The sequence below is a fragment of the Staurois parvus genome, unplaced genomic scaffold (assembly GCF_062004578.1).
Source record: "Staurois parvus isolate SC_StPar_1 unplaced genomic scaffold, SC_StPar_1.0 ptg000244l, whole genome shotgun sequence".
Taxonomy (NCBI): domain Eukaryota; kingdom Metazoa; phylum Chordata; class Amphibia; order Anura; family Ranidae; genus Staurois; species Staurois parvus.
Window position 1 is genome coordinate 9,670,860 of NW_028318040.1, and position 72,089 is coordinate 9,742,948.

The following is a 72,089-nucleotide window of genomic DNA, read 5'->3' on the forward strand; positions in this document are numbered from 1 at the left end:
TCTGTACCAAGGCCAAAGATTCCAGGGTATATAAACTTTTGATCAGGGCCATTTGAGTGATTTCTGTTATTAGCCAGACAAACTATGTTATATGACTGTGTGTATGTGATATGATTATGCCAAACAACTATGTGATAATAAATGGCTTCATATAATCATTATCGTTAACCGCTTGCCGCCCTGCCACTGTGTATATACGTGTGCAGGGCGGCAGTGGAGCGCAAAACCACGTTTTAAAACGGGTTCCGCGCTCCCGACACTTTCGCCGGCAGGGGGCGCGCGCGTGCTCCCGCCGACCCGCGGGTGACACGATTTGATCCAGGAGGGATCAATCATTAGATTTCAGCCAGTGATTTCTGGCTGAAATCACATGATCGGTCCCTGTCCTATCCTGTCCTGTGTTGACATATACACAGGGCAGGATATGATGTCATTCTTCTCTGCCTGGACACATTCCGTTTTAGACAGAGAAGAAGACACAGTAAAAGTGAGTACACAAGCACTACACTACAGTTAGAACACACCTAGGACACATTTAACCCCCTGATCGCCCCCCCCCCCCAGTTAACCCCTTCACTGCCCTGTCACCAGTGTCACTGATCAGTGAAGCGATTTTTACTGATCAGTGTCGCTGGCGACTTCCGATAGAGTTAGTGCCCCTCCCAGATAGCGCCAGTTTGCCCGCCAGTACACCAGTAATCCCGTTTAACCCCTTGATCGCCCCCCCCCAGTTAACCCCTTCACTGCCCTGTCACCAGTGTCACTGATCAGAGAACCAATTTTTACTGATCACTGTATCAGTGTCGCTGGCGACTTCCGATAGTGTTAGCGCCCCTCCCAGATAGCGCCAGTTTGCCCGCCAGTACACCAGTAATCCCATTTAACCCCTTAATCTCCCCCCCCCAGTTAACCCCTTCACTGCCCTGTCACCAGTGTCACTGATCAGTGAACCGATTTTTACTGATCACTGTATCAGTGTCGCTGGCGACTTCTGATAGTGTTAGCGCCCCTCCCAGATAGCGCCAGATTGCCCGCCAGTACACCAGTAATCCCGTTTAACCCCTTTATCGCCCCCCCAGTTAACCCCTTCACTGCCCTGTCACCAGTGTCACTGATCAGTGAACCAATTTTTACCGATCACTGTATCAGTGTCGCTGGCAACTTCTGATAGTGTTAGCGCCCCTCCCAGATAGCGCCAGATTGCCCGCCAGTACACCAGTAATCCCATTTAACCCCTTAATCTCCCCCCCCAGTTAACCCCTTCACTGCCCTGTCACCAGTGTCACTGATCAGTGAACCGATTTTTACTGATCACTGTATCAGTGTCGCTGGCGACTTCCGATAGTGTTAGCGCCCCTCCCAGATAGCGCCAGATTGCCTGCTAATACACCAATAATCCTGTCTAACCCCTTGATCGCCCCCCCTTAGTTGACCCCTTCACTGCCCTGTCACCAGTGTCATTGATCAGTGAACAGATTTTTACTGATCACTGTATCAGTGTCGCTGGCGACTTCCGATAGTGTTAGCGCCCCTCCCAGATAGCGCCAGTTTGCCCGCTAGTGCACCAGAAATCCCATTTAACCCCTTAATTGGCCCCCCCCCCCCAGTTAACCCCTTTCACTGCCCTGTCACCAGTGTCATTGATTACAGTGAACAGATTTTTACTGATCACTGTATTAGTGTCACTGGTGACTTCCGATAGTGTTAGAGCCCCTCCTAGATAGCGCCAGTTTGCCTGCTAATGCACGGGATTTTTTTTACCAAAAACATGTAGCAGAATACATTTTGGCTTAAATTTATGACTAACTTTGAGTTTACGATATATTTTTTATAGCTGAAAGTAGAAAATATTGTTTTTTTTCAAAATTTTCGTGGTTTTTTTGTTTATAGCGCAAAAAATAAAAAGCGCACAGGTGATAAAATACCACCAAAAGAAAGCTCTATTTGTGTGAAAAAAAGGACGTAAATTTTGTTTGGGTACAGCATTGCATGACCGCGCAATTATTTGAATTAGTGCAGCGCCAAACAGCAAAAAAAGGCCTGGTCATTAAGGGGGGTAAATCCTCTGGGGCTCAAGTGGTTAAATAAACAAGTTTTTTGGTATGATCAGTCATATTTTTAATATCAATGCCAAAATTTCACAATATCTGCCAGGGTATGAAAACTTTTGAGCACAACTCTATATCGATCAGACACTATACTAGCAATGACTGTGATCAGCGACCGATAGAATGCCCGCACACTAACGATAGCTGACTTTGGCTGGGATGGACACTAACTGACCCTGGTGCTGTCTGAAGCTATCTGATATTGCTAGTGACAGTAGTACAGATCAGTGAAAAATACTACACTGACACTGTACTAATGGCACTGGCTAGGTGACAGGGGTGATCAAAGGGTTAATGAGGGCAATCAAAGGGTTAAATGTGCCTAACTAAGATGTATGGGTGCAAACTGTGCTGCTTTTACTCACAATGATGTTCTCTTTTCTCTTCCTGAACCGAAAAGGGTTCAGAAAGAGAAGAAACCGTTATATAGATCTACCTGTTTTTACAAATCTGTTTGATCTGTTTGATCTGTCATTGGTTGCATGCAATCAGCAGGGTCCAGGACAAAATCATGGGCCGGGATTCGCTAGCAAACTGGTCCTGAAGCCAATGACAGCTTGGGTAACTGGGGGTTGGAAGAAGACCGTGATGTACAAGTACGTGATTGTGCCTGTACAAGGCGCCCGTCCTAGCCACAGCAGTTCCACCTTAATTGGCAATGCACTCTCACGTCAAATATAAATATTTCAGATAAAAATTAACTTGCAAAGTCCAAAGTACTTGGCCTGAAGTAGTGGCATTCGATTTTAGGTCTAGAGGGATTGACTAAAGAGACGTGCTACTAAACTGCACACAAGAAAAGCTGGCTAAAGGGAAGACAGTATTATAACAATGAGTACTACAGGAAAGGTAGGAATTTTCAGGCTCAGTACATAAAAACCTTAAAAATTAATCATGATTATCTTAAATTATAAGGAGTATTGCTAATTACAACACTAAATCAAAATTTCCACTTCTTGGTAAACATGATTGAACACACATTTTGAGTTATTCTAGTGTTTTTTTTAAAGTATATGTGAACTTAAGACTTTGCAATTATTCCTTAAAGTTTTTCTTGGATTGTGTCCAGTTTGGTAGTTTTTTATTAAGGGGAATATCTTAGGCACTTGTCACAGGTGTCCCTATTGGAAGTTGTCCCCTGACTTGCTCTTCTGGTGACAGTTGTAAAATTTAGGATTTCTCATCACTTTCTCCCTTGGTGACAATTGACAATATTTACATGATATACTGAATGATCACAAATTATTCACAGCAATGAGGTATACCAACACATTAATAAGATCATTTAAATCAAGCTGATTTCTTTTCTACTGTATGTATTTCTAAAAATAATAACACTAAATGATACTGACTATAGTCATCAAAACGATACTTTTCCTTTAACTTGTTTCCCACAAAGCACCATCTGATCGCAATGGATAATTTTGACACTTCATTGCTGAACAAGCAATATACACTGTGCAGAAAAGTTTCCCTATTGTCTCCAGTATCTCCACAGGGATATACTGTATATGGTGCCAAAGATCTCAATCTATGCTTCACGTAAACTTACAGACCAGTTAGTATACCATTTGTTGTAGCCAAGTTAGCCACTTCAGCTCCGGAAGATTTATCCCCCTTCCTGACCAGGCCATTTTTTCCGATACTGAGCTGGGTTTAACTGACAATTGCGCAGTCATGCAGCGCTGAACCCAAATTTAATTTATGTAATTTTTCCCCCCACAAATAGAGCTTCCTTTTGATGGTATTTGATTACCTGTGTGATTTTTACTTTTTGCGTTATAAACAAAAAAATATTTTGTATTTTCTATTATAAAACATTCAATAAAAAGTTAAAAAAAATAAAATGTCTTTATCTGGTACAAGAGGAAGTGATGGATTGTATTCCCAGCTCTCTTCCTCCCTGCCCGACAATCTGCGATGGTCGCCAGGACTTGGAGATCTGCTTCTGCTGTGACAGTTTACAGCAGAAGCGACCCTACGGAGGCACACGCGCACCCCTCGTGAAGCGGAAGTGCAAAATCACGTATATATACATGATTTTGCACAGGAGGGACGCACTGTAACAGTAAAACCAGGGGCGGACTGACCATTTGGAAACTCGGGTACTGCCCGAGGGCCCAGGGTCAGTAGGGGGCCCCATGAGATGCCCCTGGTACCTTTTTCATAGGCTTTTTTGAGTTTGGGCAAGAACACAGGGGCCCCATGATCCCCTATTGCCCGGGGGCCCCATGGGTTGTCAGTCCACCCCTGAGTAAAACTGCTATAGGGCAGACAGCAACTGGTTAATGAAATCACTCCTAACAAGAAGGATCATTTAAAAACACAATTTGCAGGACCCAAAGCAGCATGGCTTTACTGAAAGTTGATCATGTCACTACTAAACTGGTTACATTTTTTACCACTTGCCTACTGGGCACTTTCACCACCTTCCTGATAAGGCCAATTTTCAGCTTGTAGTGCTGTCGCACTTTGAATGACTATTGCGCGATCATGCAACACTGTACCTAAATGAAAATGTTATCATTTTTTTGAGACATACATATAGAGCTTTCTTTTGGTGGAATTTAATCACCTCTGTGGTTTTCTATTTTTTGCTAAACAAACAAAAAAGACTGACAATTTTGGAGCAAAAAAGACAGGCATCACTGATGGGCACTGACATCATCACTGATGGGAACTCATATGTGGCACTGATGGGTATTGATAGGTGGCACTGATAGGTGGCAATGATGGGCACTGACAGGCACTAATGGATACTAATAGAGTGTACTGATGAGGGGGCCCTGACAGGCTGCACAGATGGGCACTGACAGGCATCATTGATGGGCACTAATGGGGCTGCACTGATATTCAGGGCACTTATGATCAGTTCCCTCATTATCAGTGTACTGTAGATGTCTCCTCTGAAGATTTCCGCTCATCAGCTCTTCTGTCGATAACTGGCATTTCCTGTTTAGATGTGATCAGCTGTGATTGGATACAGTTGATCACATGGTAAAGAACAAAAGTCTTCTGCTCTTTACCGCGATCAGTGATCAATTGTGTCCTAGGGACACAGTGCACCACCGATCACAGCACCGCACCCCCGGGCATGCGTGGCTACAGTAGAATGACGTCATATGATTTACTCCGAGAACAAGAAAGCTCCCACCCATCTGTCATTTGCCAGTACGACTGCAGGAGGCAGTTAAATATATCACTAATGTTTTGGACAGGAGGGTGCTGTGGACATAGCCTATCCTGATTTCAGCAAAGCAATCGATACAGTTCCACATAAGAATCTCAGAAAAAAGTTGGGACCCTTTGGTGGTTCAGTGGATCTGCAATTGGCCATAGGACAGATATGAGAGTGTGGTTGTTCATTCAGAACAGAGACTAGTTACTAGTGGTGTACCACAAGGCTCTGTACTAGATCTTTGTCTGTTTAATCTCTTGTAAGTGATATAACTAAACATTTTGTGGGTAAGGTATGTCTTCTTGCCTGTAACTTGGACCATGACTTAGCATTGCTTGAAGATTGGTCAAAGTAGTGGAAACTGCAGTTCAAAGTTTTTAAATGTACAATAATCCCTTAACAGATCACAATATTGGGGGTACAGTGTTGGCCAGCACTACAGAGGCAAAAAAATGGTTGGTACTTATTTAAGATGATTGCAAAATGAGCAAATAGTGTGGCCCGGCAGTGGAAAAAGCTAATAGAATTCTAGGATGGATCACTAGAGGGGTCACCAGCAAGGTCCTGATTCCCCAATATAAATCTTTCATTTAGATCTCATTTTTTTAACCTCTTCACACCGGCTGTACACAAATGTGCGGCCTCCCGGCGTCTGGGCCTAGACGCTGAGTGGGTGCACATTTGCATTCTATTAAAAAAGGACATATGTGCCGAGAGCGCGCGCCCTGCGCGCTCCCAGCACACATGTTCGGTACTCATGGAAAGGTCCCGATCTGCTCTTTCGATCAGGAACTTTCCCGATCATGTGACCGCCGTGATGGCGCGTCACGGTGGTCACATGTCCCTAAACCCCGCCCCATCTCCCGGCTTCTGGACCCCTTAAAGGTTCGGAAGGCGCCGCGTGAAGGGGTTAATCAAAATTTTTTTTTATTGAGAACAATTTAAGAACTCTGAAAAACCCCTTCCTTCCCTTTTACCCAATGTGTGCCTAACAGTGAGCATATACAGTGAAGCACAAATACACGCTGGTAAAACTTAAGATATACATGTGGATCAATACAGATAGGTCACAAATTAACAGAATTCAAAAGAAAAGGATGTATATCATCCAATAAACACCAGCTATTGATATTAGGGCTTCTATTTCAAAATTAAGAGATCTCTCTAGAGCTCTTTCCATGGCTAATCTGAGTTATATCTCACTACACATTAAGGAGCTGAGTAAGACCTAATTTAGAATACTGCGCCCAGTTCTGGGGACCTCTCTTATAAAAAGATATTGATAAGATAGAACAGATTTAGAGATGGGCCACAAAAAAGGTGAAAGGTCTGAGGGATAAAACATATCAGGAGAGACTTCAGGAGCTTAATATGTACAGTCTGGAGGAAAGAAGGGAAAGGGGAGACATGACTGAAACCTTTAAATACATCAAGGGAGTGAATACGGTTTAGGAGGGTAGGATTTTCAATATACTGTAAAGCTATGATCAAAACACAGGGACATGACCTCAAATTTACAGGAGTAGAGTTCAAAACGAATCTTAGAAAGTTTTCTTTTCTTACTGAAAGAGTAGTTGATGCTTGGAATACACTAGGAAAACTAGGCAACCACCTAGTGCGCACTGCCACCTAGGGGCACCTGGGTGCAGGACAGGACCAACACTCTCTCTGTGTGGCCTATGGATCTCTTGTAGGAATTCTTCTTTTCTCTGCAGAGTCCTCCTCTTCGCATACACAGGGAATAATGAGGGAATGATGGTATTTTTATGCTGCACAATTGTCTCACAGCCTGTCCACATACATGACCATGTATATATTCAGTATTCCATGTAGCAGTGAAGTGCTGGCTCCCCCTAGGATGAGAAGTGATGAAATTAGTCCAGGACCCCGGGTGGTCAGATGTCTCTGAACGAAGGATTGGTCCGTACATCTCTGGTACACACACTGGTACACACAATCCTCTAGCTGTAACAAGGAGCCGGCTAGTGACTGGAGCGTGTCCTGCTCTGGCTCTGCCTTCTTCTACACAGCTGGAGCCAATCAATAGGCAGGGGTGTGCTCTGGTTGCAGTGTTAACCCTATGCGAGTAGGATGATCGGGGCCCGATGTGTATGAGAGGGATGCGGTGTAGTGCTGGAAGGCCGCCTGTCCTCACTAAGAGCCGCAGCCTGGACTCCACACCCTGACAGGAGCCATCAGAGGAGAGCCACGCCTAAAAGGATAATGGGTAATGGAAGTTACAGGTGGATGAGGGGGGCAGATAATGGTCGGAGCAGATTTTGATTGATCGTGTGGGACGCCGCCACATCATGAATGATCCTTCAGCTGAGGGGAGGGATGGTAGAGGAGGAGGAAGAAAGGACAGAGGGAGATGCCGGGTGTCTGGGGCCAGTGTAGCAGCTGAGCTGCCGCTCCTTCCAGTGTTCTTCTCAGGGATGCTGATCACTGTGGAGTTGTATAACTCTCTCTCTCTCTCTCTCTTTTTTTTTTTAGTTTCTCTGTCTCTAATACAGTTAAGTTATATTTGGTTAATATATATTTTGTGTTTAATATTGGTGCTGCTGGCATCTTTTGGCACCTAATTTTGCAAATTAAAAGAAATTTAGCAGTTTCATGTTTTGTTGATTTAATATTTTCTACTGTTTATAATAATTTTTTTTTTTTATGGTGCAAGTAGCTGGTCTTGCCTAGGGCACAAAATAGTGTAGCACCGGCCCTGCCCCCGCTGCTGTCTCAGCCAATGAGGAGCAGGACTCCTGGGATAGCTGAGACTCCAGTGCACATTGCTGGATCGAGATGGGGCTTAGGTGAGTGTTAGGGGGGATGCTGCACACAGAAGGTTTTTTACCTTCATGTATAGAATGCATGAAGGTAAAAAAACTTCAAGCCTTTACAACCACTTTAAGGGCAGTAGAAAAAATATGGGTCACCAATATGTCTTTTCTGTCTGCTAGGGCTGAACGTATCCGAAGACAGAAACAGAAATCTTTTTGCATTGAAAACAGCTCACATTTCAATGTTATATACTTCAGTAAGGTACTGCAGAGAACAGTGTATATGGGAAACATGCAATTTTCCTGAAAAAAAAAACAATTAGAAACAATTTCTTTATTTATCATAATACATTAAAGTGAAATCTGATTAGTTGCTATGGTTTACAGCACTTCAATAAGGTTGCAACATTCCTTATTGCACTGAATAAGCCTCAAATGTCTAATAGTGCCACAACAAAATGCCTGATTGTACCACAACAAAATGTCTGATAGTACCACAACAAAATGTCTAATAGTACCACAACAAAATGTCTTATAGTACCACAACAAAATGTCTAATAGTACCACAACAAAATGTCTAATAGTACCACAACAAAATCTCTGATAGTACCACAACAAAATGTCTAATAGTACCACAACCACAACAAAATGTCTGATAGTACCACAACAAAATGTCTGATAGTACCACAACAAAATGTCTGATAGTACCACAACAAAATGTCTGATAGTACCACAACAAAATGCCTGATTGTACCACAACAAAATGTCTAATAGTACCACAACAAAATGTCTGATAGTACCACAACAAAATGTCTAATAGTACCACAACAAAATGTCTAATAGTACCACAACAAAATGTCTGATAGTACCACAACAAAATGTCTGATAGTACCATAGCAAAGCATCTGTACTCTTCTCCTTAGCTGCACTTTTATTTTGTATACAGGTTATAAAATGCAAAGCTGCTGTGGCCTGGGCCGCAAATCAGCCGCTGGCAATTGAGGAGATCGACGTACAACCACCAAAAGCAGATGAAGTTCGGATTAAGGTGAAACTTTTTTGTAATCTGTTTTCTAATTGCATACAAATCTTTATATGCACTGTGGAAAACAACATAAAACGCCAATCTGTTCTAATATTTGCATCATGAAATTACAAGTTGGTGTGCAAGGTCAACTCAAGAGTATTAAAGAAAAAAAAAGAGTTCAGGAATGGGCACACTTTTGCTAGTATATAAAAATGTTTTCAAAACAACAATGGAAACCAAGTTTTACTCAATATATACTGGTGTTTTTCAACAGGAGGTAAAGAGACCCAGGCGATCATGTAAACGGAAGTATTAAAGCTTGGCCATTTGCTTAAAAAATTATGGACTGTTTACCTATGCACCCCTTGTCCACCACTCACCTACACCTTTTGTTTCATGAAGCACGTCTGCACCCCTGTTGCTTTTGTACACTTTATGTCTACACTCTCTGTCCCCTGCACATCTCCGCACCTCTCACCCATCTCTCACTTCTGTACCCCTCCTCCACCACTCACCTCCACACCCCTGTCTCTCTTGTAGACCACTCAGCTCTGCAATCCCTGCACCCCTTGTCCACTCTTCATAACCCACTCACCTCTGCACTCCTAGTTCATAGCTCACCTTTGCACCTCTTGTCCTCTGCTGACCTCTGTGCCATTAATCCAAAGCCCATTTCTGCACCTCTTGTCCACCACTCACTACTGCCTTCCCCTTCTTCCCCCTGCACCCCATTTCCACCACTGCTACCCCTCTACCCCTCTTCTACCACTGCTCACCCCTGCACCCCTCCTCCATCACTCAGCTTTGTAAGACCTGCACTCCTTGCCCATTGTGCATATCTGAATCTTTTGTTTCACCTCTGCATCCCTCTGTATTACTTGTTTACTACTGACCTCTGTACCTCTCATCCAATTCTCATCGCCACGCCTCTTGTCCATCACTCATCCCTGCCTCCCTTTGTTCCTCTGCATTCCTCTTCCATCACTACTCACCTCTGCAACCCTTGTACGCTTCTTCCACCACAGCTCACCTCTACACCCCCTGCACTACTCCTCCACCAATGAACCCATCTGCACTACACCTCTGAGCTAATCTGTGCTCCTGCACTTCCCTACCTCCCAGCACACATGGCACTACACTTCCCTGATTCCCAGCAACCCTGGCAATGCACCACCTGCCACCCAACACCCCTGAGACTGTACTTCATCTGTTGTCACATCCTTCTCAGTAGCCAGCACTATGCAAGGTGCAAGCAAGCTGTTCTTGCCACCGCTCTGCCTATACTCCCCTTCTCCGCCGCCAGAGCAGATGAGTAAAAATCATGGCAGGCAGCAGCAGCAGCTTTGGGGCACAAGGCAAGAGATGCGGTACATGTACACAGTGTGGTGACCCATCCAACTGGATACAAAGAAAAACAAACAGAGGGCGCACCGGCCTAGTGCATTATAGTAAAAAATGTATTGGAAGGATAAAAAGTAAGTATCGTGCTCACAATAGGCAAACATGTCAAAGGCACATCACACTAAACAGCGGTTTCCAATCCACATTGCACGTAAGTCCAAAAAATGGAACCATGGACTTCCAACAGGCTAACGTGTTTCAAGGTCTCAACCTCTTTCTCAAAGCCACCTGGTGGCTCTGAGGAAGAGTTAGTCCAGGGTTTCATTTTTTGGACTTACATGCAATGTGGATTGGACACTGCTGTTTAGTGTAATGTGCCTTTGACCTGGTTGCTTATTGCGAGTATGATACTTTTTATCCTTCCAATAAATTTTTTACGATAATGCACTAGGCCGGTGCGCCCTTTGTTTGTTTTTCTTTGTATTCAGTGACATTGGACTATCCCGGTCCGTTGAGGGCAGCAAGGAGTGCATTTTCCAGGATATCTGTGATTTTACCATAACCCTAGCCGAGTCCATCCAGAAGCGCAGGAGTACAGAGTTTGCTGTGTTTTCGTGGTGACCCATCCAAAACAGGTCTGCAACCAATATACTCTAAGGGATTGAACATATTTTGAAAAGCCAGTATAAAGGAAAAGTAATGTTGAATAAAAGCACTTTTGGGTTTAACCAAACATTTTTTGTGTATGAATAGCCTTTATTATATCAAAATAGTTTAGTCAACATCAAATAGGTTTAGGATAAAGAACAGGTACTCTTTCTTCTTTTTAAAATCTTCAGATGGTGAGCACAGGAATATGTCGGACAGATGATCATGGAATCCATGGTACTCTAAAAGGGATACAGTTTCCAGCTATCTTTGGCCATGAGGGAGCTGGAATAATTGAAAGTGTTGGAAAAGGCGTAACCCATTTAAAACCAGGTATTTTAATTTTGAGAAAATGTTTTGGAAATCAGTTTAAAATGTCCAATAAATCATGTGTAAACACAACTATAAATTAGAAAAGTGAAAAGGCCAAAAGGGATGCAAAAAGTGCAACTAATTAAAGTACATCTATTACTGTTTCTTTGTTACTATGCACTTTCTGTTTCCGGCATACAAACCCAATTAACCATGTTTGGACTTTTACAACTTGAGTTTCATTTATTTTTAATACTAGCTATTCAGCGAAACAATTACACACAGTACCTATCATCTTGATGTCAACGTAGATAAAATGTACATACTGGAGAGCAAACACTGTCTTCCATTTTGGAAAGACCACTCCTAGGTCCCTGGAGTCCATACATCACATGGTCAGTAGTGCAGATCAAAATATGAAATCAAAGAAATTGATTTGATAAAATTATTAGAGCTCACTAAGCTGTTACTGTTCCACTGTGGTGCGATACTGCATACATGTTATGGTTTGGTATTTTGTGTTTGGTATTGATGTGTGTTGCAATAAGACAGCCCATTCATCAAGAATGAGTTACCAACACAGCAATGGAAGAAACCCCTGACCTGCTGTTTTTTAACAACCTTGCATTGTGGTGTGCTCCCAGCACCAATGACACTGCACCTCCCTGCCTCCCAGCACTCATTACACCGCAACTCCATGTCTCTCAGCAACTCTGAGACTGCACTTTCTACCACCGAACACTCCTGAGACTGTACTTCCCTGCCTTCCAGGACCTCTGATACTACACACCCTTGCCTCCCAGTACCCCATAAACTACAGTTCCCTGCCTCCTATTACCCTGGCTCTACATCTCCATGCCTTCTAGCAACTCTGTCACTACACCTCCCTGAATCCCAACACCCCTGACCCTGTGCCTGTCTACCAGTCACTGCAGTCAGCATCCTCCTGCCACCCAGAAAACCTACCACTAGCCCCACCCCCTCCCCCACGTCCCCAACCCTTCTTCACACATGTCACATTACATCACATCAAGAGAGGAGGAGACATCGAGCCTTGAAGTTTGCTCTCTGCACCCTCAGCATTTTGCTCCTTCTGCTTCCACCTCTGAGGTGACATTACCTCCTTCACAGTGCAACCTATAGATGCGGGTCTCCGGAGTCTTTGGAACATACAGATCCTCTCCCAGATGCTGCATACTTACCTAACCTGCTGCAAGACCCCAGAGAAGACCTTTAAAAATGGGTGCTTTCCAAGTTTTCCTGTTGAGTTGACGGCTATGGTATAGATAAAAACACTTATGGTGCCTTTTTTTATCTGGAAATCAGCTAATTTGGCTGACTTTTCCTTAGGACTGTTAGTGGAAACAATATGAACTAAGTTGATAATGGCTACTTCGAATAAAAATCACAAATCAAAGATTTTCCGTTTGTTTGATATAGTGAACTCTCAATCACGTTTTCCTCTTCTAAGACAATTGACTGTGGTGGAATTATTTCAATCACTTCTGATTGACCAAACAAATATCTGCATGTGTCTAGAGAACCAATCATAACTGAGATCAATTAAATAATTCAATGATTGAGTTTTTAATTGATCATTTACATAACACATACTGTAGATTGTACATTAGATTGATATTTTCAGTTGATTGCAATATACAGAATAATACCATATTTGTTACATTGATATTTTCATCAATGATAAACCACTTCTTTGTGATCGTCTGTGTATAATTTGATCAAAAATTGCTACATGCATGGCCACCGTAGGGTACTGTGTGCCTATGACTGGTAGTCTCAGGTGATTTAGAGTGTGATTTGATAATGTCACTGCTGCTGCTCAATTTTTCTCTTGCTGGAGATAAAGCAGTGCCTGATGATCTGCAGACAAAGATTTACCTGCTTCTATTTTACTTTATTCATTTAGTATATCTATATTTTCTGAACATTTCCAGCTGCTGCCTATTCCTCAATCAGTCATAGTGTAGATGACCAGTAATCAGGGGGACAGCTATGACATGAGGAAGCAAAGTTCTGCCTCTACCACAATGGCCATCTCCACACAGAGACACAATACAGAGCAAAGCATAACAAGTCAGTAATCGGATAAAGATCATTTCATTTCCTCATCAAATGTGCTGTAGTTTAATATGGTATAATATGTTATAGCTTGCAACCTTATGCCATATCTTTTTAATTACGAAGAATAGTATATTGAAATAAAGTATACACTAAATTTACAACTAAAATAATGTATTCACATATTCACATAATTTTTTTCATATTTTTAGGAGACAAGGTCATTCCACTTTGGCTTCCTCAGTGTAGAAAGTGCACTACTTGTATACACCCTCACAGCAACCTTTGTATGGAATCGAAGTAAGTATTAGAAGGCACAGATTTTATTGAAGTTGTGTGTCTCATCTGTCTACAGATTTGTTTCCCTTATCACAAGCAATATTTTTGTTCAGTTATACTGCCTGTGGACCATACTTCTGCCTGTGATGCAGACTGGTGTACATTCTTCACATCTGTAAGAAGCCAAAGAGTAGAACCTAGTGGTGGCATAATGTGCAGTACACATACTAGGGCCAGTTTAGACAGGAGCCAATTAACCCACCAGCATGTCTTTGGAGTATGTGAGGAAACCAGAGTAAACCCACACAGGCACAGGGAGAACATGCAAACTGCAGGTAGGTTGTGATGTGGCTGGGATTTAAACCAATGACCCTAGCACTGCCAGACGGAAGTGTTAACCATTTAGCCACTGTGCAATGCCTAAGAACATGCAAAAAGCACATACGCTTAGACACATGTGAACGAGGCCTAAAACGTTTATCCAGGTAAATGTCAAAACCTTTGTCTTTTGTTATATCTGTGCAAAAAATACCTATTGATCTTGATAGAATTTCAAAGCTGTCCTGCATCTTGTGCTCTTTGCCTGTACTCAAAGGGATTATTTAGCCCTCCTAGTTCTTATCCTGGACTACAAGTTAATTAGTGCCTATGCTGTGGATAAGAAGACAGTGGGAGTAGTAAGGTAGTTTATCAAAAGACGATAAGCAGGGCTGGCACTGTTTGGCCTTGTGTTGTTAGCATATTTCTGGCTAATCAACAAGTATTTTTCTGTACTTGCAGGGTCTTAACCACTTCCCGTCTGGCCGCTGTATATAAACGGCTGGACGGTGACAGTGCAGGGGTGGGTTGTCATTCATTGGATTGTGTGCGTTCCCTGGGAGCGCACGGCACCGCGATCTGGTACCCGCTGTGTTCGGAGGACACCGATCGTTGTACGAGACCTCTGTGTGAGGTCTCGATCATGTGATAATTGATTGGCTAATCAGTGATCACATGACTAGGTGTAAGCAAGATGTCACTTCTGCCATCACTGCTTACTAAGTTTGAAATTTGTGAATGATCACAGAGATCACATGGTACAAGGCTATTCACAACAGCCTTGTACCATGTGACAAGCTGTGACCAATCACAGCCCGCACAGTATTTCTCAATGGCTGCAAGAATGCAGCCAGAGAGAAGGAGAAATTATTGCTTTTACAGCCTTTATGGGTGTAAAAGCAATCAGTGTAAAAAAAAAAAAATCTTCATCATCCCCCACAAGTAGTACAGTGTCACTATGGTGACACTGTACAGCTAGGGTGACAGTATCTTAAAAAAAAACAAATAATATAAAAAATAAAATAAAAATGTAAAAAAAAATTTCAGAAAAATTATAATTTTTAGTTATAAACTAATTTGGGTTATTTTCTTTACTAAAAAGATAACTGAATAAATTTTGGCCAAGATTTATGAAGAAATATTATTTATTTGCAAAATTTTATAAGAAAAACATTTTTTTCAAAATGTTTGGACTTTTTTATTCATATAACAAAAAAAATAAAAATCCCAGTGGTGAATAAATACCACCAAAATAAAGTTTTATCTGTCTCAAAAAATGCTAAAAAATTCATATGGGTACAGTGTTGCATGACTGCGCAATTGTCATTCAAAGTGTGACAGCACTGAAAGCTGAAAATTGGCCTGGACAGGAAGGGGGTAAAAGTGTCCAGACATGAAGTGGTTAAAGGAATAAAATATGGGGTAACGATCATATACTGCTTAGATGTATTGCATAGTTTTTTTTTATTTTGCCTTGACATACGTTTTAAAAATAAAAGACCAATATATGTTGTGCTGTGCTTGGATTGTCTGTCTACCATTATGAATAGTAAAACTAAACAAAAAAAGGGAATCTTTTTTATTGTAAATGTCACATTGTGTGTTGCACTGCTGTGAGGTGACATGCAGACACCAGCTGCATTTTTCTACACTGTAATACACCACATAGAACACCAGTGTTGTGGTGTAAACAGGACAAATAGAAAACAATTATTTCCTATGTGCCATAGTCATGGCCCATCTTTGTCCAATGCAGAAAAAAGCAGGTCACTGCACACAGTGTGAGCAAGCCCTTGATGCTACATTTGTGTGTACAACAATACACTGCATATCACACCAGTGCTGTAGTGTAAACAGGACACATAGAAGACAGTTATTTTCAATGTGCCCTAGTGGTGACCCACTGTTTATCCGATGCAGACAAAAGCAGGTCACTGCACACATTGTGAGCCCTTAAGTCTGAAACCCTTTAATACATTTATTATAGTAAAAGCAAACCTTAAATGTTATGCATGTCCTTTTGTTCCCTTTTATTTTACATACAGGTTTTGTGAACCACAGAATGTAATGCCTGACAGGACATCAAGGTTTTCATACAAGGGAAAAGTTGTGAATCATTTTTCAAGGTGCAGCACCTTTTCCGAATATATTGTCACCCCAACTAATGCTGTTGCAAAGATTGATGACAGAGCACCCATGGAGAAGATTTGTCTTTTTGGATGTGGGTTTCCAACAGGATATGGAGCTGCTGTCAATACTGCTAAAGTATGTTCTCTTTGGGTGGGGGGGTAGACCTCTATGACTTAAAGCAAATATATCACTAATGATAATATATTAAACTTTAATAAATTCATAGTATGAATTTGTACATGCAAACACATAATTTGGCCTTTCTTCAGTCACAAACTCACTAAGTTGTCAAAGCATGGCTAATATCTCAAATTAAATCTGCCTTCTAAGAAAGGCATCACATGTTGTCACATTTTCTAAGGTTGTCTAGCACAGAGAAACGGGAGATCAATGTCCTGGTTAAGGTGAAAGGAAGAAACCACCTTGGGAAGAAATTAGGCATTAGGTCTGAGGACAGCCCTGTCTCTGTATAGCATCAGAAAGGTTTCTTTGCAAGTTACGGCCACTAACTTAGAAACTCCTTGCAGAAGTGATGGCAATAAGGAATGCAACCTTGAGAGTAAACAGAGGAATATTGCTGTAGGTTCAAAAAGCACTTTCTGCATATTCAACAAGACATACGGGGGTACAACGTGGGCAATATCTTGTACAAATGCTTTCACTAAGCAACGAAAGGCAAGCAGTCTTTGGAAGAACACCACTAGAGCTAAATGATTGTCTACGCCTAAATGGAGAAAAGAGAGGATTAATTTCACAGGGTAGTACTTCCTGAGATGGAATTTACTTGCTTTGCACTACATGCCTTCCCAGGTGCAATGGTACACTGTGCAAGAATTCAATTTCCTAGCATTCTAGAGCCTAGGGATAAATGATGCAGATAGGTTCTATCCGTCAGGACCAGGGCTTCAACAGCCAGGTCATTAAAGCCAAGGACCAAAAAGCATGTTTTGGCCTTTGCCAAGAGTCAAGATGGCCGTGGCTGGTTCGTATATGCACAATGGTGTGTGCTCCAGCTCCGGCCAACATGTTTCATCTCAGCTGTGCCCCCTGATGATGTCACCTCTGACGAAACACATTGGGCAGAGCCAGGACACACGCATGCGCGAACCAGCCATGACCATATTGGTTTTTGGCAAATGGTCTGTATATGTGATTTGAAGTGCCTGCTCATCACCTATCCATTGTAAGTGCATATACCTCATTAACTCTGTATATGCTACTGGTTTACACTGTGGAGAGTGTTTCTTTTTTTCTTTCAGGATGTCATTTTAAATTAGTCCAATTTTTTGAAAAAGTTCTTGAGAGAAATTGGACATTCTGTGGAATGCATAGAGCACTGTTTGACCACTCAACGATGGGGGTCATTCAACTCTGGTAAGCCCCCCTCTTTTACACAATGAAGTAGTGTGCAGCTTTACTACAGGGTTCAGAAGCTATTGGGATTCACATCTGTCCTCCTCTTGTCGTATTTAGAAGACTGCTTGATATATCTTCTGGCTCTTCATTTTAGACTTTTGGTTTTTCACTTTAAGCACTCATATATTTATGCAATTTTGGGACGCATGTTTCTTTTGCAATGATTGTGTTATACACATGTTCATGAATTGAATATTATGGTATTGTGATTTTTTTTAACACTGCACTACTGTTTACTATAACTGTAGAAGCTTGACAGAAGAAAAAAGGATCTTGATAAAAGTCAAAGAAATTAGTTTGCTTACCTCGGAGGAGAAAAGATATATCCTTTTTCCAAGGCAACAAGCAAAAAAAAAAGAAAAAAAACTTAAGCATGCTGGGAGTAAGAGGGGTTATACTAGACTGTCTTACAACTTTGCCAATATCCAATCTCCTGAAGGCAGCAGCATAACTCAGTATCTTGGTAGTACTTTGTCCCTTAATGAGAGATTCAAGAATAATTAATGTAATAAATGTTATTAAATCTTTAAACAAGCATACCAATGTTTTTTGCAGTATTTTCATTTATACTCTCCCTACTAGCACCTGCACAGTCTATGCTGTATTTAAGCCCTTTAAAGCTCTCAAGTGCCTGGTGTCATAGCTGATTGCCATATTCAGCACCATGGCAACTGAAGAGAGAAAGAAATACTAAAGCTGACCATACATGTGGAACCAATAGATTTTTCCATCAAAACTGAACTGCACAGAATTGCATCAGATTTCATTCCAATCTGGCTGAATGCAGTCATTGTTCAGGTGAAAATTTCTCCTTTGGTGAAAGTCAAATTAATTATTGACTTTTGTCGTGTGGTGTGGTGCCTACAGGGCCACCCACAACTTGCATTTTTGTTGATTCAGCAGGAACTGTCAGAAATTTGATCCATGCATAGCCACCTTAAGCCTTGGTTCACATACGGTATGTGCGTTTCTGTCGTCCGTGTTTTACGCGGGGCACGAGAGCCCATTCATTTGAATGGACTCCCGTGCCCCGAGACACGCAGTACGGTTGCGATTTCCAGTGCAGGTGGCGTGCCATTAAAATTATTGGCACCCGCCCGCGGGTCCGCATTCTTCTGTGCGGATGGTGTGGCTGCACAGATTTTTGTGCGGATCCACAGCGGCACCACCCGCACATATGTGAACCTAGCCTTAAATGCCACCGTCTTTTGCTGCAAAAGAATAATAGAGATTAGTGTCACTTTAAAGAGACTCTGTTAGTACAAAGTGCAAATTCATTGTCTAGAAGGCACTTTGCCATAACTGCAGGGTTTTGGAGGCTACTGCAGGTCTCCTACATCTTATACCTGCAGCACTTTTTATTTATTTTGTCCTGACTGTTTTTTAAAGTGAAAGACTAGTAAGAATGTCCCTTTCATGTATGAATGAAAAACTTATTTGAATGAAGATCCACTTTATCCTAAAAGTAGTATATACTATTTTTATACTTATATTGTATGGTGTTCGTTAAAGAATCTTTACGTTTTGGATAACAAGAGTTTAGTCCACAGAATAGGGTACACACATTTTCTTATATATTTCTCTGATTAAGACATGCAGATATTCATTTTAAATGGTGCCATGTACAGGGGCGGACTGACAACTCATGGGGCCCCCGGGCTATAGGGGATCATGGGGCCCCTGTGTCCTTGCCCAAACTCAAAAAAGCCTATGAAAAAGTTACCAGGGGCATTTCATGGGGCCCCCTACTGACCCTGGGCCCTCGGGCAGTGCCTGAGTTTCCAAATGGTCAGTCCGCCCCTGGCCATGTAGTATGTATAGTTTATTGGGATTCAGTTGCAGAGCGCTTGGTGAGGCAGTACATGTCAGTTTTTGACCAGGAATGGTTTCCATCATTCCTGTCTATAACTGTCTGAGATAGATTCTCTCTGATTCTAAATAAGTATGCAATTAAGAACAACAGATTTTTCAATGACTTTCCTGATTTGCAGATATTCAAGGTCAGTGACTCAGAAAGCATTACAACTAATGTGTCAGTATGACAGGTAGTCAACTAATGCTGCATATTCAGAAGGAGGCCAGTAATGTCAACTCCTATAGTTCTGCCAAGAGAGATTTACTTTAACCAAGATCTAAAACGAAACTTCAGAAACATATTTGTTTATTTAACAGGTGCAGCCTGGTACTACGTGTGCTGTATTTGGATTGGGTGCCATTGGATTGTCAGCCATTATTGGATGTAAAGTTTCTGGAGCATCAAGAATTATTGCTATAGATATAAACAGCAGCAAGTTTGAAAAGGCAAAGCACTTTGGAGCCACTGACTGTATTAATCCCAATGATTACAGCAAGCCAATCCAGGAGGTGATCAAGGAAATGACAGGAGATGGAGTACATTACTCCATTGAATGCATTGGCAATACTGATATTATGGTATGTGATTGTAAAATACATTTTACCATTAAATAGCTTAAATTAGTTATACATGGTACAAATGTTCTTCCTATATATATAATAAAAAAACTTCAATTTTAAAAGACTACAGGCAGTATTATAGATTTTACCAGCAGCTCAAATAAATTCCCTTTATGTGGGTTTACAGATAAAAAGTCTGTAGGGGATGGCTCCCTGGTTACCAGCATGAAACAGAGAAATGATTGGCAAAAAAGGCTGATGCTGGTCATGGAGATCAGAACATTTACTGGGCATTTGCAGGCTGAGGGGAATGGCCATCAGATGGAGAACAAAGATAAAGTCCTTATGCATCTGTTGCTTTCAGCAATGGATGACAGGAGGGAGAGAACAAGGGTTGCCCCTTACAGAGCTCCTTCAGGATCAGAAGCCTTCAAACAGTTCAAGAGGCTCAAGCAGTGGATGTGTCGAAACGAATGACCTGCATTATAAATCATCAATGACTGTCTATAAGGACCTGTAACAAAACAGGTCCACATAATTTTAAAAAGTTTTGCAGTAGGAGCCTTTGGCCTGACATTGTGTGAAGTTCATTCTCTTACCATAGTTCACCAAACAGACAATGATCCTTCAGATCTGTTCTGCCTTAAATTACATCTGCTAGTGCTATAATGATACTTAATAGAAACTTAAAGTGTTACTAAACCCAGGACCTTGCATTCACTATATCTGGTCTCCCACAGTACACAGAACATGGAAATGCAAATATTGTAGTAAATATAAGCTGCTAAATACCTTTCTCATCAGCAGTAGAAAGAAGTTACAAGACTGCTATCACTGTCTGCCCAAGCACTGGTTAAAGCTTGTAGAAGGCATTTTCATTCCCCCTTGACTATCCTATGAGGCTGCATGACCCCTGAATCTTTGTCTGGAAAGGCTCCGTTCACACCAGTGCTTTTTTTTTAGTTCTTTTTGCAGAAATGGATTACAGCCCATTTAACATGATTTCCAATGGAACATGTTCACATCTATCCTTTTTTGAGCTCCTGCTTTTTTAGAAAGGATCAGGGACTTTTTTAAAAGCAAAAAGCAGCATTTTTGCTACAATAGAATTCAATGGAGAATCTGCTGAAATGTATGGTAGTGCGTTTTGCTGCATTTCTGCTGCGTTTTGCATTTTTATTCTGCCCAGCGAAAAAAAAAAAATTCCACTTTAAGAAAAAAAAGAGCTGAGCAAAATGCAATAAAAACGTGTCAAAAACACATCAAAAACGAGTGTAGAAAAATGCAAAATGAACTGCGAAAAGCACTGCAAAATGGACAAAAACCAAACTGCATAGGTGTGAACAGAGCCTAAAGCAAGAGGGTAAGCATGACAGTATTTTTAGAAGAAATGGTCAGTAATAGAAGCCTCTATATTTCTCTAATGACAGGTCTCCTCTACAGCCAGACTATGTCTGTTTAACATTTATTTCAAACTTATGTACATATTCATTCTGATTTAATTTTCCGAATTAGAAAGCAGCACTGGAGTGCACTCACCCAGGATATGGAACCAGTGTGGTAATTGGTGTAGCTCCCCAAGATGCAAACCTTGTGTGTCCTCCTTTGCTGCTCCTCACAGGACGTACATGGAAAGGCTCTCTATACGGAGGTACATTTTACTATAAAAAGCTAATGTCTGCTTCTCTTTTACATTGTTGAAGTACTGTGATACTTTGACACTTTAATAAATTATTGAATATCATAGTGTGTTTAAAGCCCAACTCTGGGAAACATGAAAATTCTCCCTTGCAGTTGGACTGCTTGAATTGCAGGTGTTAGCTCTTTGTTTAGGTCTGGGGGCCTAGAAAAGAAGAGTTAAAAAAAACTGGCTATGCAGATAAGGGATGTCTGTAGATGAAAACAAGTTGTGCAGCTTTGACCAAATTGAATACTGCTCTTGCTATAGGTGTAGGCCATTTGTGTACCTCAGCCATCACAAGAATGAGCTGTTTCTGATTCAAATCACCAGTAGCACCCTCCTAAATAGCTAGGGGGAGCAGCCTGTGGTAATAGTCAGAGGGAGGTCAAATTCAGGTTAGGCAGGCTGAGAGGCACTGCAGATCAGCTCTCTGAAACGTCCCCCTGCTCTAGAATTTAAAGAAGATTCTAGAAGCAGTGGGAGGGAGTGAGGAGTGGTTGGTCCGCACTCTCAAGGGATCCTGGCCAATCCCCAACAGGAGGCTTGGCATAGGGCCAGGACAGCCCTTAAGAGCGAGGGAGACTGCTCAGTAGTAAGAGAGTTTGAGTGGAAGATGGAGAATTGAGAGGCAGGGGAGCAGGTGCCTGGGAGGAAGCTCAGATGGGAAGGGGCTCACCTACAGGCAGGGAAGCTGGAGAAGAGGAAAGCTTGGGACCTAACTGGCCCCCAGAGTGAGGACCATCTGTGGAACAGGGAAAGAGTGGCCCAGCAGAAGGCCTGAGAGCAGCCACCAACCCAGCAGCTTACAGAGGACTGAGTGAGTAGACCTGCACCCCCTGGGCCAGAAAGGGGAAGGAGCACTTTAGTGGGAAACTGGATTAGCTGCTACTCGGGACTGTCCTATCTCTTAAAGTGACAGGCACTGGATCCTTTTCCCACAGATTCACCCAGAACAGATGGATAGAGGGGTATCTGGGGTCTAGGGTGGTACAGCAGGAGATGCTGGCTAGCTCTCCAGAAGAGAATATTTGCTGTAAAAAATTGTATATAGTTCCAGGGAGTTTGTCCTCCGTTGCCATTTCCCATGGGCATCCCATACATCCCTTCCCCCATCCACCTTATTTGCCCCTTAATAAAATAAATAAATAAATAAATAAAAAAAACATCAATAGCTGGTACTGTCTCCTGGATGCAAGTCTGTGTGTAAAATGCATGTTGCCTGCCTGTGCAGAACTATAGGGGGACCCAAAACTCAGCAACTCCTACGAAGGTAGTGCTACACTCCTCACAAGCATTTTCTCTCCCTTGTAGTAGCTCTAAGTCAGAGTTCACTTCTGTAATGGTGTAGGTGAATAGTAATAGCTGGACCTCTCTTAGCAACGTCCTTGGAGGCTTCAGGTTAGGCTTCATGAGCTATACAAATGGCCTACAGCTTTAGCAAGGGCATTATTCAACTTTAGTCAGTATTTACCACTGCTTTCAGCATCATGGAGGGCTACCCATGGCTGTAAAAAAAAGACAAGGAACACAAGTAATCTGTTCATTACATCATTGGCCTAAAGACATGGGAATAAAAGTAAATATGAAAAATGCAAAAAATATATCTGTGCCTTTTTGGGTGAGGCATTTTCTAATGAAAATAATGAAAACACATAAAAAAGGCATATCAATGCATGTTGTAACATGCTTTAAAGCACAGCATTGCATGACAACACACATTTGCTTGACACACCTTGGCATTATGACACCCCTTGATGCGCAATGCAACACAATTTTGATGTGTTTCTATTGAATATGATAGAATAAGCATCAGGCAAAAAATGTACCAAAACACTAAGGAATAAATGTGCCCCTAATGATTAAATACAGTTGCAAGAAAAAGTATGTAAACCCCTTGGGATTACGTGGAGTTTTGCCTGAATTGGGCATAAAATGTGCTCTGAACGTCATCTAAGTCACAACAATAGAAGAACACAGTCTGCTGAACATAATACTACACAAACATTAGATGTTGCCATGGTTTAATTGCACATAACATGTAAACATTCACAGTGCAGGGAGGAAAAAGTATGTGAGGCCCTAGCTTAATGACTTCTCCCAGAGCTAATTGGAGCCAACCTTGACTCCAATCAGTGTGATGATATTGGATGTGTTGCTGACAGCTGTCCTGCCCTTAAAAAACACACACCTGTTTTGGGTTTACTGGTTTCAAGAAGCACTGTCTGATGTGAACCATGCCTCGCAGAAAAGAGCTCTCAGAAGACCTACGATCAAGAATTGTTGACTTGCATGAAGCTGGAAAGGGTTACAAAAGTATCTCCAAAAGCCTTGATGTTCATGTGTCCACGGTAAGACAGACTGTCTACAAATGGACAAAGTTTAGCACTGTTGCTACTCTCCCTAGGCGTTATCGTCCTGTAAAATGACTGCAAGAGCACAGCGCAGAATGCTGCATGAGGTAAAGAAGAATCCCAGAGTGTCAGCTAAAGACCTACAGAAATCTCTGGCATATGCTAACATTTTTGTTGACACATCTACAATAAGGAAAACATTAAACAAGAATGGAGTACATGGGAGGACACCACGGAGGAAGCCATTGCTGTCCAAAAAGAATATTGCAGCACATTTGAAGTTTGCAAAAGAGCACCTGGATGTTCCACAGCACTACTGGCAAAATATACTGTGGACAGATGAAACCAATATTGAGTTGTTTGGGAAGAACACACAACACTATGTGTGGAGAAAAAAAGGCGCAGCACACCAACATCAAAACCTCATCCCCACTGTAAAACATGGCGGAGGGAGCATCATGGTTTGGGGCTGCTTTGCTGCCTCAGGGCCTGGACGGATTGTTGTCATTGATGGGAAAATTAATTCCAGAGTTTATCAAGACATTTTGCAGGAAAACGTACGACGATCTGTCCGCCAACTGAAGCTTCGCAGAGGATGGGTGATGCAACAGGACAATGACTCAAAGCATACAAGTGATTCAACAAAACAATGGCTGCAACAGCACAGAATACGCCTTCTGGAGTGGCCCAGTCAGAGTCCTGACCTCTACCCGATTGAAATGCTGTGGCATGACCTTAAGAGAGCGATTCACACCAGACACCCCAAGAATATTGCTACACTGAAACAGTTTTGTGAAGAGGAGTGGTCCAAAATTACTCCAGATCGTTGTGCAGGTCTGATCTGCAACTACAGGAAACGTTTGGTTGAGGTTAGTGCTGCCAAAGGAGGGTCAACCAGTTATTAAGTCCAAAGGTTCACATACTTTTTCCTCCCTGCACTGTGAATGTTTAGATGTTATGTGCAATTAAACCATGGCAACATCTAATGTTTGTGTAGTATTATGTTCAGCAGACTGTGTTCTTCTATTGTTGTGACTTAGATGAAGCTCAGAGCACATTTTATGCCCAATTCATGCAAAACTCCACGTAATCCCAAGGGGTTCACATACTTTTTCTTGCAACTGCATACACATACAGAAACATGTAGACACCAACACACACATGTACACCATGGAAAATCGAAAAAGAATTCTCCTGCGCTCCAAGACTCAGACAGGTGGCACAAGATGGAACCAGGCCTGGGGAGAACGAACACCACTGCATAAAGGGCTGTGCAGCTCCAAACCAAGGCTGGGGAAGCCCAATCAGCACTGTAAAATGAAATAAAAAACAAGAAGCGCACCAGCCTTGCGCATTACCTCAGCGACCAAAATTTATTACTTGTAAAAAACATACTCACAAACAGCGAATAAAATCAGGCATGTAAGTCCTCTCAGGGACTTGAAGATAACATGAGTCCCATCAGGGGAATGGGTGTTCAGTACAGCTGACGCGTTTCGAAGGGAGTCCCTTCTTCCTCAGAGCTCTGAGGAAGAAGGGACTCCCTTCGAAACGCGTCAGCTGTACTGAACACCCATTCCCCTGATGGGACTCATGTTATCTTCAAGTCCCTGAGAGGACTTACATGCCTGATTTTATTCGCTGTTTGTGAGTATGTTTTTTACAAGTAATAAATTTTGGTCGCTGAGGTAATGCGCAAGGCTGGTGCGCTTCTTGTTTTTTATTTCATTTTACACACATGTACACACACAGAGACAAATGTACACACACAGACATACACACATGTACATACACACACGGAAACATATACACATGTACACGCACATGTACACACACAGACACACAGAGATACATATGTAGACACATGCAGACACATGTACACACACAAGAGAGAATGTTACCAGCACACCGAGGATCACCAATATGGGTCCAAAAGTTTTAATGAATGATCACATAGTTACAGCAAGGCCATGTTTCGAAGTCTCACAGGACCCCTGCATCAGGCACGTGACGGTCACATGCCTGATGGAGGGGTCCTGCAAGACTCCGAAACGTTAACCACTTTAATTTTGCATGTTTTTTTTCATAAAAGCATAGGGAACATATTATCCAACATTTTATAGGCTTATTTTTAATATTCATTTAGTTCAATCCTGCTGCATGCAGTGAGCTAAGGAAGTGTCTAAAAAAATTTAACGTTTGCCCTCATATTTAACTTAACGTAAGCGCTGGATGACTGGCCATTATTGTCTGTGGCTAGAACTATTTTTAGCTTGTATCATGTACATCATGTTCCCCTTAGGAGTTGCTGAAGATTTGGGTCCCCCTGTAGTCCTGCACAGCCAGGCATCATGCATTTTTCACATACTTGAATGCTGGACACAGTAACCAGCACTTGAGCTATTTTTTATTAGGAGTATTGAAGGTGAATAGGGTTGAGGGGTGTATGGGATGCCCAAGGAACAGTGAACTGAGGACAGCTTCCTGGCAACTATATACATGTTTCTTCTCATCCAGGATCCAGGATCCAAAGCTGCCACCCTAAATGTAACCCTCCCTAGTGAAGAGTTAGTCAGGATTCCCACCAGAATGCCCTCTCTACTTGTCTGGCCCAGGGGTTGTAGGATTACTCACTTAGTCCTCTCCTGTGAGCTTGTGGGTTGGTGGATGCCTTCAGGCCTTCTGCTGGGCTGGCCCCTCCCCTGGCTCCACAGGTGGTCCTCACTCTAGAGGCTGGTGAAGTTGAGTGATCCTCCTTACTAGGTCCAAGCCTGTAGGTCTTTACACTGGGCCTCCTCCCAGGCACATGCATCTCAGCCTTCTCTACATCTTCCACCCAAATTCCTCTGCTGCTGAGCAGGCTCTCCCACACTTAAAGGTTGTCCTGTCCCATACCAAGCCTCCTGCTTGGGGATTGGCCAGAATCCTTTAAGTGTGCAGGCCAGCTCCTCCTTATTCCTGCCCACTGCTTCTAGAATCTTCTGCAGTTTCTAGAGCAGGGGGAAGTACTGACCTGCAGAGCCCTCACCTAAATTTGACCTCTCTAACTCAGTCCAGGCTGCTACTCAGCTTTTCTAACTAAAAAAAACTAGCTAGCTCCCCCTAGCTAACTAGTGGGGAGCTACATACAGAATCAGGGTGCTGAGTTGCAAGGTTGACATACACTGTCCTAGACAGGCCATGAAATGCAGGATGATCTGTTGTAAACAGAGAACAAGGTTGTGGTTTTTCTAATGAAAATGTGCTTGTCCTTAACCAATAAATGTATTTATCGGATGTTTCTGACTTTCTCTTCGATGTTTTAGGTTTTAAAACTATGGACGCTATCCCCCAGTTGGTTTCTGACTACATTGCAGGAAAATTTGACTTGGAAGGTTTGGTGACTCATACTTTGCCTTTTACTAAAATAAATGAAGGTTTTGAGCTTTTGAGATCTGGCAAAAGGTGGGTATTTGTATTGATAAAAAACAATTCATAGTCTTTTTCACACATTTTTTTTCTTACCAAAGTTGCTAATGACCCTTAACTGCAAAATCTAAAGGCAATTACTCTGGCTTCACTCAGATTCTTCTTTAACTCTTCTCAGTATCTTGAATGACAGGCAAGTCTGTGGTACTTCAGACCTTCTCCACCCTAGTAAACAGAGGTCTTCAACTTTCTTGGATCTCCTCCTACTTTCTGGATAAACTTTCAACCCCATCTATTCACTCCCTTTCTATTAGTTTACCAAAAGGTTGTACTCTTGGACCCCTTATTGTCCCCATCTATATAAAGCTGATTGATTAAAGAATATTTAAATCCAACATTTCATATTTCTGATATATGCCTGCTTTACTATGTACTTGTATGAAAATATATCCTGTTCTCTTTGTATTACTTCCTTTGTGTGAACTGCCTAGTGTTCCTGCAAGTCCCTCTGCTTTCGTATTAAAAAGTGACCACGGGGGGCGCATGCGCGGCTGGGAACTTTGATGGCCGCATTCCTGTGAGCTCCGTACATCCCCCGACCTAAGAGACTCACCCACGGCGCACCGCTGCTCCATATTCCTCCCTGGGTGAGTCACAGTAGCAGGGCACCCAGCGCGCCAGACCTCAGTCCTATAATGGGGAAGATAGGGCGCTGGAAGCCCCCCTCCCCTCCACCACGTGAGCCGCGGCCGTCACCGCTGCAGCGGTTTCTTCACAGGCCACAATCCTCGGCCTCAATTACAACAGGGATCCCACAAACGAGCTCCGACAGGCCCCCAGTGGCGGTCGGAGGTACTACACCAGCTGCCTCCAGCTTCCTCCACAATGCCTCCACAATGCAGCCGACCTCCTCACTCCCAGGGATGAGCTCTGACGGGCCCCCAGTGGCGGCAGGAGGTACTACACCTGCTGCCTCTACAATGCAGCTAATCTCCTCACTCCCTCAGCACCAACATATAGATGAATCTGAATCCCAAATCCCTATAGAGGGGACAGCAGAGCATCCTTTGATGAGCCTTTCCTCCTCCGCTCTCACAAATCTCCGTGTGTCACCTGCCCTCACGATATCTACGCTAGAAGAAAAATTGCAGGTATTCTTGCGCAATATTACCGCCACTATTGCCGCTGAAGTGGGCAAATTAGCCTTGGATCTTCGTGGAGAAATAGCGCAGATTGGGGAGCGTGCCGATCAACCGGAGAATAAATTTGATGAACTGGTGCAATACGTTCATGTCTTGGAAGAAGACAATGCATACTTGAAACACACCATGTCCCAAATTCAGCTCCAGCAAGAAGATTTGGAAAACAGGGAACGCCGGCAAAATGTCCGTATTCGAGGTATATCTGAATCCATTGCCGATTCCCAACTTCGCCGACACCTCCTGTCTTTCTTCACCACAACCGCACCCTTGGTCCCAGAAGCGGAGTGGCGCATGGACAGGGCTCATCGTTCTTTAGGTCCCAGACCTGCTGACAGCACCAGACCACGTGATGTCATCGTCCGCTTTCATTTTTTTGAGAGCAAGGAAGCCTTGTTGGCCTCTGTACGCAACGTTCCCTCCCTGGAATTTAAAGGGGACCGGCTTCAGCTCTTTTGTGATCTTTCTCCTATTACCCTGGCTAAACGGCGAGCGCTGAAACCACTCACCACACATCTTCAACATCTTCGTATCCCTTACCGCTGGGGTTTTCCCTTCAAGCTGGTCGTCTCCAAAGATAACGCCCAAGTTATTCTACGCGATCTTTTTGAAGCGGACTCCTTCCTGAAGCAACTGGGACTACCCCCCCTGCCGGACGACAATGCCTCACTACCATCTACTCCATCTCGTCCTTCCGCTACCCCCAGCAAGATCTGGACACCAGTTCGTAGGGGCCGGAAGCGTCCTTCCTGTACTCCACAACGCCCTCGCCCTGCTCGTTGTAGTGATGATCCTGCTTGATGTTTTTTTTTGAGGTGTTCTTCAAGGTTGTATCCCTATCTCCTCCCCTCTCCCCTTTCCATCCCCCCTCCTTTTCTTCCCCCCCTTCTTCTCCTTCCCTTTCCCCCTCTCCCTTCTTTTCCTCACCCTCCCTTCTTCCTCCCTTTTTTTTTTCATTTTATTTTTGCGCTGGGTGCCTTTTTATGCTGTATCTTTTTGGCCGGGTTTGCCGAATTCTATGTTCCGGTTGTCATGTTGCCCCCGATCACGTCCAGACATTTGCCTGGACGACTTGGGTGCCGATGCCTTTCCCAAGTTCATATCCATACGGATATCTATGTTCTTTATTGTAATTTTTTTGGTTTGTCTATCAATGTTATTAGTTCTAATGTTTCATGTCCCTACTGTTCTTAGATTTGTCTCATCGATGCTATCTCCATTATTCTTTATCTGGGTACATTTGCTATTTGTATGTTTATCTAATGATGGCTTTACAGTTATTATCGTACAATGTCAAAGGTCTTAACTCCATCCAAAAACGGTGGATGTCTTTGAATGAATTTCGATCCTCAGGAGCAGATATTATTTTTGTCCAGGAGACCCATTTCAAGTCGACTGGCTCTTTTCGTTTTGCCTCAAGGTTTTTCTCCCACTCCTACTCGGCTTTTGATCCCACTGGGAAAGCCGGAGTGGCTATTTTGATTCGGACACACTGCTCCCTTTGGGTCATTTCCTCTAAAGTCGACCCACGGGGTCGTTATATCATTTTGGAATGTATGTTTGCTGGTTCCCCCTTATCCTGTTAAACTTGTATGCCCCGAACGCAGGTCAATTACATTTCCTCTCCCAAACCCTTGCTAGACTGAATGTCTTTACCACACCACATATGATCATTGGAGGTGATTTTAATTTAATCATGTCCCCCCACAAGGATAGGAAAGTACTATTTGAATCCACCCCCTCGAAGCGGCAGTGTTCCTCTTCAAAATCTTTTCGCAAATTGATAAGGGAACATCGTCTCTTTGATGCTTGGCGGATCAAACATCCCCTTCATAAACAATATACTTTCTACTCCATCTCTCATCGGAGTTTCTCCCGCTTGGACCACTTTTTTATCTCTTCCCCCTTACTCCCTCTCTTAGTTTCATCCGAAATCAATCCCAGTACATGGTCCGATCACGCCTCTTTGTCTCTGAATCTTTTCTTCCCTGATTCTTTACCGAAAGCTTGTCATTGGCGTCTCAATGAGACCTTTCTCACTACTGCCTGTTTCCGTGAAGAACTTTCTCGGGGATTGGATATGTACTTCCAACACAACGTTGGCTCAGTGACTTCTTCCTCGACACTTTGGGAAGCCCACAAGGCCGTTTTCCGGGGAATATGTATCTCTCTAGGCTCCCGTTTGAAAAAGTCCTCAGCCAGTGCCAAGACTTCTCTCATCCGCCAATTATCCTAAGCTGAGCGTCAACTGCTAATCAAGCCGTCCATAACTCATCTTCGTAGGGTTACTTCTCTACGCGACCAAATCAAAACTCTTGACTAACATATAGCTGTGCAATCACTTCTTTGGGTCAAACAGAAATTTTATGAATTTTCCAATAAGCCCCACCGTATGCTAGTCAACAGGCTTAAAACGCAATTTTCTCCCTCGTTACCAGACCATCTTCTTCAATCAGATGGTACACCTACATATGACCCTCATGTAATGGCCTCACTTTTTGGATCATATTATAAGACTCTCTACAACTGTTTAACCCCAGATCTCCATCCTCCTTTTTGTAAAACGTCATTCGATGCCTTCTTTGAGTCATTCTCTTTGCCGCAGATATCACCTTCTGACCTTTCGGCCCTTAATGCCGATATCTCATCTGAGGAGCTGTATGATACAATTAAGCAGCTCCCTTCTCACAAATCACCAGGACCTGATGGCTTGCCTTATTCTTATTACAAGACATTCATAGGCATTTTGGCCCCCCATCTTCTCTCTTTGTTTCAGGATCTCTTAAGAGGTGTCCCCCCTCAGGCTGATTTTTCACGTGCCTATATTTCCGTTATCCCCAAGCCTGATAAGGATCCTTCTATTCCGGACAATTATCGCCCCATTGCCCTGTTAAACTCTGATTATAAAATATTTACTAAGATTTTGGCCAATAGGCTTTCCCGATTCCTATCCAAGCTCATACACAGGGACCAAGTGGGCTTTGTGCCCACCAGACACGCTGCGGACAATACCAGGAGGTCTATTGACCTGATCGACCTGATTAACAGAACTTCATCCCCTGCTATATTGCTGAGTTTGGATGCTCAAAAAGCTTTTGATCGCCTTAGCTGGCCCTATATGTTTATGATCTTGGAGAGATATGGTTTCCGGGGCCCGTTTGTGATGGCCCTGAAGGTCCTTTACTCCTCCCCGTCCTCAGAGGTCAGATTGTCTTCGTTTCTTTCACCTTCTTTCAGGATGTCGAACGGTACAAGGCAGGGGTGCCCACTTTCCCCTTTACTGTTTATCCTCTGCCTAGAGCCACTGGCCACTGCCATTCGATCTAACCCTGACATAAGAGGGATACATTCCCATGGGCGTGAATATAAATTGTCCCTATTTGCAGACGATATCCTTCTTACTCTAACTAGTCCTTGCACCTCTCTTCCGGTTCTTCATAAAACCTTACAATTATTTGGGACCCTGTCAGGCTACAAGGTAAATACATCCAAAACCAAAGCACTCCCACTTCATATCCCACCCGACATGTTAACCTCTCTCCAAGCATCTTACCAATATCGTTGGTGTACCCACTCACTGAAGTATTTGGGTACCAACCTTACTTCCTCCTACCATTCCATATATGAGGCTAATTTCCCCCCCCTATTTGTTGCTATTTCCCGTTCCTTAAAAATTTGGGACACCCTACCTATTTCCTTTCTTGGACGTATAAATGTTATAAAAATGACCGTACTGCCCAAACTTTTGTATCTATTTGCAACTCTCCCCGTCCCCATCCCTATGTCCAAGCTAAATTCTATCCAAAAATCTCTCTTATGTTTTATTTGGCACAACAAACAACATAGAATTGCACGTACTGTACTCCTTTCTTTACGCTCTAGAGGAGGCTTGGGAGTACTGGATATTGTGACCTATTACTATGCCACCCACCTTCGTTTTTTAATCTCCTGGTCCACCAGACTCCCTTCTAACAAATGGACTGAGATTGAAACCTTACAACTTACTCCGACCCATTTATGCTCTCTGCTTTGGGATATGTCAGCGGTGGCCATCGCTTCTCACCGACACCTTTTACTTGGACCCATGCAATTCTCCCTGTCTATCTGGAAGAGATGCAGGGCTAAATTCGCTGTGTCCTCCGAGTGCTCCCCTCTGACTAATGTTCTCTTTAATCCCTCCCTTCCAGATAGTTTGTCCTTACACCGCATGCTCCCATGGGCCTCAGCCGATCTTTTCCAACTGCGTCATCTGGTCCATCCCGTAACTCGGAAATTTAAATCATTTTCCGACATCCAAAAAAATACCCAAATACCTCCTCAGCACTTCTATGTTTATTTGCAGATACGCCATTTTTTCTCCACCCTGTCACCCTCATTGACTTTGCAGAAGCCTACACCCTTTGAGCGCCTGTGTATTCAGGGCCCACATCAAAAGGGCACAGTCTCCAATACATATAAGCTCCTGCTGGATGTCCCTCCCTTAACTATTGATACCCATCGCTATATGCGTAAGTGGTCCCAGTTTCTCCGCTGTGACATTGACTTGTTGCAGTGGAAGAAAATATGGGAGAACGCATCCAAATCCTCTATGTGTGTAGTTTATAAGGAAAATGCTTACAAAATCATAATGTTGTGGTATCGAACCCCTGATGTGCTCCATTCTCGTAACCTGAGTGCTTCTCCTGCTTGCTGGCGCTGCAGAAGGGAAACCGGCTCCCTTTTTCACATTTTTTGGGACTGTAGGCTTATCACTCCCTTTTGGGAAGAGGTTTTGGCCTTATTACAACTGGTATTACATTCCTCTCTCCCTTTTGAGCCTCTTTATTTTTTATTGGGCCTGCCCTTTCCAGGTCTCTCTAGACCATCGAGGAGACTCTCTGTGCATATTTTGACGGCGGTCAGGAGAAGCATTCCAATGAGCTGGCTCTCCCCTACACCTCCCTCAATGTTGACATTATTTAAGATTATTGCAGATATCAGAAAAATGGAATATCTAACCGCTTCACATGCCGATTCTATAATCTCATTTGAAGCTGTGTGGAACCCGTGGGATGTTTACACCTCTGGTCAACCTGCTTGACTTGTGCGGACTTGATCATCCTTCCAATGTTGCCCTATTGTCATTGCATACTGTTATTTTTCTACCCATGTTACTAGCATCGATGATCCCTTTGTTTTTCTTTATCTTTATTTCTTTTTAAAATGTCATGTATGTATATACATGTGGAAAATTTAATAAAATGTTATTCATAAAAAAAAAAAAGTGACCACACTAGTCTAAACTGACCACACATCGTGATCAGTTCTCGAACTGTGCTGGGAACTCAGCCTGATCTCCTCCAATGACCCTCCAAGTAGACTAAACTGACCAGACATTGTTATCAGTTCTCGAGCTGTACTGGGAACTCAGCCTGCTCTCCTCCAGTGATTAGACTTGTCCTGACACCCCCCTGCACAGCCATTCACTGGGAAGATCAGTGCCCTGCTGTTTCTCCTCCCCTAACTCCTATGCAGCTGGGAACAGAGGGAATGTGATTCCTTATATAAAAGAAAAAAGTATTTATAATGTTTTTCACTAAGTTACTGGACTGATGCTGGACTGGCTGATCAATAATGTAAATCCTTTAGGCAGGTAAAACAACTCTCATACATGTATTTTAATGAGGAACTAAACTCAGGAAGCTGTTCCCAAATAAAGGTAGGCAGACGGCAACCAATCATTCCCCATTACTAACTTACTATGCCTTGCTCTGCACTGTGTTTCTGTTTAGAGGTGGCCATATTTCTATAGGTGGGACTTTGCTTCATTTACTCATGTTAGAGCCTCCAACAGGAGAACATTGAACAGAACAGTATGGACATCACCAAATCTTTCTTCAAATCTCTTGAAGGATAAGTTCACCTTTTTGACAAAAACAATAAATGCACATTTTTTTGTACGTAAATAAGCAAGAGCCTGGAAAGCATTGCACCAATGATCAGTAGATCGCTGATGCCATGCAGGTCTCCTGCAGACCTGTCTGAATATCTGCTTGCTATACAGGATGTACGAGCAAATAGATATTCTGACAGGAAGCTTCAATGAACCACCACGGCACTCCACAGCACCGTGGTAGTTCATTGAAAACTACAAGCTCAAAGCCATTAAGGCTACCAGGACTTGTAGGCAATAATTCACAGAATGCTGTTTCACATCAAACTTCTCCAAGTACTATCTGTCAGAGGGGGGGGGGCAGCGGGCGCGGCTGCGGCTATGGGAACATGTTACATGTTACACCCTAAAAAAAAGGTGGAACATGTAACATGTTTCCAAAGTTCACACTGCAGAAATACAGCTATGAGTCTGAAGACATAAAAATGCCTAGGCACACTTACATACCAGGAAGTGAGCTTCTATTTTTCGGAATTCAGGATGAAAACGTTTCTTTTTTTACAATAACTTTTCTAAATGTCCCTTATAACATAGAAAATCTTCACTTTTTGAGTTTGTCTACTTTATATTTCAAAAAAAAACTTCAGCTTTAGGATGTATAACATTAATCATTTGTATTTAATGCACACTGTTTTAATTTTTTTTCTTTTCTTTTTCTCCGAAAGCATCCGTACAATCTTGTTGTTCTAAACTGAAGACTTATGTGGGACAGATGTTACTCAGGAAATTATTGTGCTTCAGCCACAAAAATGATTTGCTATCATGTAATCTAATTTAGGTTGATTTTTAAAATGAACTAATTTGGTACAACAAAAATAAAATATTTCACATATTGTTTAAATCAATATTTCAGTATAATTTAATACTGTATCAATGGTAGGTAGATGTCTTGTCTGGTTATAAAATGTGTGTGACAGCCTTTTACTATTAATAACTCACTGTCTATTAATGAAATAAATAAAGGTTTTTGATAGGTTTGTGAACGTTTATGAGAAATGTATGCTTTGTGTCTTATTTGCATTACAGAATGGGTCATGCACAGCAACCAGGGGCAGATTGACCATACGGGCCAGTAAGGGGCCCCAGGAGGGGCTCTGTAACTGCCCCTCTACTTGTTCCTGAGCATTAGTCATACAGCTGTCTCTGTACAGGGTGCTCTCCTCAGCAGGTTACTTTAAGTCCCCATAGATCAGTGACTTGAAGGTTCCCACACACACACAGATCCCCTAATCTGAGGACAGAACGAAGACAGCCAAGAGCAGACAGCACAGAGAGCCCATATCCAGCCACGAAACAGGGAACACCCTCTCCGGGAAAGCCGTGCATGGCAAGCCCCGTCCCTACTCTGCAGCACGGCTCTGGCTCTGCAGCTCTGCTGTGAAAGGGGCTATCAAAGCGGCAGATTTAACACAGCAGCTCTAGATCCTGCCTGAGACTAGGTGAGAGCACCCTGGGGTCATAGTTGTGAGTAGCAGACATACTGAACATCCCCCTCACCCCCTCTCTCTCACCTCTGTCCCTCTTTCTCATCCCGCCACACCCCTCCTCTCTCTCGCCCTCTCCTCGCTCTCACCCCCCTCACTCTATCTTTCACCCCCCTCTCTCTCTCTCTCTCTGTCATCCTCCCCTCTCTCTCACCCCCTCTCTCTTTCACCCCCCTCTCTCTCATGCTTCCCCTTCTCTTGCCCGTCTCTTTCTCTCATTCTCACCCACACCATTCCTCTCTCACTCCCCTCTCTCTTTCTCACCCCCCTCTCTCTTGCCCCCATCTCTCTCTCACCTTTCTCGTCCCTCTCTCTACCACCCCCCTCTCTCACCTCCTCTCTCTCTCTTCCTCCCTCTCTCTTACCCCCCTCTCACCTCCACCATTCCTCTCTCTCTTGCCCAACTCTCTCTGACTCCCCTCTCTCTTACACCCTCCTTACCCTCTCTCTCACCCCTCTCTCTCTTTCTCTCTCTCTTGCCCCCCTCTCTCCTCCTCTCTCTCTCTTACCCCACTCTCTCCTACTCCCCTCTCACTTACCCTCCCTCTCTCTCACCCCTCCTCCCTCTCTCTCATCCCCCTCTCTCTTTCCCCCCTCGCTCTCATCCTCCTCTTTTTCTCCTCTCTTTCCCTCTCTCATCCCCTGTCTCTCTCTTCCCCCTTCTCTCTCTCTTCCTCCTTCTCTCTTGCCTCCCCTCTCTCTCACCGTCCCTCTCTCTCTCAACCCCCTCTATCATACCCTCTCTCTCATCCCCCTCTCACACCTGTCACCCCCTCCTCTCTCGCCCCCCTCTCTTCCTTACCCCTCTCTCTCCCTCTTTCTCTTTCAGCCCCTCTCCATCTTACCCCCTCTCTCTTTCTCACCCCCTCTCTATCTTACCCCCCTCACCCCCTCTTTCTCTTTCAACCCCTCTCCATCTTACTCCCTCAACCCCACTCTCTCTCTCACACACCCCTCTCTCACCTTCCACTTTATCTTTCACCCCCCTTCCACCCCTCCCCTTTCTCCATCTCTCTCCTACTTTTCCATCTTACCCATCCCTCTCTCTCTCCCTCCCATTCCTATCTCTCTTACCCCTCCCCCCCTTCTCTTCTGTCTCTATCCTTCCACCCCACTCTTCATCTCTTTAATATGTAATAGGAAATTCAGAATCTCAGTAAAAAAATGCACTCTGTCAGTAAAGTTTCCATGTAAAAAAAAAAGTTGTGGAGAAGTTGGCAACCCTATCAGGAAGGAGCTGAGTGGGAGCTGAATGCCCAAACAAAGCAATTAAAATGATTGTAAAGGCAGCTTCGTGCGCCACACATTTTTAATCTAGTATTAGGGCCCAAGTTTTGATCGCCCCTGATTGCATCAGAAAGGTAGCTGCTGCACGTTGTCCATCTTTAAACCGGAAAGTGCCCATTGGCTTCTACAGAAGGAAGCCAGGAACTTCCATGCAGGCTATGCTGCAGTGGATATTTAAATGCCCCATCTATGCAATGGAGTTATAATAACCAAATGATCAGGCTCACAGAGATTCCTGGAGGCATGGTTGGGAAGCCTACGGTCACCTGACAGGTTGAACCTGTCATGTCTTTTGTGGCTTCCCAGCAATGGCAAGGGGAATCTCTGTGAGCCTAAGCTGCAGACAAGAATTGGGCATTGGCTCATTCCTGAACATGAAGGCGCAACAGCTTCTGCAGTTTGCTGATGGGCTCTTCCGTGCAGCTGGGATGCAATACTCTTGTATCAAATTGTATTGTAACTGTAATGTCTACCTTCATTTTGTAAAGCGCTGCGCAAACTGTTGGCACTGTATAAATCCTGTATAATAATAATGTGGAGGATGGCTGCCACAAATGCATGTAATGCAGGCAGTGCAATATGTAGGTGGAGCTTTGTGTAGGTGTGGCTTGAGTGTGGGTGGGGACACATGGGACCCCATGATCTCCTATTGCCCAATGAGTTGTCAGTCCGCCCCTGACAGCATATTTTCCTTCTTTGATTTCCACTGTAAACAGGATTAGAGTAGCCTGATGGAGAACCATAAAACCCTTTGGTTGCTCCAAAGACTTGCCCAATATTGGGACCCAACCTCCATGCCCTCCTTGTCAACCCCCCTCCCCCCGACTTTTCAGCATTGATGACCCACAAATGAATAGATGTGTAGCAGTTTTCCTTGACTCACCATGCTCAGATGCCTGCATGGGCAGGCATCTGAGCTCTTTTAACCCCTCCTCCCACAATCCCTTGGGTTTGCTCAATACATTGGTTCTCCCAAACCCACAGGCTCCTGTACATGTCAAGGCAATATTTTGTCCTTGTTTCCCGCCCTTTGAAGATCCTAGATACCCTACCAGATAAGGCAGAGGGAGTTGTGCATATGATCTGCAGTCAAATGTATGAGCCCAATAGCATGCAGCTTCTGCAGAAGACCCTGTTACTGTTAGGAGCACTGCTTTAATTTAAATTGAGTACCGAGCTGCAAATGATGTGGCCCACTGTCTATAGCCAGTGGTACTAACCCTGGGACTCTTCCTGCTGGTCACCTGTGGAGCCAGCCCAGAAATCCCTCCAGCTGTTCGTGAACCCAGACCTATCCTGGATTTTACTGGGAACTATGCTTTTGCAGACGCTAAGCACAAATACTGTATATGCACTTTACTGTTTACTGAAATTGTGGTCATTCTCTATTTTCAGTAGGTAAAAATCCTTATAGAGACTATGGAGTCCTGCCACCTAGTGTGTATATTGAGTCGCAGAGACTTTGCTCTTATAAACACCTCTTAATCGATTTAAAATTGTTCTGTACTGTATGCAGGGGCATGCCACAACAAGGCAAACAGATGACCACCTCAGGCGGCACTCAGTGGAGGATGATATTGTGGCTAGTGTATCCATTCCATACATTCCCAGCAGCTCAGACATGATTTACTTCAGATCATGCACTCAACATATTCTGCTGTCTTAAGAAAATCAAAAGGAGAGAGGAGGCAGCATAGCTGTCAGGGATGCGGGTGTGACCAGAAGTGTGTGGACTGACACAGGGAAACGTAGGCTTCAGATATAGTAAATAATATAATTTATTGAGACTAACAATACAAATATAAACGCAGTGCACCAAACCCCAAGCTAACACAAATACATACAACAAGGTGAAACAAACCCAAACCTAAACTGATATAGATACACAGGTACATACACATATAGAGCACAACGTAGTCAGGCAGGCCAGGTCGATAACTATCGGGCAGGTAGGTACAGGAGGAGCAGGCAGAGAGAATGGTCAGGGTCACAAGCCAGGGATCAAACAGGAGAAGTCAGCAGAGGTCAGGATCAGGCAGGGTCGGCAACAAGTCAGGCAGAAACAGGAACAGGAATGCAGGTTACAAGATACAGGGGCCCATGGAAAAACACACACCAAGGTCCTGACTGTGAGTCTGGCCATTCCTTAAATACAACCCCTGCAATCAGCTTCAGGTGTTTTGGCTGACTGCAGGGGTGAGTCTCTGATTGCTGAGAGCACCCGCTGGCCAGCCCTGGTACTGCAGCCCACAAGGCAGGTGAGTCCCACCGTTATTGGCAAGTCCATTCCTGACAATAGCGTAATACTGCTTTTGTTATGAGATTAATAAAAAGTAATGCACTTACAATATATCATAAACAATGTGCTTCAACTTGGTGGGCAACAAGGACAACCTTGGAACGGGCACTACTTGATTGAGTTCCACCATACAGGACGTGATGTCACCAAAAACCGGATTGCCTCACATTGTGCTGTGTTGGAAAAAATATGGCCTGCCATACTTTTTTTCATCATACACCACTGGGCACATATAAGAGGGACTGCACTGGAATAGTCGCCCAACGCAGTCCCGCCACACCTAGTGTGACAAGATCCTTAAGCAACATAACTTACGGTACAAATTTCCTAATGTTAACACAGTTGAAATGTCTCTTGGGTGGCATTCATGGATCACTACTATTAGTTGTTGCTTGAAGTTGCTCTTTATTTTACAGAAATGAACTGCAGACTTATTTTTTCCAGGTAATACAGAGTACAACTAAACAACATTATGCTGCAATGTTAACTGAGAGGTGTGTAGCTGCCCATTTGCATTCCTCATAATATGGACTCCTGATAGTGAGTGCTAGACATATAGGTATTTAGCGAAGGGCCCTGTGAGGTTTAATTTGGACTTGTACAAAAGGAAAACTATTGTCAGTAAAGAACTCTGGACAAAAGGCCAAGCAAGATGGACACTTCTGGAAAGGTCTGAAAACAGCTTACAATGGGGACAGCATAGGTGTGCCTAGGTACATACCCACATTTTTATCACAACAGAAAATGTTGGCTATGTAATTTGCTTTCAACTTTGTTAACTTCTGTTTTTGTAATTATACTTTTAGTTGTATTCATATTATCAGGTATTGTTGGGAATATATATATATATATATATTCATAAAGTGGGTATGTAGGTATATTATCATGTAGGTATTGTTGTGTAATATATACCCATACAGTGGTTTGTTGTGCAAAACATAAACACATACAATGGATTTATATGTAGTTATGATTTAGATACTTTAAATACCTTTCATGTTCCATTGATCTTATCAAAAGCTGGGAATACTGAACGTCTTAGTCATTTATAAAAACTGTATATTTGAGGCCCATAGGAAAAAGAAGGAATTTAAAATATGCAGTCTGACCAGGCTTATACTCCTTAGTAATTGGGGGACTTCATTATTCAAAATGGTAGTTCCCAGGCATTCAAGGCAATTGCAATGTCTTTTGATAGTGAGTTTTATGTAAAATAATTATAGCACTAGTTGGAAGGTAGTTATGTTTAACCGCTTGCCGCCCTGCCACTGTGTATATACGTGTGCAGGGCGGCAGTGGAGCGCAAAAGCATGTTTTAAAACGTGCTCCGCGCTCCCGACACATTCGCGGGTAGGAGGCGCGCGCGCGCGCTCCCGCCGACCCGCGGGTGATCCGATTCGATCCAGGAGGGATCAATCATTAGATTTCAGCCAGTGATTTCTGGCTGAAATCGGATGACCGGACCCTGTCCTATCCTGTCCTGTGTTGATATTTACACAGGACAGGATATGATGTCATTCTTCTCTGCCTGGACACATTCCGTTCCAGACAGAGAAGAAGAGACATTTAAACGTGAGTAAAACACTACACTGACAGTTAGAACACACCTAGGACACATTTAACCCCCTGATCGCCCCTCCCCCAGTTAACCCCTTCACTGCCCTGTCACCAGTGTCACTGATCAGTGAAGCGATTTTTATTGATCACTGTATCAGTGTCGCTGGCGACTTCCAATAGTGCTAGCGCCCCTCCCAGATAGCGCCAGTTTGCCCGCCAGTACACCAATAAAGCCATTTAACCCCTCAATTCCCCCCCCCCAGTTAACCCCTTCACTGCCCTGTCACCAGTGTCACTGATCAGTGAAGCGATTTTTACTGATCACTGTATCAGTGTCGCTGGCGACTTCCGATAGTGTTAGCGCCCCTCCCAGATAGCGCCGGATTGCCCGCTAATACACCAGTAGTCCCGTATAACCCCTTGATCGCCCCCCCCCCGAGTTGACCCCTTCACTGCCCCGTCACCAGTGTCACTGATCAGTGAACCAATTTTTACTGATCACTGTATCAGTGTCGCTCGTGACTTCCGTTAGTGTTAGCGCCCCTCCCAGATAGCGCCAGATTGCCCGCTAATACACCAGTAGTCCCGTCTAACCCCTTGATCGCCCCCCCCCCCGAGTTGACCCCTTCACTGCCCTGTCACCAGTGTCACTGATCAGTGAACCAATTTTTACTGATCACTGTATCAGTGTCGCTGGCAACTTCCGTTAGTGTTAGCACCCCTCCCAGATAGCGCCAGATTGACCGCTAATACACCAGTGATCCCGTCTAACCCCTTGATCGCCCCCCCCCTCCCTCCTGAGTTAACCCCTTCACTGCCCTGTCACCAGTGTCACTGATCAGTGAACCAATTTTTACTGATCACTGTATCAGTGTCGCTGGCGACTTCCAATAGTGTTAGCGCCCCTCCCAGATAGCGCCAGTTTACCCGCCAGTACATCAGTAATCCCATTTAACCCCTTGATCACCCCCCCCCAGTTAACCCCTTCACTGCCCTGTCACCAGTGTCATTGATTACAGTGAACAGATTTTTACTGATCACTGTATTAGTGTCACTGGTGACTTCCGATAGTTTTAGCGCCCCTCCCAGATAGCACCAGTTTGCCTGCTAGTACACAAATAATCACATTTGACCCCTTGATTGCCAGGAACACGCTTACTTGCACGCTAAACCTTCATTGCTAGTATAGTGTCTGATTGGATCAATATCTTTGATCAGATCAGCGCTATACCAGCATTCACATTACTTTAGTATCCCCAAAAACGCAGTGTTAGCGGGATCAGCCCCAACACCTGCCAGCGCCTGCGTTTAGCCCCTACGCCCCCCCCCTTCTCCCCCAGCAAGTGCAGTGTCAGTAGATAACTGTCACTTGATACATATTACACACAAAACCGCAGTGTTCACAGAATCAGGCCTGATATCTATTAGCACTTGTCGGTAAATTTTTTGTAGTGGTTCAAGCAGTCCCTGACAGCCAGGCGCTCTTTTTCCCGTGAGTCGCACTAGGTACCTGTAAATTTAGTGGCCAAAATGTCTAAGCAAAGGTACACTAGTGAAGAGGCCTATAGGATTCTGAGCATGTCAAGTGAGAGCGAAGGGGAAGACTCACTGGCAGAACCAGGCTCAGAATACGAACCTATAGACAGCAGCGGCACCCTGACAGCTAGCTCAGACGACAAGGAAGTGGTCCCTGCTAAGGTCAGGCATACCCGATCCCATTCACAGGTTGCTGATGTGGTACAAATGCATGATGACTCTCATATGCAGCAGAGTGCCAGTACTAGTGCCGCGGTATCTTTTGGTGAACTGGCGAGCACCAGCGGCCTAGTACGTTCTGGTCGTAGGCATACCAGCACTGCAGTATCACTTGGTGATGTGGCGAGTCCCATAAGTGCAGTACAAGCTGGTGCGGTGGCGAGCACAAGTAGTGTCCCGCGGCCACCAAGAATTCGCAGACAGGCCCGTAGAGCCCCTAGTGTCCTTCCGGATGTGCTTGCAAATCCCGATTGGCAGCCCACAAATTCTGCAGCACCTGTACTTCCCCCATTCACTGCCCAACCCGGAATTCAGGTGGAAACAGCAAATTTAAATACTCCCCTTAATTTTTTTGAGCTGTTTTTCACAGAAGATCTATATGCATTGATTGTGGATCAAAGCAATTTATATGCACGACAATTTATCGCCGCCAACCCAAATTCAAACCTTGCCAGACCATTCGCATGGAAGCCCATTACGGTTTCCGAATTTAAAGTTTTTTTGGGCCTAACCCTCAACATAGGCATTAATGATAAAAATCAATTGCGGTTGTATTGGTCCACCGACCCTCTTGTTCACATGTCCGTGTTCTCTGCTGCCATGGCCAGGCATAGATATGAGACGATAAGGCGTTTTATGCACTTCTACGACAACTCACTCAGTCGACCTCGGGGTGACCCTGAATTTGACCGGCTCCACAAAATTCGGCCCCTCGTAAATCACTTTAACCAATATCTCCCCAGCAAGCGTGCCAGATATGGGATCAAGATGTATAAGACCTGTGAGAGGGCAACAGGCTATATATGTAAGTTTCGGATTTACGAGGGAAAAGATAGTTACTTGGAGCCCCCCGGATGCCCAGACTACATGGGGAGCAGTGGCAAGATAGTTTGGGACTTGGCGTCATCCTATTTCCATATGGGGTACCACTTATACGTGGACAATTTTTATTCAAGCGTGCCACTATTTAGACATTTGTTCAATTTGGGAATTTGCACATGTGGCACTGTGCGATCTAATCGCCGAGGCTTCCCCCAACGGCTTGTAAATACCCGTCTTAAAAAGGGGGAAAAAGCCTGCTTGAGAAATGAAGAATTGCTTGCAGTGAAGTGGAAGGACAAACGGGATGTTTACCTCCTGTCTTCCATTCACGCAGATACGACCATCCAAATTACCACGGCAGCTGGTGTTGTTGAGAAGCCCCTCTGTGTCCACGATTATAACCTTAACATGGGAGGGGTGGACTTCAATGACCAGATGATGCAGCCGTATTTAGTTTCCCGAAAATCCAAACGCTGGTACATTTATTTCAATTGGCTGTATATAACGCTTTTGTTCTCTATAAAGCAACTGGACATAGTGGATCATACCTAAATTTCCAGTTAGAGAACATCAGGGCCCTTTTGTATCCAGAAGGTGCTGCGCCCCAAATCCCTCTCCCAGATGCAGTTAGCCGTCTGCATGAGAGACATTTTCCCGATACCATTCCTGGTACCCCAACCCAAAGAAGACCCCAAAAAAGATGTCGTGTCTGCAGCAAACGTGGAATTAGGCGTGACAGCCGCTATTGTTGTCCCTCCTGTCCTGGCCAACCTGGCCTCTGCATCAAGCCCTGCTTCCGCCTCTACCATACACTAGTGAACTATTAGTATAGGGTACAGCACGGCACAGATCAGGGCACATTTACACAGGGTCTCGAAAGATGTTAGGTAGTCAGGAAACTGGCTATCGCATTTGGAGAGACCCTACCAGCTGTTTAAATGTTTGAAGTTTGGAAAAAAAAATAAAAAAAAATAAATAAAAGTACAAATACCCCCCCAAAAAAAAAAAAAATGTAAAAACTAAAAATAGTTATAGTTTTTTTTGTTGTTGTCATTTTCGTGATTGTTCGACTTTCACTGGTTTATTGTTGTTTTATTGTTAACCATTTCTGTTTGCAGGAATGCTTTCAGCTGCAGCGCTGCCCTGTTTATTCTGACAGCAACAGGAAATTGCTCTCAGAATAGACATAAGTCAGCGTGGGCAGCGCTGTTGGATGAGATTTTTCATCCGCAGTTATAAAAAACAGAATATATGCCAAAGCATGGGGGCCTGGGGTGGCCAGTGGGTGGATGGCCCCTATGCTTCGGCATATATATTTTATATTTGTTGGCACATTTCATGTGTGCCCACCATTAGAAGTGGGTGGATTGAGGGAGGTTTCTAATGGTGGGCATACCACCACACACTTTTCCTTATAAAGTTGTTTTATTGAGTTTGTTTTATTGTTAACCATTGTTGATTTTTTTGCAGGAACGTCAAACTGCAGCACTGACCTGTTTATTCTGACAGCAACAGGGTCTTGCTTTCAGAATAGACATAAGTAGGTGTGTGCAGTGCTGTCGGATGAGATTTTTCATCCGCAGTTAAAAAAAGGAGAATATATGCCAAAGCATGGGGGCCTGGGGTGGCCAGTGGGTGAATGGCCCCCATGCTTCGGCATATATATTTTATATTTGTTGGCACATTTCATATGTGCCCACCATTAGAAGTGGGTGGATTGAGGGAGGTTTCTAATGGTGGGCATACCACCACACACTTTTCCTTATAAAGTTGTTTTATTGAGTTTATGTTTTATTGTTAACCATTGTTGATTTCTTTGCAGGAACGTCAAACTGCAGCACTGACCTGTTTATTCTGACAGCAACAGGGTCTTGCTTTCAGAATAGACATAAGTAGGTGTGTGCAGTGCTGTCGGATGAGATTTTTCATCCGCAGTTAAAGAAAAGAGAATATATGCCAAAGCATGGGGGCCTGGGGTGGCCAGTGGGTGAATGGCCCCCATGCTTCGGCATATATATTTTATATTTGTTGGCACATTTCATATGTGCCCACCATTAGAAGTGGGTGGATTGAGGGAGGTTTCTAATGGTGGGCATACCACCACACACTTTTCCTTATAAAGTTGTTTTATTGAGTTTATGTTTTATTGTTAACCATTGTTGATTTCTTTGCAGGAACGTCAAACTGCAGCACTGACCTGTTTATTCTGACAGCAACAGGGTCTTGCTTTCAGAATAGACATAAGTAGGTGTGTGCAGTGCTGTCGGATGAGATTTTTCATCCGCAGTTAAAGAAAAGAGAATATATGCCAAAGCATGGGGGCCTGGGGTGGCCAGTGGGTGAATGGCCCCCATGCTTCGGCATATATATTTTATATTTGTTGGCACATTTCATATGTGCCCACCATTAGAAGTGGGTGGATTGAGGGAGGTTTCTAATGGTGGGCATACCACCACACACTTTTCCTTATAAAGTTGTTTTATTGAGTTTGTTTTATTGTTAACCATTGTTGATTTTTTTGCAGGAACGTCAAACTGCAGCACTGACCTGTTTATTCTGACAGCAACAGGGTCTTGCTTTCAGAACAGACATAAGTAGGTGTGTGCAGTGCTGTCGGATGAGATTTTTCATCCGCAGTTAAAAAAAAGAGAATATATGCCAAAGCATGGGGGCCTGGGGTGGCCAGTGGGTGGATGGCCCCTATGCTTCGGCATATATATTTTATATTTGTTGGCACATTTCATATGTGCCCACCATTAGAAGTGGGTGGATTGAGGGAGGTTTCTAATGGTGGGTATACCACACACTTTTTCTGGCAGAGATTTCTTCTCTTTTTTTTCATTCAGCCCACAGGCTGCATAAAGAAAAGAAGAACATATCATATACACCCAACAAGGACCAGTGACGTACTGGTACATCACTGGACTTTGAATGGTTATACCAGGGTGATGCCTGCAGCTGCAGGCATGATCCTGGTATCATTTTTTTCAGCCGGCAATGGGCTTTCATGTAAAAGCATTCCTAGTGGTTAATTAGCTGCAGAATTGCCTTTACAAGCAGCGGGAGAAAATGCCCCCCTCCCCCTCCCTGAGATAGCATTAAAAGTGATTAAAAAAAAAAAAAATTAAAGGGACAGTGTAAAAATAATTAAATAAATCAGAAAAAAAGAAGAAAAAAAAAAAAGGACCCTCGCCCATTCGCGCACGCGCACACCTGCGGTCGTGAGCGTTGACCCTTTGCCAGTATGGAAACAGCGATTGCACCATGCATGTGAGGTATCGCCACGAACGTCAGATCAAGGGCAGTAATTATAGCTCTAGACCTCCTCTGTAAATCTAAAATGGTAGCTTGTAAAGGCTTTTAACCTCCCTAGAGGTATTCCCGAGTGTAGCTCGGGGTAAAATGTCAGTGCCAAAAGCGGTAACCCCGAGCTACACTCGGGCTTACCATGCGGCGCTGCATAGGGAGTCCCTGCAGCACTTACCTTGTCCTTCGCTCCCGCGATGTGTCCCCTGCAGCGTCCCCAGCCATCTCCTCCGGCCGATGCCGGCATCCGGCTTCCGTGTTCCGGTCCCTGTGACGTCGGGACGTACGGGCGCCAGCAGCGGCGGGAAATTTGAAAATGTAAAAAAATTTAATTTTTTTCAAAACACATTTTTCATAGTAAAACATTGCTGTTTCAACCCATTTCACATACATATTGTCTCTAGTGCTCTGTCCTGTGCCCTGCCTGCGTTTTGTCTGTTCTTTCTGCCTAGAAACTGAGAAATGTCCAAAAAGTGTCCCTTTAGGTCAAAAGCGGGTTTAGATCAGCTAGAGAACAGCGATAGTAAATTAGAACCACTTGCAGAATTGAGTGATAATGATTGGTGGGGAAATTCGTCATCAGACACTGAAAACGATTTTGCGACTTTGCTCAGCAATGTGCGAACTTGGCGCTATATTTCAAATTTCAGTGTTTTCGGTTTGATTATATTATTGAATTAAATTATTGAATTAAATGTATTATTATTATATTATTATTTTTTATGATTATTTATTAAATTATAATTTATGATTTCGTGTTTCAAATTTTATCATATCCGGGATGTTTAATAGACTCTTGTTCGGACAGATTTCAGTGAATTATTCCTAAAAATTACAGCCTACAATAAAAAAACTACTTATTTCCATGCAGAATAATGGTACCGCTTTCAGCACCAAAAATCGGAAATAATCATACCGCTAGGGAGGTTAAAGCGTTGCCTATAGATATTAAAAATGTATGCAGTTTTCGCCATTGCACAGGGCATGCGTAATTTTAAAGCATGTCATGTTTGGTATCTATTTACTCAGCATAGCATCATCTTTTATATCATACCAAATAATTGGCCAATATATTGTTTTTTGTGCATTAAAATTAAAAAAAGTGTATATTTTTTTTAAAAATTGCGTTTGAAAAATCGCTGTGTAAGTAATATGTGAGATAAAAAATTGCACCACCCACCATTTTATTTACTAGGGTGTCTGCTCTAAAAAAATATATAATGTTTGGGGGTTCACTTTAATTTCCTAGCAAAAATACATATTTTTTTAATGTGAACAAAAAGTGTCAGAAAAGGCTTGGTCTTCAGGTGGTTAGAAGAGTGAGTGATGTGTGGCATAAACCTCTAATGCTGGGCATAAAATGCCCCCACCCCTCAAAATGACCCCTTTTTGGAAAGTAGACACCCCAAACTATTTGCTGAGAGGCATGTTGAATCAAAAGAAGAATTTATTTTTTACCACAAGTTTTTGGAAAATGAAGAAAGAAAATAAAAATATATTTTTTCTTTTCTTTTTTATATTTCAAAACCTTGTGAGAAAAAATGAGATCTGCAAAATACTTACCATGCCTCTTTTTAAATTCCTTGGAGTGTCTACTTTCCAAAAAGGGGTCATTTGGGGGGGTTTGGTGCTATCCTGGCATTACAGGGCCTCCGAAACTGTGATAGGTAGTGGGGAAGTGAAATGAAGAAGTTACGCACCTTCAGGCTTTCAAAGTGCTCATTGGATTTCAGGCTCCTGTATGTGGCTAGGCTCCCAAAAAGTGTCACACGTGTGGTATCCTCATACTCGGTAGAAGTAGCAGAATGTATTTTGGGGTATAATTCCACATATACCCATGGCTTGTGCAAGAAATAAATCATTTAAATGACAATTTTGTGTAAAAAAAAAACAAAAAAAAACGTTTTTGTCATTTTCCAGAAACTTGTGGAAAAAAAATAAATCTTCCATGGACACAATGGCCCTGATTCACTATTGGGCGTGGGCGCATATTTATGGGCTTAAGCCCAATTTTCATGGGCGTCCGTCTATTTTTTACCCTGCAACCTAATTCACTATTGACCAGAGCCCATAAGCAGATGCCCAATCTAATTCACAAAAAGACACACGCCCGAAATCAGACTCACAAAACAGACTTGCTAAGAAGCAAGTCTAAAACCATGAAAAATCACTGCAGAGACATGTTCACTTAGAAATTTGCTTTGCCAAATATCAGGACTTCACTTTAAACAATATCTGCTATTTCCAAAAAAATTAAGAATGTGTTAAAAATCGTTTTTTTCAAGGAAATCGACACAGTAAAAATCTAGAAGCCCGTGCAGTGTCTTTGGCAGATACAACTGAGCATGTGCAGAACACATTTTAGACTTCTGCCATGGGCGTTTGCTTTTTAGCCACTGACTAATAGTGAATCTTACTGTGGATTCCTCTGACAGCCGGCACTCGGTCGTGACTATTGTGTTTAATAAACAGCACTCGGCATATCTTCATGTAATCTAACTAGATTTCCTTAGTTCTAGTGATTCTATTTTTGTTTCTTATCCTTTATAATTATTTCTGTAATGATTTTACTTATTTCAAAGATCTAGATAATATTTATTTTGACAGCTGAATGTAAAAATAAAGGTCCACAATAAAAAAAAAAAAACAAAAAAAACAGCGTGGGTCCCCCCTCTCATCCTTACCAAGCCCTTCAGGTCTGGTATGGATATTAAGGGGGAACTCCACGCTGAAATTTAAAAAAAAAAACAGCGTGGGTCCCCCTCAATATCCATACCAGACCCTTATCCGAGCATGCAGCCCGGCAGGTCAGGAAAAGGGGGGACGAGCGAGAGCCCCCCCCTCCTGAACCATACCAGGCCACATGCCCTCAACATGGGGGGGGGTGCTTTGAGGCAGGGGGGGCTCCCCCTATGTTGATGAGGACAAGGGCCTCTTCCCCACAACCCTGGCCGGTGGTTGTGGGGGTCTGCGGGCGGGGGGCTTATCAGAATCTGGAAGCCCCCTTTAACAAGGGGGCCCCCAGATCCCGGCCCCCCCCCTACGTGAAGGAGTCTGCGGTACATGCTCCCGCAGACTCCTTCACAAAAAAAAAAAGTGTGGTGTAAAAAAAACACAGTACAGGGTCTTTGACAAGTCCTTTATTAAAACAATGTCCCCCGAAGTAGATCCAACGTCAATCGCGGCGGCGGCGGCAGGGACCCGAAAAAAGAAAAAAAAAAAGGTTCCGCTCCAGTCCCAGGCTTCCAGCCTTGTGAAGAAGAGGCTAGCTGACAGTTCTTATATAGGTATGGGGCGGGGCCAGCCGGGCACATCATCCGAGTGACCCGCCCCATGTCACATGCTTGCTGTTCCCGGCTGGCCCCGCCCCATAGCTATATAAGAAATGTCAGACTGTCTCCTGCATTCAGCTAGTTAGCCTCAGTGGAGAGACAGGGTGACATTTCTCAAATAGGTAAGGGGCGGGGATGATGTGCCTGGCTGGCCCCGCCCCATACCTATATAAGAACTGTCAGCTAGCCTCTTCTTCACAAGGCTGGAAGCCTCGGACGGGAGCGGAACCTTTTTTTTTTTTTTTTTTTTCGGGTCCCTGCCGCCGCCGCCGCCGTGATTGACGTTGGATCTACTTCGGGGGACATTGTTTTAATAAAGGACTTGTCAAAGACCCTGTACTGTGTTTTTTTTACACCACACTTAGTTTTTTTGTGAATAAGTCTGCGGGACCATGTACCGCAGACTCGCTCACGTAGGGGGGGGGGCCAGGATCTGGGGGCTTCCAGATTCTGATAAGCCCCCCGCCCGCAGACCCCCACAACCACCGGCCAGGGTTGTGGGGAAGAGGCCCTTGTTCTCATCAACATGGGGACAAGGTGCTTTGGGGGGGAGCCCCCCCTGCCCCAAAGCACCCCCCCATGTTGAGGGCATGTGGCCTGGTATGGTTCAGGAGGGGGGGGGGCGCTCGCTCATCCCCCCCCCCTTTCCTGACCTGCCGGGCTGCATGCTCGGATAAGGGTCTGGTATGGATATTGAAGGGGACCCACGCTGTTTTTTTTTTTTAATTTCAGTGTGGAGTTCCCCCTTAATATCCATACCAGACCTGAAGGGCTTGGTAAGGATGAGAGGGGGGGACCCACGCTGTTTTTTTTATTATTTATTTAATTCACGGAAATAATTTGAAATTCAGCTGTCAGTGGGAAACCCCGATGACAGCTGAAACATTCCTTCTGTCCCTGCAGAGAGCTCCGCTATTATATTTGACATTAAAAAGTATAGAGACTGCAACATTGTATCTATTTGTATCCATTCCGGATATAGATGTTTTTATTCGGATACAAATAGATACAATGTTGCAACCTTTATACTTTTTAATGTCAAATATAATAGCGCAGCTCTCTGCAGGGACAGAAGTAATTACTTTGCTATTATATTTGCAGGCCGTAGACGGGGCGAAAATCGAACAATTTTTTTACCATTGGTGGTAACGTCAGCCCATTGAACAACCAAATTTTTTTTTTTTTTTTAAAACGGTCAGTTTTCGCCCCATCTATGGCCTGCATTTTTCTTTTTCTTATTCTTTTTTTTATTCTTCTTTTTCTTGCAGGTCATGGCTCATGTGCAGATTTTTTATCTGTTAAAAGATCAGCCAATTTGCCAATCATTGCAGCTAAAATCGGCCGATCTGCAAAATCGGCCAATTTTTATCCAAATTTACCAATTAAAAAAAGTTGCAAAATCCCCAAAAATGGCTGACCAATTAACCCACTAACGGGCCGAAAATCAGCCGATTTTTTTTGCGGACGATTTTAGACCCATATAAAGCAGGCCATAGATGGGTCTAAAATCGGCCGATTTTTCTGCCGAAAAAAAAATCGAACGATTTTCAGGCCGTTAGTGGGTTAATTGGTCAGCTGTTTTTCGGGATTTTGGCACTTTTTTTTATCAGTAAATTTGGAACAAAAAATTTTCAACTTTACTGGTAAACAAAATATGCTAAAATCCCAAAAAATGGCCGACCAATTATCCCAATAACGGAAGAGGCCCTTGTCCCCATTAACATGGGGACAAGGTGCTTTGGGGGGGAGCCCCCCTTCCCCAAAGCACCCCCCCATGTTGAGGGCATGTGGCCTGGTATAGTTCAGGAGGAGGGGGGCGCTCGCTCGTCCCCCCCCTTTCCTGACCTGCCGGGCTGCATGCTCGGATAAGGGTCTGTTATGGATTTTGGGGGGATCCCCAAGCTGTTTTTTTTTATTTCAGCGTGGAGTTCCCCCTTAATATCCATACCAGATCCGAAGGGCTTGGTACGGATGTGAGGGGGGACCCCACGCTTTTTTTTTTTTTGTACATTCAGCTGTCAGTGGGGAACCCCGCTGACAGTTGAAACATTAACACATGGCTGTCGCTCCTACAATCCCGCATGAGTTATGTTATCAACTCATGCAGCATTTTAGTAGCGAAAACCAATGCAGCGCTCATGTTTCAGCTGTCGGCGGAGTTCCCCACTGACAGTTGATGTAAAAGTATTGCAGGGAATTATAAACAATTTGTAAAAAACCCGGCGTGGGGTCCCCCCTCTCATCCATAATAAGCCCTTCGGGTCTCGTATGGAGGTTAAGGGGTAACTCCACGCTGAAATTAAATAAAAAACAGCATGGGGTACCCCCCAAAATCCATAACAGATACTTATCTGAGCATGCAGCCCAGCAGGTCAGGAAAGGGGGGGGGACAAGCGAGCGCCTCCCCCCCTCCTGAACCATACCAGGCCACATGCCCATACCAAATTATTCAAACATTTGTAAACAGACCAATTAACTGAAATGGTTTGGCATTTGTACCCCAAATATGACGTTCCCTGAGGCATTAGTAAACCGAGGTACGCCTGTATTAGTATTGCAATCCTTTGTATTGGGATACATAGAACCAACATACATCTGAATTGGCAACATAGCACAACATTTGTGTCACATTGGAGATATCTGGTAGTTATACTGACCTTGCCCAGGGACCTAAGATTGATTCCCAGCACAGAAATACAGGCTGGATTAGCAATGTAGCTCCGTGGATTAGTGGTTAGCACTGCTGCCTCACAACTCTCGGGTTGTCGGTTTGAATCCCAACCCCGGTGAGGAAGTAGCATGATCTCCGTGTGTGGCTGTCTTCAAATAGATGTTCTGGCAACATCTTTGCTTTCTGTCTAAATGATCCCTAAAATGTGAATTAGAATGAGGTCTTGTCTGTTGAAACACCTTCAAAGCTGCACCTTATGTGAATGTCATACAATGGGATAAGAGCCTGGAGCACTAATAGATTTGATAATGATGGTTTACACTCCATCCACTTTTGTGAAGGATTTGGCAAGCAAAGAGCTGACAGAGAGAGGCAAAGTCTGCAAAGACGCACCCTATTGTATGCTATTAGAGCGACCACATGGGTGTGTTTCAAACATTGATTTCTATAGTACATATAGTATATAGTAGTACATGTACTACTTTAGTGGCAATTTGCATAGAGATCTGTGTCAGATGTCTTGAAAATTGCATTGAAATGGTCAACTTTACTGTAAGTCGCAGGATTTGTAAATCAGCTTTGCCCAGAGTGTAATGTTTGGTGATGTTTGATTTCTGGAGTGTTTTGCCAATTGATGGGAAATTCACCATACTAGTCAAATCGATTTGTCATTTTCAGTATTGCATACAAGATGTGGTCATGTGACTGTCTTAACTCATGCGAGAATCTGGAGGGAATTGTGACCATAGTAGCAATAAAGGTTCTAATTGGGGTTCCCTTTCACATCCCTGCTCAATGTTCTGTTGTATGCTGCACACGTACATTTCACTGTATATTTCTTTCTGATTTGTGGGGCCTGTATACCAAGGGTTAATGCAGGTAGGAAGCGGATTCATCAGGTGAAAACACTTTCACTGACCAAACTAAGGTCAGTGGTGGGTGTGGCTTCATTGGGTGTGGGGCCTTGTTTGGCACGCTCCAAATACAACCTAGCTTATATAAAGATGTGCAGTAGGGAGTGATTTGGCCTGTTACTAGGCCGGGTGGTTTGTGACTAAGTGCTTGCATGGTGTGGTTTGGGGGAAGAAGAGATTTTGTGCTGAATTGCCCCAGACACCACTCAGGCTGTGTTTGGAAGTGGGCTGGAAATGTTTGCATATTTTTGGCCTTGTAAAGTGTGTTTGTGTGTTATTGCACAATGATTGTGTTTTTTCTCTTTGCATTGAAAGCCTCACACATGTCAATCGTTTTGTTTAAAATCTGCTCTTGTTTTAATTTTGTTTGCTTATTTAGACTCCAATGCATTTTTCTGACAAACCTGCTGACAAATGTATGTGTAGGGGATTTGTAGAGGTGGGAGGGTTTTTTTTTCACATGCTTTGTTTTCTTGATATTTTGATCTGTAGACTTTTTTTTGTGAATGGATCTTCATACTAAGTGATTGTGTAAGTAAACCTTATGTGCATGAAAATGTTACTTGATTCATCTTCCCCTTTGTTTCCTGCTGTAACCTGAGCACACACAGTTCATTAGAAGTATCTTTAGATTGTAAGCTCTTATGAGCAGGAGTGTTTTATTTTTGCCACGTGAATCCTATTTTTGTGACTCACCAAGATATTGACTGTACCTACTTGTTCCTGCTGACCAAATAAATGAAGATATATTTGATCAATAAATGTTTGACCGATGTTTTTGTGTTTATTTTATGTTCAATATATAAACAACCTTAATAGTTACTTTGTATACTTATATAATCTGCTCAAATGTAGCTTGTAAGAGCGTGAATATGCAAGTGTGTGCAAACTGGCTTTTTCAAAACCAAAAAAAAAAAAAAACCCACTTGCGCCACAATATTGTTATGTACTAACGAATGTCACATTCACTGTGCAGCCAGCTACAGGTTTTCTACAATTCGATTTACAGTAATAAAATAGTCCACACTTTGTTGAACAAATATTAGCCAAGGTTAAAAAAAAACAAATCAATAGGAAACACACATTTGCGAAAGCTATCATAGCCGTGCATAGAAATGCGCAATTGCAAACAAATAAGCACCAAACAGGTGTCCGCATGGCGCATGAACGGCTATCCTGGAAGTCCGTCATCACGTGCGCGCGCACCCGGAAGTGGTTGTGGGGAGTGTAAGTGGATGAGAAGTGGTTGGAGGTTTTGTGTTGGTTGAAAATTTTGATAACTTTATTGGCATTTGGACATGGCGAGAGCACAGTTCTCAACTGAGGAGATGATCCTTATATGTAAAGTAACTGTGGCCATTGCAAATATGTTTATAACATGTGAGGGACAGGTAATTGCAATTTTGTGGGTGGGGCCTAGCAGAATCTCACTTGGTGCACATGCTACTTATCTGTACATTAGCTCCTGGGTATTGATGGGTCAATGATATTAACCACTTGCCTACGGGGTACTCATACCACCTTCCTGTCCTGGCCAATTTTCATCTTTCTGCACTGTTACCCTTTGAATGACAATTGTGCGGTCATGCCACATTGTACCCATCTTAAATTTGTATCAGTTTTTTCAGACAAATAGAGCTTTCTTTGGGTGGTATTGACTTGCTGCTGTGAGTTTTACTTTTTGCTCGATAAACCACAAAATAGCTCATAATGAATAAAAGTCTGTTTATATTATAACATTTGGTAAACTGGTAATTTAGCAACACTGATGTGCGTTGATGAGGCAGCACTGGTGGGTGGCACTGTTGAGTGGCACTGGTGGGCACTGATCATCGGGGCCGACCCCTGCTCTGATAACTGCTGGTTCTCGGCAGTACTTTCCACACATTCTGACAGCGTGATGAAAGTGCAGCCAAGACCCGGCAAATGCATTTCCCGGTGATCAGCGTGTCATTGGACATGGCTGATCACATGGTAAAAAGCTGCTGTGATTGGCCTTTACCACATCACGTGATCAGCTGTGTCCTTAGGACACAGCAATCACGGAGAGCGTGTTCTGCCAGGATGTCATATGACACCCTCCCAGAGCTGCCTGGATGCAGTGTAGCGTTATTCGGCTATCTGCGGTCGCCAAATAGGTAACCAGCTAGGCCTTCATGGCTAATCTTTGAATATCTGGACATGTATACTGCGTATAATGCATTACATTCTACAATGTGTTGGTGTACATGGTATTACAGTGTGCAATGCGTTGCTGGATTCTGCATGACAGTGGACAGCGTATCACAGTGTGCAATGCGTAGCTCCAGCCTGCATGACAGTGTACAGTGCATTACAGTCTACAATGTGTGGGTGTACACGGTATCACAGTGTGCAATGCGTTGCTCCATCCTGCATGACAGTGTACAGTGCATTACAGTCTACAATGTGTGGGTGTACACGGTATCACAGTGTGCAATGCGTAGCTCCAGCCTGCATGACAGTGTACAGTGCATTACATTCTACAATGTGTGGGTGTACACGGTATCACAGTGTGCAATGCGTAGCTCCATCCTACATGATAGTGTACAGTGCATTACAGTCTACAATGTGTGGGTGTACACGGTATCACAGTGTGCAATGCGTTGCTCCATCCTGTATGACAGTGTACAGTGCATTACAGTCTACAATGTGTGGGTGTACACGGTATTACATTGTACAGTGTATTACAGTGTGCAATGCGTTGTACACTGCAGTGTGCACTAAAGCATTTTACACTCATGCACTGTACACACTAACGCATTTGACATTTCTAGTGTGCAATGCGTTAGTGTGCAATGCCTTGGACAGTACAATGCATTTGCAGTATTGGTGTATGTTTATTAAGCACAGATAATTCATCTGATTTTAGTTATCAAGGAGAAGTCTTCTCTGTCCCCCTGTTTATGAGGTGGAGGACAATTGTTTTCCGAAGAAGAGAGGAGACATTTTTTCAAGGAGATCTGTATAGATTTCCAGAGATATGTGTAGATGGTTGAGGGGCTGCATGTGATCTCCGGAGATAATTGTGATTAACGATCACCTGAGTTAAACCAGTGAATGAAAAGTGTAAAAAAACATGGATTGAAAATAATCTGCACTGACCACTGTGCTTTGTCAAGCCACATATTGGCACATTCTGGTGTCACACAGATGCGATGTGAAATTTGCAGTGTTTTCTGTGCAAGCGCTGCACCGCATCACAACCGCAACCCCTTCATGCCACCTGCTGCGGCTTTCTAGGTGAAGTTACCAACACACCAATATTGGTACACAAAGCGTATTGCGATTTGCCAAATTGGATGGCATGCCTATTCACACCCATGTGCATACCCTGAAAAAGGGTCCTGCACATTTTTGGCCCGGATGCGGTGCAATTTGAGGTGTGCAAAATGTTTGTCTCTAATTGCAACGCACACAAATTGCATGTGATTTGCCCAGGAGTGCGGTGTTAGACCACAATGCATGTATGTGAAGCCAGAATAAAAGGATGTGGATTTTGTCTATTTTTACTTGCGCATGTTAACATTATGGAAGTGCGTTATTCTTCTGTTTAACATGCTATAGAAATGCAACATGCATTTGGATGTAGTGTTTTTGTATGTGCATTTTGGAAGTATTCTAAACACACATTGACCCTAGGGCCACACCATATCTTATGCAGGCCATTGATGGGTCGAAAATCGGCCGATTTTTTGGCCGAAAATAAAATCGGCCGATTTTCGGATCGTTAGTGGGCTATTTGTTCGGCCGTTTTTCGGTATTTTGGCAGATTTTTTTTTTCGGTAAAGTTGGAAAAAAAACGGCCGAATTTGCCGATCAGCCAATTTTCGCGGCAATGATGGGCAAATCGGCCGATTTTTTACTGATAAAAAATCTGCACATGAGCATCTGCAAGAGGAAGACAAAAAGAAGAAAAAGAAGAAGAGGATGATGATGAAGAGGATGATGATGAAGAAGAAGAAGAAGAGGATGATGATGATGATGAAGATGATGAAGAAGAAGAGGATGATGAAGAAGAGGATGATGATGAAGAAGAAGAAGAGGATGATGAAGAAGAAGAAGAGGATGATGATGATGAAGAAGAGGATGACGATGATGATGAAGAAGAGGATGATGATGCAGAGGATGATGATGATGAAGAAGACGATGAAGAAGAGGATGATGATGAAGAAGATGATGATGATGATGAAGAAGAAGAGGATGATGATGAAGAAGAAGAAGAAGAGGATGAAGAGGATGATGGTGAAGAAGAAGAAGAAGAAGATGAGGATGAAGAAGAAGAAGAGGATGATGATGATGAAGAAGAAGAAGAGGATGATGATGATGATGAAGAAGAAGTAGAAGAGGATGATGATGAAGAAGAAGAAGAGGAAGAAGAAGAAGGATGAAAAATGAGAGGAATTCCAGTATGGCAAAAAGTGTCCCTGCAGAGAGCTCTGCTATTTCTTTGACAGTTCCTTGACATTTACAGCGGTTGCAACATTGTATCTATTTGTTTCCGAATAAAAACATCTGTATCCGAAATGGATACAAATACATTGTTGCAACCGCTATAAATGTCAAAGAACTGTCAAAGAAATAGCGGAGCTCTCTGCAGAGACACTTTTTGCCGGCTGTAGACGGAATGAAAATCGGCCGATTTTTTTTTTTACCATTGCTAGTAACATTGGCCGCTTGAACAATCGATTTTTCATTTTTTAAAAGAAAAATCGGCTGTTTTTCTCCCCGTCTATGGCCTGCATAAGCATTAGTGTGCCTGGGGGAGGGGGGGACCTTTGGCCTTTCCAAACACAGTAGATGCTCCAAGAATGTTTCCTTGAACTCTTGAAATGGTTAAAAAGGAAAGACACTCTAGATAGCCTGCACTGAGAATTGACTGTCATGATGACGTGTCAATGATTATTTGCTCTCATTTTTCAGGAGTGGTACTGCTTGCGGTTGAAGCTGGTAGAAATCCACCTTCACGTCCTCCACTCACCTTCACTTGTGGCCAGTGGATATTTTGTGGCCGCAGGCAAGAACTGGCATCGAGGACCTGCATAATGACCCTGGCATGCCAGAGGTGGTTTGGAAGCAGCACAGCAATTTGACCATCCCTTTCCTCTATGTTGGTTTTAGGGGTGCAGAAATGCTTCTCGTTCGTGAACGGACTGTCGCCGGATATCAGAGTCCCCATATTTTCAAGATATGTTTTAGCCATGTTGGCTTATTTTTATGTTATTTTCCAAGTGTGTCGCACCTAACCGCACAGTAGTGTGGTGCCATGCGTATTTGTGGCTGTGAATGGGGCTGTTTTTAATAGACGTGTGTAGGTGCAACAACGTTTTCATCATGGTACCTGCGCACATCTACAGAGGGCATTGCATTTCTTTGCTGTGCTGGAAAATGTGTGTTCTTGCATGCGTTTCTGCACCACCAATGGTGTGAACAAGTCCTAAGGGCTGGTTCACACTATAGAAACAGTCTAGATGTGTTCCTGATGGGGTTTTTTCATGCCCTTTTGGCATGCATGTTTAGTTCTGTGCAGAAACAATGCAGCGTGGTCAACTTTGTTTACAGCACCTGCAATGCATTGAAAATGCATGCGCTGATGTGAACTATGACATTGACAACCATATAACCTTCTTTCTGTGCGTTTGTGATGCTGAAAAAGCAACTGAAACATATGTAGTGTGAACTGGCCCTAAAGGTTATTAGAGGTCAGGGAACAGGACTGACCAGGAATTGTGAATTCAATCAGACTAGTGGTGAGATACAATCAGCAATTGTATAATAATGTGAGATCTGAGCTGTAGCTGATAGAAAATGAGACACATTCACTTGATCAGTAAATAGATAGTTAAAGAGTGGGGCGGTGATCCATAGATTTGCATATGGGACAGGTGATGATGGGGTGGGGGAGGGGGTCAAGTTGTATAAGGAGACAGATTTAAAAGAGAAAAAAGTTACAATGAAATATACACGGCACGAAACTTGCACATTTCCTAATTGGCAGAAGAACAGTACGCAAGTAACATTCATCCACTTTCTAGTCATTAGGCAAAATCATAATTGATTGATCAATATTCCTGCCACAACCCAGAAAATTGATCTCCATTTTTTTGGGATGTTGCCAAGACTGGGATTAGAACCCATGACCCAAGTGCTGTAAGTTCTGAGCTCTAACCACTAAACCACTGTGGAAGACACAGTTTGAGCTATAATGTAGAATAGTTACATTGTTTAAAACTGATAAAGCGAGCGCTGGTCAAATGATATAGACTAGTAAAATGGTATTACACAAGATAAATATAACCACGAACAGTAGTGCATGAACTCGTGAAATGTCATCCACCCCTGTGACAGTGTACTACACTATTGAGCACCTTTCTGGCTCCTGTGGCTGAGCTAATTCCTCCCCAGGACCATTTGGGCACCCACCCTGATGGATGGATGGATGGATGGATGGAGCTGGATGACTAACCCATAACTGCCAGCATACCGCTGCACCCCCAGATGTGTGATGTGCATAACCCATGCACATTAATACTTTTGTTCTGGTGAGTGTAGACCAGTCCCAAGGGTGGTTTACCTTTCATGAGTTCATGCACTACTGTCCGTCACGGAGAGACCACACGTGCCATTCATAGGCACTCTCTGAGTTGGTACTCTGACATGAAGGACATTCCATTATTCAGGAATGATTCTATGAACTTATTTTAGCACCATTTACAATATTACATCATTGTTGCAATTCTTTGCACTTTTTGGTTTTTACATGCGTTGATTATTGATCACATGCATTTATAGCGCTGCACTTGTCTTTACCATAGAATAGTTACGTGATTAAAGAGAATGAAGATATATAATTATATTGGGAAATTAGAAGTATATAAATTATTTGAGATATAAGTGTGAAAATGTTTAACATTTGAGTACAGAATGTATGACATTCATTAGTAAATGCATTAGTTTCCTGATCATTTTGGAGACACAGCAAGAAAAGAAATAGAAGAAAATAGAAAATTCTAATACAGGTGTACTATTTATTACATTCTAAGAATTCTATTTTGCCATCATAAGAATGCCAATGTTAATAAAGCCCGCGCTTGTGCGCCATCTAGCGAACATATCCGGTATTGCACCTAAAAATGTGCCAGACGGGATACCACATTTAGTGATAGCGAAGTAGTCAGTAGACGCTCGTCAATGAGCTTGCTAGACGCTGGTCAGACGACTGATTGATTGACCGGAGTCTGCCTGAATGGTCAGTCTCTGCTAATACACTCACATCTTAGTGAATCAAGGCCAATATGTCTCTCAGCAGATAGCTTAGGGTGTCTGCTGTCCGAAAAGGGGTCATTTGGGGGTGTTTGTTCTATCCTGGTATTTTAGCACTTCAAGAGATGTGATGGGCGGTCAGAAAGTAAAAGCTGTGTAAATTTCAAATTATCTATACCATAGTTTGTAGACACTATAACTTTCACACAAAGCAATCAATATACACTTATTGGGATTTTTTTTACCAAAAACACGTAGCAGAATACATTTTGGCTTAAATTTATGACTAACTTTGAGTTTACAATATATTTTTTATAGCTGAAAGTAGAAAAAATTGTTTTTTTTTCAAGATTTTCGTGTTTTTTTTTGTTTATAGCGCCAAAAATAAAAAGCGCACAGGTGCTAAAATACCACCAAAAGAAAGCTCTATTTGTGTGAAAAAAAGGACGTAAATTTCGATTGGGTACAGCATTGCATGACCGCGCAATTATCATTTGAATTAGTGCAGCGCTGTATAGCAAAAAAAGGCATAAATTACAGTATCTATACCATAGTTTGTAGACGCTATAACGTTCACACAAAGCAATCAATATACACTTATTAGGATTTTTTTTACCGAAAACATGTAGCAGAATACATTTTGGCTTAAATTTATGACTAACTTTGAGTTTACGATATATTTTTTATAGCTGAAAGTAGAAAATATTGTTTATTTTTCAAGATTTTCGTGTTTTTTTTTTGTTTAGAGCGCCAAAAATAAAAAGCGCACAGGTGCTAAAATACCACCAAAAGAAAGCTCTATTTGTGTGAAAAAAAGGACGTAAATTTCGATTGGGTACAGCATTGCATGACCGCGCAATTATCATTTGAATTAGTGCAGCGCTGTATAGCAAAAAAAGGCATAAATTACAGTATCTATACCATAGTTTGTAGACGCTATAACGTTCACACAAAGCAATCAATATACACTTATTGGAATTTTTTTTACCGAAAACACGTAGCAGAATACATTTTGGCTTAAATTTATGACTAACTTTGAGTTTACGATATATTTTTTATAGCTGAAAGTAGAAAATATTGTTTTTTTTCACAATTTTCGTGTTTTTTTGTTTATAGCGCAGAAAATAAAAAGCGCACAGGTGATCAAATACCACCAAAAGAAAGCTCTATTTGTGTGAAGAAAAGGACGTAAATTTCGTTTGGGTACAACATTGCATGACCGCGCAATTATCATTTGAATTAGTGCAGCGCCAAACAGCAAAAAAAGGCCTGGTCATTAAGGGGGGTAAATCCTCTGGGGCTCAAGTGGTTAATATAATTGAGACAACACTTACATTTCTTCAAAAAGCTACTGGCGCTCTATAAAGGATAAGTGTACGTTTAGTCCACTTACTCTTTTCCCCTTCTTTCAACTAACACTTTCAGCATAAATTAAAGGATAAGTTCACCTTTACAGAAAAATAATAAATGAATATGTTTTTGCAGAAAAAAATGTGCATTTATTATTTTTCATGTAGGAGCCTGCAAAGAATAGTGCCTGCGATCAGTGGATCATGGGTGCAATGTCAGATTCCTGCACACTCTCCCTCCAGCTTTCTGCCTATACCTTTGTACACGCTTTCTGTTTAAAAGCTGGAGGAAGAGTGAGTGGATTAAGAGCAAGCTGATCAGCACGCTCAGAGTCCATTGAAACTACAAGTATGTCTGCTACTGTGGCAGATCCCTGTGAATGAATGACGTGTCTGTGCGGGTCCCTCACAGCCATCCAAAATTTCAAATTTGACAGGGGGTGTGGGGAAGAAGAACCCTGTCCTCTATCACAAGAAAGAGGAATGGGAGTGAGAGGGTGCAGCTGGAACATATTATATGTTACACCCTAAATTGAGTGGTGGGGGAGAGAAGAAAAGGTGACTCTAAGTGATGGAAGTATTAACCACCTGACCTCCAGAAGGCTTTACTCCCTTCATAACCAGGCCATTTTTTTCCTATTTAGCACTGTGCTACTTTAACTGGCAATTGCTCAGTCATGCAACACTATATGCAAATGAAATTTATATTTTTTTTTACACAAATAGAACTTTATTTTGGTGGTATTTGAGCAGCATTGTTTTTTTTTAAATTTTTTTAATATATAAACAATAAATTATTGAAATTTTAAAAAAAACAGTATTTTTTACTTTCTGCTATAAAATATAATAAAGACATTTTAAATAATTTAATTTCTTCATTAATTTAGGCCAAAATGTATTCTGCTACATGTCTTGAACCCTGCTCCTTTCCACTCTGCAACTGACCATCTCTATGACAGAATCTCTCCCCTGTCCTGCCCCGACCTGGCCACTGCTGTCTACAACAGTTCGCTTTCATCCGCATTAGGCTCACTTGCTCCTCTAACAACACGAAGCATCAGGCCCCAACCGTTACAACCGTGGCAGACTGACGACACCAGAAATCTTAAACGACATAGTAGTGCACTGGAGCGATTGTGGCGTAAAACCAAATTCCAGCAAGCATTCACCCTATATAAATCTGCTTTCTCAACATACAATTCCTCCCTTCATGCTGCCAAACAAGCCTACTTTGTCACTCTTATTAATACCTTGTCATCCAGTCCTCATCATCTCTTCTCTACTCTTTGCCTCTCTACTTTCTCCACCTCCACCCAGTACCTCACTAACTGCTCACGAGATTGCAAATCATTTCAAAAACAAGATTGACGCAATTCGTAGGGGCATCACCACTGCATAGACAGCCATCCCACTTAGCATACCTTATACTAAACCTCCCTCAACACTTTCCTCCTTTGACCTTGCTACTACCGAAGAGGTCACTAAGGTTTTCTCAGAAGCCCGTCTCACTACCTGCCCCCTGGATCCTGTCCCCTCACAACTACTACGGTCATCCTCTTCTTCCATCCTATGCTCCCTCACTCACATCTTCAATCTTTCCCTCTCTACTGGTGCCTTTCCCTCTAAAGCATTCGCACATCACTCCCATACTTAAAAAGCCCTCCCTGGACCCCACCAACCTGAACAACTTAAGAACCATCTCCCTGCTGCCATTTACCTCTAAACTCCTAGAACGCTTAGTCTACAATCGCCTGAGCTCCCACCTCACCGACAACAACCTTCTTGACCCTTTACAGTCTGGCTTTCGCTCACTCCACTCCACTGAAACTGCCTACTAAAACTCACTAATGATCTACTAACAGCTAAAACCAATGGCCACTACTCCGTACTCTTACTACTTGACCTCTCTGCGGCTTTTGATACGGCTGACCATCCCCTCCTCCTCAAAAAACTCCACTCTCTTGGTCTCAGAGACTCTGCTCTCTCCTTGCTCTCCTCCTATCGAAGCACTCCTTCAGTGTTACCTATAACGCTGCCTCCTCCTCTTCACTCCCTCTTTCTGTAGGGGTCCCTCAAGGTTCTGTCCTTGGACCCCTTCTCTTCTCCATCTACACCTCCTTCCTTGGTCACTTGATAAACTCCCATGGCTTTAAGTACCATCTCTATGCTGATGACACACAAATCTATCTTTCTACCCCTCACCTCACCCCTTCAGTCTCCTCTCGCATTACTAACCTACTAAGCGACATATCGGCATGGATGTCAATCCACTTCCTCAAACTCAGTCTTTCCAAAAGAGAGCTCTTAGTATTCCCCCCAGCCCGTGCCCCCTCCCCTGACTTCTCCATCAAGATCAATAACACAATCATCATTCCCTACCCTCATGCCAGGGTACTAAGTGTAATCCTAGACTCCCATCTGTCCTTTCACCCCCAAATCCAATCACTGTCCAATTCTTGTAGACTTCACCTCCGCAACATCTCCAAGATACGCCCGTTCCTAACCTCGGAAACCACTAAGCAACTTGTTCACTCTCTTGTTATATCTCGCCTTGACTATTGTAACTGCCTCCTCATTGGCCTACCTAATCGCAGGCTATCCCCTCTTCAGTCTATCATGAATGCTGCTGCCAGACATATCCACCTTACTAACCGTTCTGTATCTGCCACCCCTCTCTCCCAATCCCTCCACTGGCTTCTAATTGCCCAACGGATAAAATTCAAAAGATTAACAATAACATATAAAGCTATTTATAACTCTGCCCCAAATTACATCAACGATCTTGTCTCCAAATATCACCCAAAACGTACTCTCCGCTCCTCGCAAGACCTCTTACTCTCTAGCTCCCTTGTCTCCTTCTACCATGCTCATCTCCAGGACTTTTCCAGAGCTTCCCCATCCTCTGGAACTCTCTACCCCAATTTATCAGACTATCGCCTACTCTGCTCACTTTTAGGCGATTTCTGAAAACCTATCTCTTCAGGGAAGCCTATCCTGCTCTCAGCTAATAATGGAATCTTCTACTCTTCCTACCAGTCCATCCCCCACAGTTACTACATTTTGTACCACTAGCCCCTCCCTCCTAGATTGTAAACTCCAAGGATCAGGGCCCTCCTTTCCCTCTTGTATTGAACTGCATTGTTGCTATATTGTCTCCCGTTATATTGTAAAGCGCTGAGCAAACTGTTGGCGCTATATAAATCCTGTATAATAATTATAATAATAATAATAATGCATGCTGTTTTTTACTAAAAATCTCTTTGTTTCTTCTCCCTACTTTGTTCCCTCTGTACAGAGCCCTGTGTTGATTGTCAACACTGGGATCTGGGCTGTGATTGTACACAGCTGATCAGCAGGTCCTGGTCATAAATCATTGGCCAGGACCTGCTGACTGGATGTGCGTTCTGTACCTGGGAGAGGCCAGTGATGTACAGGTACATAACTGTGCTTGTATGGGCCACCCGTCATTGTGGGTGGGTGGACCGCAAGTGGTTAATGCAAACCTGTTGCTTGTCCCAGCATGGGAAAAGTACAGGTTTGTTTTGATGTAGTATGCATTGATACTGACATTTATGTTAATTTGGTATTCCTTCAGTGTAATTATGCTGCATTCTTGATATTGATATCTAGTCTGAGCCACTGTTGTTGCATTAGTTCAACTAAGTATCTAAGATATTTAAATTAGTATTAAAAAGCATGGATCTCAGTTTATCAGTCCAACTACACCTTTAACACATTCTTATGTGAGAAAAAAACAAGAAATACCTGTTTCAAAGACTCCAATGGACTATACTGTAAGTGGTTCTCTATATTGTATATACAAAAATAAACATAATCATAGAGCTAATTAGGTCTAGTTCAGGTCTTTATTATCCATACATACACATAATAAAACACCATGGTAAAAAACAAGCATTCAAATTGTAACCTCACCCTGCATCCTATACCACATGAATACATATATACACCATATTTATTCCAAATACTCAAACAAGCATCAGCCATTCCCTACAGGGGGCATTGTATTCACATGTATTATTGAGACTTGTTGTATGAGGCAAATGGATATCTACTCATTCGAAAAGTCAACAGGGGACACCTTGTACATCAATGACAGCCCTCCATGCAGTGATGAATTTACTTGGTTTGTTGAGTTTTTAAGTTGAAAAAGACACATTTGCCACATATAGATCTTAGAGCAAGTTGCAAAAACATGCAGATCTATTTGTATTTCAAATGCATCAGGCATTCACCAAGCTGATAAGATTTTGCCGTAGATGTAGAAAATCAGATCAAAGTTCACGGCAGTTTCAAAACTAATATCCAATGTGCATATAACTAAAAAATGTTGCGCTCCCAATCTCTAACAAACTTAGTGACTTCAAATTATATATCCATGAAAAACAAACAATATACCATACATAAATAAATGAATATCAAGTTAAATGTGATGTGAATAAAATAAAATAAAAAAACAGTCCCATTACTCAAATAATAGTCCAAAAAAAGGGATTTGTGATGACATGATCCAAACACACCAATTGTGACTTTTCGTGAATCCTTAAATCATTAAAGATGTGTGCTCACCTCCTTAAAAGCCTAACAGATAGGCTTAATACACTTTGTTCACATACATGGAACCTGCTAGAATTTGCTGCAGCATGGAATGGATGTTGGATACCTCCTATGTACTCCACAATGTTTCTCTCCTTATACACTCGTTATCCCTGCAGGGATCTCTCCCTCCTTCAGCTGCTCAGGATCCCCTGCTCTCCTCTTAGATGTTCCTCAGTATCATGAAGCAAAAAAGAAATGTGGACATAGTGCTTTATCCTTATAAGACTTGCCTTTATTTAAATGCTCAATATATGCACTCACATTGAATAAAATTAAAAAGCGCTTTGGTATTAAAAAATCCTTTGCCCGTGTGAAAAAAAAAACACCCAAGGAGTCCCATGAAAAGCTGTAGAAACTTAGCAAGTCTGCCTGGGTGATGTCCGCGGCCCGGTCTTTCGAGGATTTGAAGCAGTCCACAAAGGTGATAAGCGACTGAGGTTGAGAAGCCGATCTTGCTGGGGAGTGAGATGTAGGACTCTGAGATATAATGTCCAATTGAAATAACAATTGCTCGCCATCCTGGAATGTTTGAGAACCCATGAGACTTTCCGTTAAGATTGAATTGTAGGCGAAAGGGGAAGGCCCAGCGATACCGGATACCCTTCTACACCAAATGGGAAAGTATAGGCTTAAAGTAGCGCTGTTTCTGGATAGTAGTCGGAGAAACATCAGCGAAAATTTGTATCTTATGACCTTCAAAATCCAGAGCTGGAGTCTCTCTGCTATACTTCATTACCGCTTCTTTGACCTGGAAAAAATTATGCTTTACGATGATATCTCTAGGAGGCCCGCCTTGTCTAGGGGGAATCAGCGCTCTGTGGATATGATCGATTTCAGTATGGAGATCATCGATATCGGGTATTGCAGATCGCGTGAGGGTGTGTGCGCAGCTAGTGAGATCTTTAACCGATTCAGGGAGACCTCGAATGCGGAAGTTATAACGCCTAGCCCGATTCTCCAAATTATCAATTTTAGAGTAAGCCTCCTCCAAGCGATCTTGAAAGTCTGTAATCATATTAGAGTTTTGGGAAACACTATGAACTGTCGTATCAACTTTAGCCTCAATACTGTCTAGGCGTAGGCCCAATTCCTGAAAATCCTGTTGAGGTCGGCCGCCAATTTTGAAGTAGCTCTATCCAGTTCGCGTTGCAGTAAATCAGCGAACCGAGCTATTAGGGTTGCATCACTCGATTATTGTGGTGGATCTGGATGGATTGCTGGCAAGTGAGCGGGGCTGGCATCCTCAGGTTCGGGGCCACTATGCTGGCTAGAAAATATGGTTGCTATCTCGCTTCCCAGTGGTGAGGAAGCAGGGGAATCAAGGCCCAGTGAACAGGCCAAAGCCTGGGACTCGGGTACTGCAGGGCTGGAAGGTGATTGACAAAATTCACGCATCCCATCCTGCGCAACATCAGCGGTCTGGTCCCGGCCCATGATGGAGGGAGAAGCAGGGTCCCGTGTCACCCTCTGTGGGAGAGTTGCAGCTCTGCAGACAGCAGATGAGGCGGCACGAGCCGAGCCGGGCGCCATCTTGGGTCCCTTCCTCCCTGAAGGGAGTAATGATTGTGAGCCTCCGCGGCTCTTCCCCGCCGTCCGTCCCGGCATTGTGCGGGGGCACCAAGGTCCTGGCAACACCCGGGGGAAATCCCGGAAGCAGCGGGGGATCGGTGCCCGTGCACGGGCTGTCACTGGGTCTGGGGATGTGCGGAGCTAGTGCTGGACCATCCCGGCCGGCCGCACATTCGCACTCTTGAACAAGGTAAAGTTTAAGAATTTACAGTCTCGTGTGTGCTTAGTAAATCAAAAGGGAACCAAAACAATGTATAAAATCTATTATTATTTGTAAATTTATATTTACGTAATTTTTTAACTTCTACATTTCTTTTATGCAGATAATTTGAATGGCCTTTGCAGGATATGTGGAGAAGATGATTTCAATGAAGACACGTCCACAGTCAAATGGGTATGTTTCATAAAACATAAGAATGAACCGATAATTTATGCACCAAAAATATAAATATTTATGAGCATATCAACACTTGTGTGTTAAAGAAAGGACAATTACGCTCTGTAATGTAATCCAATTTGTCAAACCATACATTGCATTTCCCTGTGATCAATATGTCATTGGACACGGCTGATCATGTGGTAAAAGGCCGCTGTGATTGGCCTTTTACCACATTACGGGATCAGCTGTGTCCGAAGGACACAGTGATCACGGAGATCGCTGGGGGATGCACAGGAGAGCACATTCTGGGAGGACGTCATATGACGTCCACCCAGAACTGGCCGGCCGCAGTGCAGCTGTCAATCGGCTATCTGCGGTCGGCAACTAGTTAAGTAGGTGTGGCTGTCAGTACACCTAATTCAACCTCTCATTCATTTATTCCATTCAAATTGGCTGATTCATTTACGTTTGATAAAGGTATACGTGGTGTTTGGCTAAAAACACTTTAACTGTATTTTGATAAGAATTACCTTTGTAAAAAAGCATGGAGGCATTGGGACAGTGATGGTTAATTCCTTAGCTATTTTGACTATATTACAGTGAAATTTTTTTGCTTTTGGTTTCTGCAATCAGTGCATTTGCATTGTTTTCCCAGGGCTGTATTGAATAAGTCACATATTGTTTGGGGCTACTACACCCTGTTCCAAATTATTATGCAAATGATTTTTCTCATTTACCTAAATAATTGATGTAAATAAGAGTCAGCATAATTCTCATGTTATCAACTATTAAGAGTACAATTCAAATTTTATTGAACAAACCTCCTAAACATAAAAAAACTTACAATGCACTGTTCCAAATTATTACGCACAGTAAGGCTGGCCATACATTATACAATTATCTGCAGATTTTCTGCCCAATTTCCTTTAGATTTACCTTCAACTATGTAGTGCAAGGGCCTGCCTAATTGGATACAACTGAAAGTTTTGTTTAGGTTTGTCCTCCTATTATATGGTTTTTGGTAAATCTAAACCAAAAATCTGCAGATAATTGTATAATGTATGGCCAGCCTAAGTTTCAAAACACTTTATAGGTTGTAAGGAACTGAAAATTGTCATTTGTTGTGTTTGCAGCATATTTACTGAAATCAAAAGCTATTTCAATCAAACTTTTAACAACATTTTAACTTTTTAAACATTTTAACAGGTCACGTTACATTTTAACATAGGACCCCTTATTTGATCACAGCTTTGCACGTCTTGCATCCATTGAACATGTGAGTTTTTGGACAGTTTCTGCTTGAATTTGTTTGCAAGATGTCAGAATAGCCTCCCAGAGCTGCTATTTGGATGTAAACTGCCTCCCACCCTCATAGATCTTTTGCTTGAGGATGCTCCAAAGGTTCTCAATAGGATTGAGGTCGGGGAGGATGGAGGCCACACCATGACTTTCTCTCCTTTTATCCCCATAGCAGTCATTGATGCAGAGGTATTCTTTGCAGCATGAGATGGTGCATTGTCATGCATGAAGATGATTTTATTACGGAAAGCATAGTTCTTCCTTCTGTACCAGGGAAGAAAGTGGTCAGTCATAAACTCCACATACTTTGCAGAGGTCATCTTTACACCTTCGGGGACCCTAAAGGGGCTGACCAGCTCTGTTCCCATGATTCTAGCCCAAAACATGACTCCCCACCACCTTGATGACGTCGCAGCCTTGTTGGAACACAGTGGCCGTCCACCAACCATCCACTACTCCATCCATCTGGACCATCCAGGGTTGCACGGCACTCATCAGTGAACAGGACTGTTTGAAAATGTCTTCATGTATTTTTCTGCCCAATGCAGCTGTTTCTGCTTGTGAGCATTGGTTATTGGTGGCCGAATAGAAGGTTTATGCACAGTTGCAAGACTCTGGAGGACTCTACACCTTGATGTCCATGGGACTCCAGAGGCACCAGCAGCTTCAAATATCTGTTTGCTGCTATGTAATGGTATTTTAGCAGCTGCTCTCTTGATCCGATGCATGGATCTGGCAGAAATCTTCCTCAATGTGCCTTTATCTGCACGAACCCGTCTGTGCTCTGAATCAGCCACAAATCTCTTAATAGTGCGATGATCACGCTTAAGTTTTCGTGAAATATCTAATGTTTTCATACCTCGTCCAAGACATTGAACTATTTAACTATTTCACTCTTTTCGGCAGCAGAGAGATCCTTTTTCTTCCCCATATTGCTTGAAAATGGTGCTCTGCTTAATAATGTGGAACACCCTCCTTTAGTAGTTTTTCCTTAAATTGGGCTCACCTGCCAATCTAATTATCACAGGTGTCCGAGATTGTTTTCAGTGATCAAAAGAGCCCTGAGACACAATGCCATCCATGAGTTAAACTGAAAAACAAAATATTTAATCTTTGTGACACTTAAATAGAATTTGCATAATAATTTGGAACAGGGTGTATATTGCAGGATACCATAAGTTCTGTACTCATATCATTAGCTGTATGTACTGTATCTTTTATTTATAGAATTTACAGTTATCAGTCCCATGCTACGTCAATGAAGAGCTCTCTGTCTGTTTCCAGTAGTCTGCATTAATATTGATAACTGTTATGAGTTCTCACACCTATGTTTTATCCTAGTGTATAGCCCCTAGTCTTCAGTTTTGTTGTATTGCTTATAGGTTATAAAATGCAAAGCAGCTGTTGCCTGGGCCCCAAATCAGCCACTTGATATTGAGGAGATTGAGGTACAACCAACAAAAGCAAGAGAGGTTTGGATTAAGGTAATTTTTTTTAACCTACAATATTTATTTTAATACAGATTGTCAAATTTAAAAGTTAGAATCCAGAGACGAGATGGAAAATTCACAT

The 72,089-nt window shown here is 43.0% G+C and overlaps 1 protein-coding gene across 1 annotated transcript; it reads left to right on the top strand.

Annotated features, from left to right (window-relative positions):
* The first annotated feature begins 2,811 nt into the window (after positions 1 to 2,811).
* LOC149459873 (alcohol dehydrogenase 1-like) lies at positions 2,812 to 35,573 on the top strand. Its single transcript, XM_089680568.1, has 9 exons — positions 2,812 to 2,957; positions 9,007 to 9,108; positions 11,268 to 11,409; positions 13,680 to 13,767; positions 16,110 to 16,329; positions 19,783 to 20,043; positions 21,541 to 21,676; positions 27,363 to 27,501; positions 35,262 to 35,573. Exons 1-9 carry the CDS (start codon positions 2,940 to 2,942, stop codon positions 35,284 to 35,286), a joined length of 1,131 nt encoding a protein of 376 aa, XP_089536694.1. The 5' UTR covers positions 2,812 to 2,939; the 3' UTR covers positions 35,287 to 35,573.
* The last annotated feature ends 36,516 nt before the right edge of the window (positions 35,574 to 72,089 follow it).

Excerpts from the sequence above, each read along its gene's own strand:
- LOC149459873 (XM_089680568.1), top strand. Across the intron at positions 11,410-13,679 it reads CGTAACCCATTTAAAACCAG|GAGACAAGGTCATTCCACTT; the intron begins GTATTTTAATTT and ends TCATATTTTTAG. Across the intron at positions 13,768-16,109 it reads AACCTTTGTATGGAATCGAA|GTTTTGTGAACCACAGAATG; the intron begins GTAAGTATTAGA and ends TTTTACATACAG.